Source organism: Helianthus annuus, chromosome 9, assembly GCF_002127325.2.
Source record: "Helianthus annuus cultivar XRQ/B chromosome 9, HanXRQr2.0-SUNRISE, whole genome shotgun sequence".
NCBI lineage: Eukaryota > Viridiplantae > Streptophyta > Magnoliopsida > Asterales > Asteraceae > Helianthus > Helianthus annuus.
In genome coordinates this window covers 101445709-101517797 of record NC_035441.2, presented here as the reverse complement: position 1 = coordinate 101517797, position 72089 = coordinate 101445709, and the positions used below count along the sequence as shown (strand labels likewise).

Genomic DNA, 72089 nt, shown 5'->3' with positions numbered 1-72089 from the left:
AGGGAAAGGAAATAGAAAGTGGAGAAGGTTCGAAATCACCTGAAAAAGAAATAGGAATAGATCTGAAGCAAAAGGGAATAGAGATTGGCGAAAGCTCTAAACAGTCTGAGGAAATCACGTTCCAGGACGAAATAGATCGCCTATTAGAGAACTGTGATGTTTTAGAGCCTATCAATGATAATCTCTTTTCTTACCCGGCTACAGTTCAATTCCCACTAAACCTAGGACCAGCTATGCCAGAACCACTAGTTCATACCAGACCATTAGGCCAGATGGAGGAATGGTGGACCAATGACTGGCAATTTCAAAATATAGTTAACAATCCTTATAGCTTCCTTCCACAATTTGACCCAGAACCACTCCCAAATCCTCCCATGAGTAATGAAAACCTAGCTGAACTCCGTCAGTTCGGTGAAGAACTGATAGGTACAGGTAATAGGATCAGGGAAATGGGAGAGCATCTAACTTGGAAGTACGATGAGAGGGAGCATCGTTACTAGAACCGTCAGTTAAACCACAGAAAGCCGTATTGTATAATAGTAACTTAAAATTCTGTAAAATGGGCAATAAAACTCTGTAAAATACGGTGTGTATGGATGCATATACAATATACTAACAAAGTAAAAGTCGAGAAATCGACAATTTTGGTTATATTCGTGTGTTGTGATAATCTATGTGTATCTATGTGAATTTTGTCATTAATAAGTTAGACACTAATAATTTTACCAATTAGCAGATGGAAAACGCTAACAATGAACCAATTAATGAAGTAAATCAATCTGAGCAAGAACAAGAAGATCAATATATAACTCGACAAGATATCGAGCATTTTATCGCCCAAGGGATAGCTCATGCTATTCCAGAAATTGTAGCTGCTGTTCGAAAACCTGCGGAACCACAATTAATTCCTAGTAAACGTATTCCAGAAGATAACGGCAGTAACAGCATAAATGGAGGCGGTAATCATGACGATCATGATCCGCAGCAGGCCCCACTCCCTAAAAGAATGAAAGCTGCAACGCCTGGTTGCACTTACAAGGAATTTCTTGCTTGCAAACCCGCTGAATTTGCAGGTAACGAAGGGGCAACTGCAACACTGCGTTGGTTAGAGAAAACCGAAGCAGTAATTGCAATAAGCAAATGTGCCACAGAGGATCAAGTGATGTATGCATCAAATCTATTCAAAGAAGGAGCACTCGAATGGTGGAACACGGTCCTCCAGGCAAAAGGAAGAAGGATAGCCTATGCAATGAGCTGGGAAGAATTTAAGAGTCTTGTAGAAAGAAAATTCTGTCCCGAATACGAGAAGGAACAAATGGCAAACAAGTTCCTAAGTCATCGTATGCTAGGAGTAGATTGTCGGGGATATACTTCGACATTCTTTGAATACGCAAGGGTAGTGCCATCACTGGCTTCGCCAGAATCGGTACTTATCTCTCGTTACATCTGGGGGTTAATTAGTGAAATCCGAAACATCGTTAAAGCTGCGAGACCTCGTACTATTGACGATGCTGTAGAATTAGCTAATACCCTAACTGATGAATTGGTACGCACAAGAGAGGAAGATCGCAAGAAGGAATTAGCTCACAAGATTACCCAAGGATTTCGTGTGGGTAATGCCAAGAAGAAAGGAACCGGACAATCCTCATCATCTCCTTTCTGCAAAATTTGCAAAAAGAAGCATTATGGACAATGCAACATGGTTTGCAATTTTTGCAAAATAAAAGGACATCGAGAAGAAGACTGCTGGAAGAAAACAAAAGTTTGTTATCATTGCAGAGAGAGGGGACACTTTCAATCTGAATGTCCTAAGTTAGCTAAACCTGTAGTTAACCAAGCCAAACCAGCTGAAGGAACAACCAAGAGAAATGCGCGAGCATTCCAGCTGACCACTCAAGAGGCCGAACTCATTCCAGATGTGATAGCTGGTACGTTCTTAGTTCACAACGTCTTTGCAAAAGTATTATTTGACTCTGGTGCGAACCAAAGTTTTATAAATACTTTATTTTGCCAAGATCTTAAGTTACCATTAACCACTCTTAGGCAAAACTTCACAGTAGAAACCGCAGAAGGAAATTCTGTGAAAATAAATAAAATCTGGCAAGAAGGAAAAATAGAACTATTAGGCCATAAGTTTTCTGCAAATTTATTACCAATGAATTTAGCAGGATTTGATGTAGTATTAGGAATGAATTGGTTAATAGCCAACCATGCACGAATCCTATGTGACAAAAATGCAGTAGAAATTCAAACATCTACAGGAGAAGTAATTTTAATTACCGGAGATAGACCTCGAAAGCCACTAAAATTCATCTCAGTAATGAAATTGGCTAGTTATTCAAGAAAACAGGAAATGGTGTATATGATTTCAATAATCATTAACACTAAAGATAAAGAACTTCAGGACATCCCCGTAGTCTCAGAATACCCAGACATTTTTCCAGAAGAATTACCTGGATTACCACCTGATAGAGAAGTAGAGTTTAGAATTCATTTAATTCCAGGTACTGCACCAATAGCTAAAGCACCATATAGATTAGCACCTACCGAAATGCTAGAATTGAAAAAGCAATTAGATGAATTACTAGGCAAAGGATTCATACAACCAAGTTCATCCCCTTGGGGTGCACCAGTACTGTTTGTGAAAAAGAAAGATGGATCGATGAGAATGTGTATCGATTATAGAGAATTGAATAAGGTTACAATTAAGAATCGGTACCCACTACCTAGGATTGACGATCTTTTTGACCAATTGCAAGGAGCTAGGTATTTCTCAAAGATAGATTTAAGATCTGGATATCATCAGTTGAAGGTACAAGAAGAAGACATACCTAAAACTGCTTTCAGAACTAGGTATGGTCATTATGAGTTTACAGTCATGCCCTTCGGATTAACGAATGCCCCAGCAGCATTCATGGACATGATGAATCGAATCTGTAAACCATACTTGGATAAATTTGTGATCGTTTTCATCGACGATATACTTATTTACTCCAAAAGCCAAAAAGAACATTGTGAGCATTTACATGTTCTCTTAACTTTGTTAAGAAACGAAAGGCTTTATGCCAAATTCTCGAAATGTGAATTTTGGCTGCAAGAAGTACAATTCTTAGGTCATGTGGTAAATCACGAAGGTATCCATGTAGATCCTGCTAAGATAGAAGCAATTACGAAGTGGAAAGTTCCACAAACAGCTATGGAGATAAGAAGTTTTCTAGGCTTAGCTGGATACTATAGACGATTTATCAAAGATTTTTCTAAGATAGCCGTACCATTAACTAAGTTAACCTGTAAAGCTGCTAAGTTTGAATGGGGACCTGGACAAGAAGAAGCTTTTAAGATTTTAAAGCATAGATTGACGAATGCACCAATTTTAGCTTTACCCGAAGGAACAGAAGATTTTGAAGTATATTGTGATGCTTCAAAATTAGGATACGGATGTGTGTTAATGCAACGCAAGAAGGTAATTGCATATGCTTCTAGGCAATTGAAAAAGCACGAAGAAAATTATACGACTCATGATCTAGAATTAGGAGCCATAATTTTTGCCCTTAAGATATGGAGACATTATCTGTATGGAAGTAAGTTTACTATTTATACAGATCATAAGAGTCTAAAATATATATTTGGACAGAAAGAGTTAAACATGAGGCAAAGAAGATGGATGGAGATGCTAAGCGATTACGACTGTGATATTCAATATCACGAAGGAAAGGCAAATGTAGTTGCAGATGCCTTAAGTCGTAAGTATCATGAAAAACAGAAACGAGTCCATGCTTTGAGATTAAATCTACAAGTAGATTTAATGGCACAAATCAAAGAAGTTCAGAAAACAGCAATCCAAGATGATGCTGAAGGAATGAAAGGTTACCTAAAAGAACTAGAACAAGGAAATAATGGAATTTGGAAATTCCATAAGAAACGAATTTGGGTACCTAAGCAAGGAGAGTTAAGAAATAAGATTTTGGAAGAAGCTCATAAATCTAGGTATACCATACACCCAGGAAACAATAAGATGTACCAAGATTTAAGAAATAATTTCTGGTGGATAGGAATGAAAAAGGATATAGCTGAATACGTATCCAAATGCTTAACTTGTTCACAAGTTAAAGCTGAACACCAGAAACCTTCAGGATTACTACAACAGTTAGAAATGCCTGTATGGAAATGGGAACTCATAACAATGGATTTTGTTACAAAGTTACCCAAAACCAAAAGAGGTAATGATGCGATTTGGGTAATCATAGACCGATTAACCAAGTCAGCTCATTTCTTACCAATGAAAGAAACCTTTAGTATGGAAAGGTTAGCACAACTCTACGTAGACGAAGTAGTATCCCTACATGGAGTTCCACTCTCCATTGTATCGGATAGAGATAGTCGTTTTACATCTCATTTCTGGAAAAGTTTTCAGAAAGCAATGGGAACTCGACTAAATCTAAGTACTGCTTATCATCCACAAACAGACGGACAGAGTGAAAGGACAATACAAACTTTAGAGGATATGCTCCGAGCATGTGTAATTGACTTTGGTGGAAATTGGGATAGCCAATTGCCATTAATTGAATTCTCCTATAACAATAGTTATCATTCAAGCATCGAAGCTGCACCATTCGAAGCATTGTACGGACGTAAGTGCAGAACTCCAGTATGTTGGGCAGAAATCGGAGAAAGTCAATTATCAGGTCCTGAAATTGTACAAGAAACTACTGACAAAATAACTCAGATCAAGGAAAGATTAAAAACGGCTCAAGATCGTCAGAAGAGCTATGCAGACAATCGTCGCAAGCCACTCGAATTCCAAATAGGAGATAAGGTACTTTTAAAAGTTTCTCCTTGGAAAGGAGTAGTACGATTCGGAAAGAAAGGAAAGCTAAGTCCGAGATATGTTGGACCATTCCCAGTAATTCAACGAATCGGACCAGTTGCTTATCGTTTGCAACTACCAGAAGAATTGGCTGGAGTACATGATGTATTTCATGTATCCAATCTCAAGAAATGTTTAGCAGATGAATCCCTGGTAGTACCTCTTCAAGATGTAGAGGTGAACGAAAAGTTAAAATTTATAGAAAAACCACTACAGATCGAAGATAGAAAAGTCAAATTTCTCAAACATAAACGACTGGTGTTGGTCAAAGTCAAATGGAATTCAAAGAGAGGACCAGAATACACTTGGGAACTGGAATCAGAAATGAAGCACAAATATCCTCATCTATTCCAGTAAATCTCGAGGACGAGATTTTTCTTAAAGGTGGGGAGGATGTAACAACTGTCACGAAAATCCATAATTAGGATGATAATTAGGTAATAAGGAAACCCTAATTGAAAAACCCACGTGATTCTGCATAAACCCTAAAATTGTCATTTCAATCAGAATCAGGATCAGGGCCCCTAAAACCCAGGGGGGATAAACCCTATTTGATAATATCTAAACGAATTTTTGCGTGGAAGTTAAGTTTCGGTCGAAACTGACTCAGCAGGCCTATACCCACAACAAGGCTACTCTAGGCTAGATAGTTACCTCAGGCGAGTCGCGACAGGGATCACGGCTTCTTCCGCGACACGCGGGGGAGTCCAATTTCACCTATAAATACCAGGCCTTGGGACTTGAAACCTGACACTAAAACGACGTGAAATTTCTGTTTGTACGTCGAGTTAAGACCATTACGTCACAATTAAACACACACTAAATCACGGGGTGCTGCCACAATCAGGGTAATAACTCGATCGCTATTACGATTCAACGTTCGATCGATTATAACTATCCAACGATAGTCCGGGTGCTGCTCAATTGAGCTTGTACTTTGATTATTCGTCGTGATTTCGACTTGAATATTTGAGTGCTGTTCGAATTCGGACTATGCTCTGTTATTCGTTGTGAATCCGACTGAATTATCGAGTATTGCACTGATTAATCGTTGTGAAGGTTTAATCTCGTGAATTGACGTAACTGCTGTATTAGTTACTAACCTGTCTGTGTGTGCATTGTGTTAAACTAGGTATAATCAAGGCTAATCAGTAGGCTTATATCTATTGCTCGTTAATCTGCAAAGTGAGTCATTCTTCTTTTTAAATTGTTTTCTCACAGTTTGTGAGTAAGTATTACAATACCTCAAATTATTTTCAAGGTTATAATTACAGGGATTAAGTCTTTGTAATCACCAAATTACAGCTGGTATGTGGGGTATTGTGCACATTACTATTTTTATCACTCTATGTGAGTGAACATTACTCTATGTGAGTTATTATTACTCTGTGTGAGTACACCGTCACTATTTGGGCAACGGGACCAAATAGTGGTATGACCACAGTCACAGAAATGAATCGAGTGACAAATACCCATTCTTGATAATTGGTTGATAGAAACATTGTAATCGCTCTTAATACTGTAAATTATAACTAACGGGTCGTTTTAGAAAACAGAATGATTCACTCAGTATTTCCCCGCTGACAAAACCTTTTTCAAACATGTTTCAGGTGATCTGTGTGATCCAGGAAAAGTGCAGTAAAGCACTATCAAGCTCAGAGAAGTGGCTCAGTGTAAATAAACCAATAAAACGTGTTTTGAAAAATAAAGATTTCTGTATGAAATCAACTATTGTACATTATGGGATTTATCCCTTAGACTTTGTATAATATATTAAACGAGCATATTTTACGGATAAAAGATCCTGTTATAAAAAGACTTCCGCTACCGCATAAATTAAATACCACGGGAACTGCCTCGCGGTCCCCCGACTCCGTCCAGGGTGGGTCGAGGGGCCGTGACACTTCTTCTTGTTGGATGGTTGATGACCCTGAATGAGTCGATCAGAAGAGTCGTTTATCTAATTCAAAGGCGGAATCAGTGAATCAGACGCTCAAACTAAATATAATGCTTTCCTTTATTGATCTGACAAAGTTTACAACCTGGAAGCAATTTGGCAGCACTTCGTTACACTTTTAGATCCGTACCAAATGAACTAAACATGTGCACTATATATAGTGATGATGGTTCGCTTATGTGGACACTCAAATGAGTGAACCTGTGTGATTGATGGTGGTTCACTTATATGGACAATGTCCATATAAGCGGACCTACTTGCTAAACCACCATTTTTCGTATCTCGACCCTCGTGCACTAGATATTCTAACCTATCCTATTATATTACATGATACAAGATGAAGTCAATAGACATAGTGCACTAACAGACTCCCCCTCGGATATTGACGAAGTCTTCAGTGACCATTCTCTGTTATGCCACCTCTTCAGTCTTGATCATCTTGCCATCTCGTTCAGATTGTAACAATGTAAGTATCCTTCAATCTTTCTCTTTGATCATCTTCTCTCTTTGACTTTTTCACCAAGATCTCATCATTAGCTCTATTATCAACTTTTCCTTTGTCAGCTGGCTCCCCCTCTCGTCAAGCTTTCGTGCTTTTAGGGATCGACACCTAGCTTTCCAGCTACAAGCTCATCCTCTCTTTCAGCTTGTCATCAGACTCCCCCTCAGACTTTGCTTTTGGGATCGTAGTCTGGATCTTTCCTGCAATCACTCATATAAATGATAAGTAACAACATTTTAAAATCATCAATCAAATCCTCTAATCTACTCCCCCTATCAACCAACTCAACAGATATGGCAGCATTAAAGAATCCAACTCCCTCACAGTTTATCATCCAAGTTCAAGTCAATGACCTTGGAGATATCACAAACTGTTTTTGAACTTTTATAGAAATTTCAAGTTTCAAATTATTGAACTTGTTTTATTTTCAGAAACACAATCAACTTACTTAGATTTTGAAACTCAGCAACTCAGACATCGGTTTATCGAAAATAAAGCAGAAATCAAAATTTTTTTTATTTTCTGAAAATATAAAGCAGTAAGAAATATGTACAAACATATTTACAAATAATATTTTTGTTTGAGTATGCGACAGAGGATCATATCAGTTTTTGACAAGTTACAAGTATCGTTGAGCTTAGTTACACATTAAGAATTAAACAATTCACTTAGATTGTCGATATACTGATCCATCTTAAATTTTCATACAAACTTCAACTGATTCAGGATACGATTTAGATGTCTTATGAACTTACACTTATTCATGTGTCCCACCTTTTGAATATACTCCCGTATCCAGAATCCCAGATATTCAGTCTTACAGGTGAGTATACCACAGATGATATCTGTAAGGGGTTAAATGCAAGGGTCGTGAGAGCTCAGGTCGATACTTCCGTATACGCAGAGAGATGACGGCTTCGACTTTCTGGTGTGTCCCCTTTAGAGGATCTTTTTGTTACACCAGCAGCGACTATCAATTTTATCGTTTCATCAGCTTGCTGAGGGCGATGCTGTGTTTCAAGCATTTGCAGAAAGTATTATTCGGGGACTAGGTCAGTACTTCCATACAGCAGAAGTCCCGGAATAATACCCCAGATATCACTGAGTATAAAGACCTAGTATCTCAGAATATGGGACCTTTCAAACGAGATTTCAGGGGTTACCTATATATTCAAGTAGTGTTCCCCACGAAATAAGCAAGTGTTTGAATTTAGGTTTATATCCCGAAAAAACTAAGTGTATAAAAACCTATCGGCATATCTTCAGTGAGACTGTTTAACGCTATTAATTCTTTACAATTCTTTAGCATACTATAACTGTCTACTGATGTACTATCATTTCCTCTTTTTACGCAAAGCTCAAATTTTTTACTTTTATCATGTTTTTGGCTTTTTCAAATTTTCTAATGTTTTTGTATTTTCTGACAATTTTTCTCCCCCTAAAATGCAAAATCATTAAAAGAAATTTGACAAACTGATACTGATAGCTTTATCTCGCCATCCATTTTCCGCTTAAAGTGCTCTGATTTGCAAACAATCTACTATCAAATACCCCCATGATTTACAACCCATTGATTTTGACAGTTAGAAAACCGTGCTTCAATCTGTGACAGTAATCATGCTTGTTCAGCCGTGAGGGTTTCGGCGTAGTCCATCAACACTTATTCAAACAAACTTAACAACAAACAATACACACTGTACACCAATCAACAAATAAACTCCCTGTTTGACACAAAACCAGGGTTCTTCAACCTCTTCCTGTGCCAGGCTGCTCCAACTAACAATCTCACAATCTTCAGCACCATTGAGCACCTGCACAATCAACAATTTGATCATTTGAACAAAGCAACCCAAGCCTGTTTAGACTCAGGTAATTGAACATGAATTCTTCCATGTAAAACCGGATAATTCCTGTCATTTTTCTCAAAAACATCATCAATTTTAACCTCAACTTTTTCTTCTTTTATCGAATTGATATGTTTCTTAATACTCCACACTTGACCTTTCGGAGTACCTCTTTTGTAAAAATTTGTTCCTTTCTGAACCTTTTGATTTTGAACAACATTTTTAGGTTTCCAAAACTCTTGAGATTTTGTCATATCGACAGATGTTCTCCAACTCTGTGTTGTTTTCAATCTGGGTGTGTGAGAATTCCAGGTCTGTCTAGAATTGAACCTGTTCGGGTTTGATTTCCAATTTTGATTTGAGGCAAACTTGTTTGTAGTATACCTCCAAGTTTGTCTCGAATCAAATCTGGTTGACCTTGGTTTCCCACTCTCAGATTTTTGTTCTTTAACATCAACAGGCTTTGGATTTGGACACTTTCGTGCAACATGTCCAATTTGATCACATTTAAAACACACTTTCTTTGAAACATCCTTGGCCTGATGTTGTTTCTTTTTCATAGCCTCAAACTCTGCATTAGACTGTTGTCCAATTTTGAGTTTTTCCTCTTCTGTGAAGCTTTTTCCTTGAACAAAACTCATTTTTGTCTGAAAATTTGGCATTTCAGTTTTGTTCCGATTTTGTTTCTTCTTATAACCCAAACCAGCCTTCATGTTTTTCTTCTTAGAACCAGGTTTGTTATAAGAACCTTTGTAACCTTTACCAACAAACTTCGACATTTCAGATTTCTCAATTTCAACCATCTTGAAAACTTTGTCAATTTTCTCTGAAATCACATTTTGAATCGGGAAAACAACATCTAAGAATAGTTTGTCCGATCCAATCATGGTATAAACCAATCCTTTTGAATCATCATTCAAATTCTTCTCGGATTTTGTATCTTTCAGATATCCATCATAAAGATTTCCTTCATCTTCATCCTGTGATTCAGACTTACCTTTTGTAGACTCATCTTTCAAAACACTATCAACCACCTTACTTACCACCTCTGAATCATCAGCATCATCAGATTTGGTGTAAGTCACATCGATACTTTCAGGTAATTGGTCAGCTATGTTCAAACCCTTTGCCACCTTTTCCTCATCATAAAAAGTATAATTGTCTCTCAATGGTGGTGGTACCTGATGAAATTCTGAACCAATACCCTTTTTACAATTATTAGTATCTTTGTCATCTGGTGTGATGTTGAAAATGCGTTCGAGAATGTACGAAGAGTTATGATAACTTTGAAGTTTTGTAACAATTTTTTCTTTTTCAGCCAAGACTTGTTTAAGATTAGCAATTTCATCAACACATTTGTTCAATTCAATTTGCTTTTCTTTAACCTTTCTTTCATACATTTCTTTAGTGATTAAAGTTTCTGACAATCTTTGATCAAAACTTTTGACTTGGCTCTTCAAAGTATCATAAGCTTCTTGTACTCTCTGACTCGACCACTTCAAAGAATCATATTGTTTTTGTATCTCTAAAAATTTAGATTCTTTTTCAACACAATCGACACATTTTGCTGAACACATTTTTCTATACACATCATTATCTTTTTCAAGATCTTGACACTTCTGTGTCAGCTTCTCAACTTTTAATTTTAAACTTTCTTCTGTTTCAATTCTTTCTTTACATTTCATTTTTAAAACATCTTCAAGTTTATTCATTTCATTATCTTTTATTTTTATGATGTCATCTTTTTCTGTACAGGCTTTGCACATTCCTATGCAATTCCTGCACTTGTTTTCATTTTTATAAACTAAATCAACATTCGATGAGTCAGAAGATTCATTTACCTCATTTTCTTTCAGAACCAATTCTTCTTTCTCAGCTTTCTGATCTTCCACTGCCTTCTCCTCTTTTCCTTCTTTCTCTTCAGCCTTTCCTTTCTCTTCAGATTTCTGTTCCTTTTCAGCAGCAGTCTTCGCATCAGCCTTTACTTCTTCAATCAACTTTTTCAATTCTTCTTATTTTCTCTTTCTCATCTCTACTACCTTCGGTAGACTTGCTTCAAAAACCTCCTTTAACTTGTTCATCAAATCTGGCAGATAACCTTTATCAGAAAGCCTTCTTGTGTTGAAAGTTCCTTCACTTGGAAACAAATTGGTTACAGCATCAAAATCCACTTTTGACGGATCGACTACTGGATTACCCTATGGATCCATGTAACACTCCAACTCTTCATTCCATCTCTTGGCTCTTTGTGCTTCTTGAAATAGTTCATTCAATTTTCTAATCTCCCATCTCGCACTGTCTCTTCGCCACAAGGCATCATGATCATCATTTGCAACAAATGCATATCCAACTGCATCTTTTTCTGGTAGAACCTCTTTGCTCCAATCATAACCTTCATCATCATATATAACTGCGAGAGCCCTTGATTTTTCTTCCGGCTGTTTCAATCTTGGTGGCTCAGACTTGTTCTGATGATAAATCGCTTTCTTGTAATAATCTTCGTTGAACGGGTTCTCAGAATCATCTGCAGCATACGCATTTCTGCACTCGCGCTTGAAGTGACCTTTTTGTTTGCATTTGAAGCATGTCACTTTGGATTTATCAAATCCCAGTTTGGTAGATGGTCCCCCAATTGACTTTCTCCCCGTGATCTCCATGAACCGCTGTGCTCGACGAACCGCACTGGCCATGCACCATCTTATATCCATTAGTTCCATCTCCTTGGGGTCTAATTGATCATAATCTTCTTTTGTCAAATTGGTATTGCCAATCTTCCCTGCAACGAGGCTTTCATACGACTCAAGTACGGATGCCAAGAAAACCATCTGTTGTTTCGCCGATTCTTCGCTGAAGTTCTGCCCATTCTTCAAATCAACTGCGATATTACACTGGAATAGTTTCTTTGAAGCAGATTGGTCTGAAGCATTTGAAGAAGAACCACTGTGAAAACCACTGTGAAGATTTTCATTGTTCACTGAACTCGAGCTTTCTACAGAGAATGCTGTTTTTGGAGACCCAGCTTGTGGTATATTTCCTCTGTAATACAGTTCCACATTCTGCTGATAAGCTGGACTGTTGACTTTCGATCTTTTTATCTCCAACTCATGACTTTCAAGCCTTTCAATCAGCAAATCAACCTTTAAATCACCAGGCTTGATTGTATTCTTCAGCATAAGAGCAAAATATTGCCAATCTTGATCATTGGGCAATGCATCAAACAATTTATCCACCATCTCTTCTTCAGGATATGAGATTTCATATCTGGCTAACTCCATTTTCAGATGTCCAAATCTCTCAATCATCTTACAAACAGATTCATTTTTCATGCAATTGAACACATCAAACGCTTTACGCAACAATTTCTTTTTGTTTTTAACAATTTCATTACTACCAACACACTTTTTCTCTAATGCTTCCCACAATCTCTTTGAAGTTTTTTCTTGTTCAAGTAACGAGATAATATCCTCTCTCACTGACTGTTTGATCAACGTTATCATTCTATATTCAGTCACAACTTCTTTTATATCTTTTTCAATAAAATCTTTCTCATCTATTAACTATCCTCCTTCTTTCACTGGTGCTTTATATTCACTCACTAATTTTAACCAGCTTTCAAGAGCGAAAGCTTTTACCCAACCTTCAAATCTGTTTTTCCACCAATTATAGTCTTCGACTTTCATCAACTTTGGTGGCTTTTGTTGACTTCCATACATGTTTTCAAACTTCAAATTCTCCGAAATTTCTCTCGAATATTCTTTCAACTCAGATCTTCTTTCTGATGATTCGGAAGTGAACGCATTATAGAATGTGTTGTAGAATTCTTCACCGTTGTTTGACATCTTGAATCACCTGAAATTCAATGACCTGGAAGCAAACAAACAAACTTAATCAGTTTAAACAATATCAAGTAATTTGAAATACACTGACACTCGATTGTCGTGAAATGATCTTGACACTTGGACGAAATCAGATTGAACGTATGAGCGAAACCAGTTTGAGCAAATAAGCGAGACTCCCTTGAACGAATAAGCGGACCACCACTAGACTAATAAGCGAATCTGCAAAAGGTATGGATAAGCGGACCAACAGATTTAACCGAATGAGCGAACCCTGATAATGTCTTAAGAGTGGACCAGACAATGTACTTATAAGCGAATGCCTAAAAGCGAACCACTCGAGCGAATCTACTAATATCTGTTCGAGCGAACCTGTAACAATCCGGATAAGCGAACCGGATGAGCGAATCTAGCACTTGGACAAATAAGCGGACCAGACAAGTACGTTCGAGCGGACCTGTATGTGTCCGTTCGAGCGAATCTATCAGTGAATTACGAGCGGATCTATCAATTTTTGTCCAAAAAAACGAATCTCTTGTTCGAAAAAGCGGATCACTGTTTTTACCCTGTTTTAACCATTTTTAGTCCGAATTTTAACCTGAAACTTTCAAGGGTTTGTTATTATCCACTAACACACATTCTGTGAAAAATTTGTCCAATTTTAACGGTGGAAACTTATCCAAATCGAAAAAGAAGGTGTAGAAGACAGAAAACGGATCCAATTTGAGCTAAACTCTTCCTCCTGAGCTCTGATACCACTTGTTGGATCGTTGATGACCCTGAATGAGTCGATCAGAATAGTCGTTTATCTAATTCAAAGGCGGAATCAGTGAATCAGACGCTCAAACTAAATATAATGCTTTCCTTTATTGATCTGACAAAGTTTACAACCTGGAAGCAATTTGGCAGCACTTCGTTACACTTTTAGATCCGTACCAAATGAACTAAACATGTGCACTATATATAGTGGTGATGGTTCGCTTATGTGGACACTCAAATGAGCGACCCTGTGTGATTGATGGTGGTTCGCTTATATGGACAATGTCCATATAAGCGGACCTACTTGCTAAACCACCATTTTTCATATCTCGACCCTCGTGCACTAGATATTCTAACCTATCCTATTATATTACATGATACAAGACGAAGTCAATAGACGTAGTGCACTAAAACTTCTTCACAGGCGAATGTGGATGAACCAACTCAGGAAGATGACCCACCCATAATTTACGTGGATGAACATTTCACCAACCTTCCGCAGCAGATTGAGTCTCAGACAAATGCAGGATACAAGACAAATCGCAATCACCCTCTTGAAAATGTCATAGGTGCAGTTGAAGAAGGAGTACGTACACGCGGCCAATCGTCAAGCATCAACAAAGGTCTCTATGTAGCCTTTCTCTCGCAATCCGTACCACGCGACATCGAAGAAGCTATTCAAGACTCCAGTTGGGTCCAGGCCATGCAGGAAGAGTTATCTCAATTTCGCAAACTTAAAGTCTGGGAGTTAGTAGATTTACCTGAAGGAAAGTTTCCAATTGGTACTAAATGGGTCTTTCGTAACAAGATGGATGATCGTGGAGTGGTAATCAAGAACAAGGCTAGATTGGTGGTGCAAGGTTTCCGTCAGGAGGAAGGGATTGATTACGAAGAAGTTTTCGCTCCAGTTGCAAGATTGGAAGAAATCAGAATATTCCTGGCGTATGCATCATACAGAAATTTCAAAGTTTTTCAGATGGATGTAAAAAGTGCATTTCTCTATGGGAAGGTAAAGGAAGAAGTCTACGTATGTCAGCCCCCAGGGTTCGAAGATCCACATTTTCCTGGTCGTTACTTCAAGTTGGACAAAGCCCTCTATGGTCTTCACCAGGCAACACGTGCTTGGTACGAGACTTTGTCAACTTATCTATTGGAGTGTGGATACACCAGAGGAACGATTGACATGACCCTCTTCACTAAACGAATCGGAGAAGATGTAATGCTGGTTCAAATCTACGTTGACGATATCATTTCTGGGTCAACTAACAAGGATTTGTGTAAAGAATTCGAGACCGTCACGAAGGCAAATTTTGAAATGAGCATGATGGGAGAGCTGACTTTCTTCTTAGGGCTAGAAGTGAAGCAAAAGGAGGATGGGATTCTCATTCATCAGGGTAAGTACATTCGGGATATTCTCACGAAGTACAACATGAACGACTGTAAAGTTGCCAGCACCCCGTTCACCTCTCAGACAAAGCTTACTCTAGATCCTCAAGGAAAACCAGTGAACAAGTCCTTTTATCGCTCGATGATCGGTTCTCTGATGTACTTAACGGCTAACAGGCCGGACATCATGTGGGTTGTCTGTCTCTGTGCTCGCTTTCAGACAAATCCCAAGGAATCACATGAAACTGCTGTAAAGCGCATCTTCCGCTATCTCAAAGGAACTTCGAAACTAGGTCTTTGGTATCCTAAAGATAGTAATTTTGATCTTATTGCCTATTCTGACAGTGATCATGCAGGTTGTAAAGTAGATCGCAGGTCTGTATCAGGAGGGTGTCAATTCTTGGGAAATCATCTGATCTCATGGCAAAGCAAGAAACAGACAACGGTGTCCACCTCCACAGCTCAAGCAGAGTACACCGCGGCCTACAGCTGTTGTTCACAAATTCTATGGATACAAAATCAGTTGTTGGATTATGGAATCAACATCATGAAGACTCCTATATTCATCGACAATGAGGCATGTCTGGGAATTGTGAAGAATCCCATCCACCAATCAAGAACAAAGCACATTGAAATTCGAATTCACGCAATTCGAGATGCCTACGAGAAGGGGTATATTCAAGTGATGCCAGTGGATACAACACAGCAGCGGGCCGACATTTTCACGAAAGCTTTTGATAAAACCCGATTCAACCAGCTGGTAACCTGGTTGGAAATGGTTAACTTCCTTGAATGGAAATGAATCTTGTGCTCCAAAATCATTTCGTAAATACTCTATCTTTTGTTTACATTAAAAAAAAACCGTTTGTTGAAAGTAAAACAAGTATCGTGAAGCGTCGCCCACCAAAAAGATTTTCTGTTTTTTAAAATTTTATTTTCGGGCAACGAACTTTCGAAAATAAAGATTTTAGGGGGGGGATATTCCAGAAAATCAAAAATTAGATGCTTGTGTCTGACTCCTGTTAGAGGAAATGATAGAAAATTGCTAACACTTTGTCATTTCTTGCAAAACAGAAAACAAAAAGAAATCGGGGTACCAAGCAACGACGTGTCGGTAGATTCAGCAACACCGACGAGTAAACTGCTGTTAGGGAGCAAAACATAACGTCTACACAAGGATTCTGGCTTTTCTCAGGCATTACGCATCACAGTGGGTAACACGTTGCGGCATATGGCTTAATAGTCTTAAATCTTGCGTTGATAGATTGCCAAAGTCTGAGATCTCGTGTCTTTATATTGGTGTTTCATTCGGGGATATCATAGTTGTTCTTCTGCTGCATCCAGATACATGCTGACCTAGACACGATGATATCCTTTCCTAATAAGTGCCTTAAAAAAAAGGCCAAACCCTTTCATAATAAGTGCCAAAATTTGGCCAAAACTTTAGATAGATCAGTTTGGTCTCTCTACTGTACGGAAGTACTGACCTGTTCACCAAATTATCTGTCTCAACCCTCGGTAGTTCTTGGTATCTCTGTTGTACGAAAGTACAGACCTGATCTCCGCTCTATTGTTGAAAAGAATGAAACCAATATACTCACCTGTTATGAGGAATCTTTGCGCATACCTTGATCGCGGGGGTATGTCCTGATGTGGGACTCACGGGCGTAATGTCTCTATTCTCAATAGCTTGTGTGGGGGCCATTGAAGTCTTGTCAATATTACTGAAAACATGATAAAAGCGCTCTCCGAAGGCATGTTGAAAGAAGGATGCATGGATTTAAGCGGACAAACATACTGGCAGTTTTTCTTGTGCCCTGGTTAGTAAATAATAATAATAAATAAGAATTTGGCAAGTGTTGGCGATATGATCTTCTGTAAGTAATTCGACGAGCGTCGAATGTTACAAGAAAATCCGCATCAAATGGAACCCCCCAGAGCTGGAAGTTCGGAGTCAAAATGTCCCAAATCTTTTCAAGTTTGTGAATATTACGTAATTTATAATGCTTTAATCAAAACTGGGCACGTTTTACGAGAAAGATTGAAATTAACGAGCGAAATTAAAATTGTTTTGAAAACATCCTGGTGATGGCGAAATTAAGATACCAGGGAAATTGTAATTTCGCTGGTTATCTAATTTCCTCTATAAATATCCTAATAACCGTCACTTTTCAAATTTTTCAAAATCCACTTCTTTATCTCTCTCACCAATTATCTCTAATTATCAAACTCTCTCTTAAAAACCGTCACAAGATTCATATATGTTCAAAGATTTTTCAGGTAAACAATAAGTTGATCATCCCCTACAATCTTGTCATCTATCAGTCGATATACTCGGTCATTGTATCTTTGTTTGAATGATGAGTTTTGGTTCTTCACCTTAGATTTAGGTTTCACATCCATGAATCAGTGTTTTCTTGGTATGAGTGATAGTGTGAAACAGGTTAAACTAAGACATCGAAATGCTTGTTCTCGTTTAATTTTTTCTGAAATCGATGTTGTTCATTCAGTGAAAACTGTTGGGGGTTTTAGAAGGGTTTTTCAAGAAATTTTTGATGACAGCGAATTTATGATGAATACAGCGAAGTTGGCGAAATTGTCACGGAATCTCAAAAGTCTCGAACGCGAGTTCGAGCAACCGGCGAAATAACTTATTTCGCCGGTAAAATGGCTTAGACAATTGTCTTCGCCACTCAATCGTTTCCGAGACAAAACTCTGACGTTGCTAAGTTCGCTAGCGAAATTAAATTGATCAAACATACTTGTTTTCGGCGAAATCACTCATATTCGGACTGCTTCCTCGACGAAAACATTTGATTTGAGACCACAACCATCGGCGAAATCAGGATGGTGTGCGTTAGTCGTTATCAGCGAAGTCAAACTCGCTCCGATATTGTCGCCGGCGAAATAGTCTGATCCCTGTCATGATTATCGGCGAAGACAATAGATTTAGGTTGTCAGCGAGATTAACTATCATTTTTTTAATTATTGTATATACCCAAATTAACCTTTTATTATAACATTTTTGTAAATATTTTCTCAAATTAAATTATCCTTAGTTAACCTAAAACAAATCCTGTAAATATTTTTCTATTATCTAACTTGCCTCGTTTCTCGTGTCAAAAATAGGATGGTGAAGATAATTGAGTGGGATAAAACGACGAAGCACAATCAAAGCATCAATCTCGAGCAAGTTCCACAAGATTTCCACGACGCAGCAAGATGGGTAAGATCAAGCAGAATTGGATACGCGGTTGAAACCGAGGTCAAGGTTTACAGAATCCACATTCAAGACTTTTGGCAGACTGCAAAGCCCGAAATGATTGAAAATGTCAGAGGAATATCCGCAACCGTTCGCAACAAGAGGATAGAAGTTACAGAAGAGAGGATTCGCAAGGTGTTAAAGCTGAAAGACAACGCTCAAGATCCGATCAGCTTGAGCAAAGACGATATTTTGGATGGTTTTCGCGGAATGGGTTATGCAGGAGATTTTAAACAAAAGAAGGGGATAAAGAGGAATGGGCTTACTAGAGATTGGAGATTCATTGTTCACATCATTGCAATGAGCCTGGCACATCGTAAGGGTGGTTATGATGGACTGAATTTGGAATGGTCGGCCGCAATGTTAAACTTGTGTTTGAATCATAAGTTCAATTTTTCTGGTTTAGTCTTCAATTATATGATCGAGAATGTGAGAGGGCCAACTTGGGCGATGTATCCAAGATTTATCCAAATGTTGATCAACGACCAATACGAAAATCCACCAAATGATGGAGATCTCTATACTTTCCACGTTCCAACAAGTCGTCAATACACAGAGATCAAGACAAATGAATGGGTAATGTTGCATGACTCGATGTATTCAGCAGAAAGGCTGCCATTAGTAAAGGAAGCTTACAGAAAATACAGAGAGGCTCTTCATGAAAAACAATAAAGAGCTGCACAGGCTCAAGCAGAGGCTGCTAAAAAGGAAGAACGTTTGAAGGGAAAAAGAAAGGGAAAACAAGCAGCTGAAGATGAGCCCCCGAAAAAGAAAAAGGCATCTAAAAACCCAGAAAGACTCATGGGTGCAAGCTTCAGAGCGGTTGAATCTGAAGAACATCGCCGACATATACAAGATATGAAAGAAATTCACGCAATGCAGGAAAAAGAAAAGAGAGAGAAAAGGCTCAAGAGACAAGAGATGTCAGCATCTGAAAGACCAGAAGTTGTTACAGAAGAAGTACAGTCTCTGAATGACTTCGTTGATACTCTGATAATAGATCCTGGTGAAATTTCAGCAAGCAAGAAAACACCTCCGAAGAAGAAGCAGACAGATGAAGGATCTTCCAGAGTGCCTCTTGTGAAGCCTACCAGGATCTCAAAGCCGTCGGTCCCTCCACAAAGGGTTAGACCCTTTCAAGAACTTTATGATAAACTCATTAAAGAAACTGGTCCATCTACAGCCAAAGAAATCTGTCTTCTCAAGAACCAAGTAAACGACACAAACATCTTGAGAGAGAAGATTAAAGATCAGCGTAAGAAGACCAAAGAAATGAACGCTTACATGGCCAAGCAGTCAAAATTCATAAGATTCCAACAGATGGGAATTGAGAAGCTGTACAGAATGATGAGGAATATGTGTGAGCAGAGGAAAATAGAGCCTATGTTCTCCTTTGAAGAAATCTTTGACTTTGATGCTTTCATAGAAGAAGAAACTACCAGAAAAGAGAAAGAAGCTGAGGCCAAGAAAAGACGTCTGGAATCAACCGAGAAAGTGACTGAAGGAGATGAAAATGATGAAGAAGAAGTTGATAGAGATGAAATGCCTGCCAGATTCATTGAATGGGGACTAGAAGAGGAAGTGTTATATGAGCAGGAAGATGGAAAAACTTTCTCCCCCCAGCATCCAGAGTGGGTCAAGAAAGAAAGAGAAAAACTCCCTGACTTTTATCAGGTGATAACGGTCGAAAAGACTGAGGCCACCGACAGAATCATCAGCTGGATGTACGACAATCTGAGAGGAATGTTTGTGGTTAAAAGATGAGGCGGCGTGATTCAGTACTTCTAGACTGGATTTGATCTCTTTACTCTTCCTAGGTGGGATTTGCGTGAGCTTGGCCGTTTGGATATTCTAAATCCACAAGAAAGAAGCATTGGTGGGGATTTTGAGCGCCTGATTGCTAAAGAATGTAATAAGGGTTTCCCGAATCACAGGCCACAGCGTCCAAGACGGAGAGTGTCCAAAACAACCAGGGATCCGGTTACTGGAAAGGGAAAGGTGACGTGGGTAATTAACCCTGCTAAAATTGTCACGAAAATCAAGCTTCGTGAAGAAGTTCCAGTATCCCTCAACAATTTCAAGAAATGGTTTTACGATAGCAAAACTGGTGAAGCTGTAATCAGATCCAACGAAAATGTGGATATCCGAATCTTGGACCCGATGGACGTGTTTATGTTTGGACTCTCCGATCTAACGATACTAAATGCAAGTCGCATAAACGTTGGAGCTGGAAATGCTAATCTTGAGGAGGCCATGTTATTTCGGAGAGCGGTAGATCGAGCCTGGAAGATAAAGAGAGAAATGCTGGATCTCGTAGACAAGATTGAGAAAAGAAAAGAAACTGAGGAAAAGAAGAAGGAAGCGAGGAAAAAGAAGAAACATGAAAGAAAGAAAGAAAGAAAGAAAGAAAAGACCTCCGCTTCAACGACAGAGCCCACCACAACCTCCCAGCCAACATCATCACCTCCGGTCTCATTCACATATGAGGCCACTATGGAGGATCCACCAACAAGTGAAGCTGTTACTACTCAAGAAACTACAGTTGCACCAGTCGAGACACAAGCACCACCAGAAACGGCAGGGCATGAAGACAATCCCAAAGAGCCTGAAAAGCCAGCTACAGAGAATCTAGTGGAAACAACTGAAGAATGAGAAGACAAGTATGCAACGATCTAGGGGGGATATTGTTGGACCTTTTGAGATCGTTCATACTTGTACTGGATTAGTTTTATAGTTGGTTGTAGCTAATTTAATAGTATAGGGGCTTATTTTGTAATTTCATGAAACTAGAAATCCTGACTTGGTGTAGTTAAGATTCCAGCATAATTATAATTATGCTGGCAAGTCAGGCACTATATATAGCCCAAGCATTGTAACATTAGCCAAGCTTTTGGCTCTTTGGTGAATGAAGTGTTGTTTACATTAAATCTCTAGATTGTGTGCTCAAATCAGTATTCCAAGGTGCTTTATTGATTCATATTCTTGTTTGGATTCAATACAACACTTGTTGTATTCATCAATCCATTAGCTTCATCTTCATTCTTGATTATTCGTAACTTTTTCATAGTTCAAACACTTAATCAATAGGTGTTTTGGACTAAAACAACCAACCACTGTGATCTGGATTGATATTGGGATCTACACTTTGTGACAAAAAATTTACCTTGGTTTGATGATGGTTGTTGTTCTTGAAGGTCTTGATGTCATATGACATTCAATAACCATTGCGCCGATGATGATGGTATTGGCTCATCTGAGGTCTTTTTGGCTGTGCAGTCAACTTATGTTGGTTGGATGATGGTGTGGCAACATTTTTGGCTATGATGGTTTTAGGCCCCGCCACCGCAACGTGGCGGGGCTTAAATCCAGTTTAATCTCGTTTACAAAAAAAATGTTTATTATAAATTCTGTATTTTACATTGTTTGACTTATGTAGTACAGCGGATATCTAACCTATTACTAATAGTAGACAAAGATTGAAAACTTACAAGTTGACAACAAATGTGGTTTACAAGGAATTTTTTTCCGATGTGCTTATTTGTTTGTGAATTAATTGTAATTTAAATTTTTATGGATTTAATGCACATTTCTTTCATTTCAAAATTTTATTTACCGACTTATAAATTGAATATGCAACATTGTTTAACCTATGTAGTATACACGAATACTTAAACTTGTAATTTATATATTGCATGCAAGATCACTGATACGAGAAGGTTTCAATTTTTATTTGTGAAGCATTTGGATAAGAATAAGTGAAAGTATTAGAGTAGTTTAAAAAAGACAAATGAAAAAGATAACGAGATGATGATAATTAAAACGTCACATGATGAAAAAGATAAATCTCAAACGTTCAAGCTTGAGATAATTTTATTAAATTTACTGAAATGGGCATTTTATATGATTATGCAAATCGCAAACAAAACACATTTTGGAACTCTAGCAACGGCGGTAGCGAGTGTTGGTTTGTACTTTAAAGAATCGGTTTTCACGAGCAGTTGTAAGTCATTTTATCAAAAGTAAAAACCAAAGATTAAGTCAAATTACTAATATTAGAAAAAGACGGCAAACCTAAAGATAAAACAACAAATGTGGTGTATAAAGAAATCTTTAACAACTGGTACTTTCTTACTCATTTTTTAAAGTTCATGGTAATTTAATATTTACATAAATAATGAAACGTTTTTTTTCATTATAAATTTCATGACAACACTGTTAAATATTATATAATTTACTCTGAGTAATCCGTGTAACACACGGGTACTTAAACTAGTTTTATATATATATATAGGGTAATGCTAGACAAAAACCCTAAAATTCTTAGAAAACTCTGGAAACCCAAATGGGAACCCATTTTTACCCAACCTCCCGACATTTTTTTTTTTGAAAAAAATTACACATGTAATATACATGTTTTAGAGTGTTTTGGGCCAAAAAAAACAAAAAAGCGCCGAAGGGATTTTTTTTAAAAAAAATAAACAAATTTCAGTGCCTAACATGTGTTAGGCAAAAAAGACATAAATTTGCTGAAACTTTTTTTTTTTAAATTATCCCTTCGGCGCTTTTTAGATTTTTTTGGCCCAAAAGTCTTAAAAACATGTATATTACATGTGTTATTGTTTTCAAAAAAAAATGTCGGGAGCTTGGGTTTTCTAGGGTTTTTTATATATATAGGGTTTTCTATATAGCCCAACCCTATATATATATATATATATAGGGTAAGGTTCATTTGAGAACTACCCTTATTGCGAGAACCGCGAGAACCAATGTGAACACAAAATAAAATCTAAAAAAAATTAAAAAAGCACTCAAAAAATTTTTATTTTTTTTAATAGTTTTTTTAACAAAAATCGCTATATTTAGTTACCAAAAAAAACTTTTTTTTTCAATTAGCAGTTATCCATGCACATGTGCATATGTATCATTACTTCAACAAATTTTGTAATACGTTATCAGTAATAGACAGTTGCACTTTAATTTACAATATCATCTGTAATACACTACTTTTTACATTACCAATATTCAAAATGCACATGTGCATCATTAGGTATAACCATGATATAACATTTTTTGGTACAAAAAGTTTGTGATTTTGAATGGAGAAGTAGGCCCATATACATGTTTTTTTGTTAGTTATATCTAGTTGTTGATGGTCTGGCTATAGTTGTTACTTTATGATGTAATATGATGATTGGATGGTATAAATGGTGTTAGTATACATGTAATAAAGTGAAAATATTGGTAATAGTATTGTATTATGGATGGTAGGAGGTAATGATATTGTATTATGCATGGTAGGAGGTAATGGTAGTGTATTATGGATGGTATGATATATGAAAGGGAAAGTGTATTCAAAGTAATATACCAAAACACATTATTTCATGTTGATACATATAGATGCACATGTCCATTTCTAATATTGGTAATGTAGAAAGTAGTGTATTACATATGGTAGTGTAAATGAAAGTGCAATTGTCTAATATTTGTAATGAGTTGCGAAATTTGTCAAAGAAATGATACATATGCACATGTGCATGTTTGTGTATTATGGATGGAATGATAGATGAAAGAGAAAGTGTATTCAAAGTAGTGTACCAAAACACCTTATTTCATGCTGATACATATAGATGCACATGTGCATTTCTAATATTGTTAACGTAAAAAGTAGTGTATTACACGTGGTAGTGTAAATGAAAGTGCAATTGACTAATATTTGTAATGAATTACGGAATTTGTCAAAGAAATGATGCATATGCACATGTGCATGGATAACTGTTACTCGAAATTTTTTTTTTTTTTTTGAAATTTTTTTTATTAATAAAATATAGCGATTTTCCAAAAAAATAGTAAAAAAATAAAATAAAAAATGGGTGTTTTTTAGATTTTTTTAGGAATTACTGTTTGTGTTCACACTGGTTCTTGCGGTTCTCGCAATAAAGGGTGGTTCCTAACGGATCCTTCTCATATATATATATATATAAGGGACCGCTAAAATGAAAACCACCTCCAGTTGTAAGAACTGAGAGAACCACTTTCTAGCCTTTAGATCAAGAAGATGGATGGATGAGATTTAAAGTAACTAAAATTTTAATTCAAAAGGGTAGTATAGTAAAATTACACTATTTTGTCCTTTTGTCTTTATTAATTTTTTATTACTTTTTTGTTTTATTATATTAGTTTTATTTTTTAAAAAGAATTTTTTTATGAAAAGCATTTTTAAATTCGAATTTTTTGAACAAGATAAAAACTTTTACTCGCCGGTTTTTGCACACCGGGTTTTTTAACGCGCCGTTTTTTTAACGCACCGTTGTTTTAAGGCGCCGTTTTTTCTCAATCGGTCTTTTTTTAACGCGCCGTTTTTTACACGTTTTTTAACACGCCGATTTTTTCACATTTTTTAACGCGCCGTTTTTTACACGCCGTTTTTTCGAAGTTTTTTAACGCGCCGTTTTTTCCACATTTTTTAACGCGCCGATTTTTTACACGCTTTTTACACGCCGTTTTAACGCGCCGTTTTTTACGCGCCGTTTTTCAACCGTCCTTTTTTACGCGCCGTTTTTCAAGCGTCCTTTTTTACGCGCCGTTTTTTAACGCTGTTTTTTACGCGCCGTTTTTTTAACACCGTTTTTTTAACGCGCCGTTTTTTTATCGCCGATTTTTTAACGCCGATTTTTTAACGCCGTTTTTTACGCGCTGAATTTTTAACGCCGTTTTTTTTACGCGCCGTTCTTTTTAACGCCGGTTTTTTAACGCCGGTTTTTTACGTTAACATTTTTTACGTTTTTACTTTTAACGCGCCGGTTTTTTAAGTTTTACGTAATACTTTTTACGTTTTACTAAAAAAAATTTATGATTTACGTTTTACCTAAAACTTTTTAGGCTTTACGTTTTACGTAAAAAAATTTAAGTTTTACGTTTTACGTTTTATCTAAAAGTTTTTTACACAAAACGAACGCACCCAGCAAATCGCTACTTGGTAGGTGTCTCAGATAGATACTCAGGTGTAAGGGGATCGCATACCATTATTCAATAATTGTTCACACCAACACTTTTAACAATTGTTCACACCAATACAGTTTTAACATCAGACTTGACAGGGGATCGCATACCATTATTCAACAATTGTTCACACCAATACAGTTTTAACACTAGTGGGGTCTGTCGAGGGTTCGTCGGAGCCAAAATCGTCGTCGGCCGTCGTGTGTCGAGGGTTCATCAGGATGCGCTTATGGGAATTACATTTTTTTGAAAACGACATCTCCAACCACAATCAACAGCTGATCAAATTAGGTAACCTAACAAAGATGAAAGTACAAAATATTAATAAAAGGCAACAATGCAAGTTGTTCATGTTAGCTAGCTCACATACAAGAACCATGCCTAGTTAAGAAATGATTTCAATTTTGTGTTGGGTTAATCATTTATTTTACGGGTCAGCGGGTTACAAGCTAATCAGTAGTAACGGGTATAGAATTGGTATAAAGCCAAAGAAGAAACAACCAGAGACTTCAAACCCACAAACCGAACCAAATTACCAAATCAACAGTGAGTTCACAATTTATGCATACAACATTATAATATAAAATGCATAGTTTATCTAGCACCTTTGAGACAACATCAGTACAAGTAGTTTTGCATGACTGAAATTTCTTAGGGTTTGGTAAACTTTTGGGTTAATTAGGGCAAATATGAAGGCAAAAGAAAGGGGAAAAGATGAATGCTAACCTGAATCGATTAATGAGAAAAAGAACACAACCCGCTCACCATCGTCATCTTCTCCGCCGGGTCACCGGAAAACCACCTCGATCGCCGCCGTCCACCTACCTTCGCCGTCTCTCTCTATTCTCATTCTCTCTGTCTCTCTGTGTGTCCTCGTCGAGCCTCAGCCGCCACCATTACCTCCATCGTCATAGCGCCGCCGCCGCCGCTGAACAACCCCGACGCCGCCGTTAACCCTCATCAACATCTCCATCTCCATCTCTCCGACCTCTCTCTCTCTCATCTGGTTCTTCTCTCTAAGAAAACAGGTTAAGTGGGTGTGTTTAGAAAAGATTAAGATGGAGGGGGGATGGTTTGTGATGTGGTGCGGGTTTGCGGAGAACAACGGCTACCGGCAGCCGGCCGGCATCTCCGGTTGCCGGCGATGAAGATCATGAGGGAGAGAAGAAAAAAAGAGGGGATCTATGGCTGTGTATGTATGTATGTGAGAGTTAGGGTTTTTAGAAAAATGGAGGGGGAGGGCTTGTTTGAAGAAAAGCTCTGGTTTTTTAAAATAAGGAGAGAGACTGCAAATGAGAAATGAAAAGGAGACAAAGAGAGAGAGGGTCTAATAGATTTAATTGAAGAGAGAGGATGTGATATTTGACATTTGGGTTAAATGACAAAAACACCCTTTAGGTTGGCATAATCTTATTGGTTGAAAGTGGTTCTCATGGTTCTTACAACTGGGGTGGTTTTCATTTTAGCGGCTCCCTGTATATATATATATACATATATATATATATATATATATATATATATATATATATATATATATATATATATATATATATATATATATATATATATATAGGGGAAGGTTCAAATGAAAACCACTAGTTATTGTGAAAACTAGAAAACTAACTAAAACCCACTAAAAAGGAGGGATGGAAGACTTTTAATGAAGGAGGGGTAAAATTGGAACAAAAAATATATAACTTTTCAAACATTTCCCATTTCTCCATACGTTATCATTTTAAAACAAAAATGGCACCATAAGATCATAAATTTTCTTATCTTTCATTCAAGTATATTCGAGCATATTTTTTATGACATAAAAAAAGATTTATGGTGTCGTCTTGTTTTCAATACTATTATTATAGTAGTGCACATGTGCAATATAACATGTACTACAATGTGCATTACATGCTTAAAATTAGTTTTTTGATTCTAGTTTAGCTTTTAGGGTTAGTTTTTTTGGAGGTTTAGGATTAGGATTAGGTTTTTGGGTGTGGGGGGGAGGGGGGTTTAGGTTTTTGGGGGGTGGGGGTGGGGGGGGGGTTAGGTTTTTTTCGGGTTTATGTTTAGGGTTTAGTTTTAGGTTTTCGGGAGGGTGGAGGGTGGGGGGGGTTTAGTTTTTTTTTTTTTTTTTTTTTTTTTTTTTTTTGGGGGGGGGGGGGTTAGGCTTTTGGTGGGAGGGTGAATTTAGGTTTTGGGGGGGGGGGGGTGGGGGGTTTAGGTTTTTGGGGGGTGTCGGTGGGGGGTGGGTTAAGTGGTTTAGGCTTTCCGTATTAGTGCACATGTGCAGTACAACCAAAATTTTTTTTTTTTTTTTTTTTGAAATTTTTTTTCCATATATAAAAAGTAGCGATTTTTCTAAAAAAAATCGTAAAAAAATTTTTTTGTATGTTTTTTAGGTTTTTTTAGGCTTTTTTAGTTAGTTTTCGAGTTTTCACAATAAAAGTGGTTTTCATTTGAACCATCCCCTATATATATATATATATATATATATATATATATATATATATATATATATGATTCAGATCAAGGGAAAATTTCTACGAGTTGTGAGAACTTAGAGAACTCGGCTTTCTCGTGCGAGTTTTGCCCGCATTTTTTTACACCCCTAGATTAAAATGTTACAAAGACGATCGTAAAATAAATTAAAAAAAATCCAGAAGTATTGTTTTCAGCCCCGTACAGTTGATGTAAAAAGCTGATGCTATCACAACATATATGATTGCTATAAATTTAAAAAAAACTAGGTTTTTGACGATCGTAAAATAAATTAAAAAAATTTTCCGAAATGGTGTTTTCGGCCCCTTAAAGTTGCTGTAAAAAGTTGATGCCATCACAATATTTACGGTTGCTATAAATTAAAAAAAAAACTATAGTTTTTTTTTTTGAAAAAGTTGATTTTTCAAGGATTTTTGGTAAAAAAAATTTGGAAAACCTTTCATAAGGTCGAATTCTCTAAATTCTCACAACTCGTAAATATTGAAGGTTAGAAACTTAAAATTACTAGTTATTTACCCGCCGCGCGTTGCGGCGGCGTAAAGCCTTTTTTAGGGAACTCAAAAGAAACGGTTAAGCACATACCACATAGCGCCAAATACGTAAACCCACACGCATGAACCAAAGTCGAAACGCTTTGTATTTGATGTTCAGCCTAGTCAGTACTGACGAATTAAAATATTTGTTTTATAAAGTATTCTGCCTAGTTAGTGCCAAAAATAAAAAAAAAAATAACAAAAATGTTGTACAAAGTCTTCTTATCTACCTTTCTATACCGAAGATGGTAACCTGTCTATGCATCTATATCATACATCATGATCTTTAAGTCTACCAAAGCAAGAATGGCAAATGAGATTACAACAGCAAGAACACATTCACAAATAAATATAACTTGTTGAGATATGCAATTAACATTTTTCTTTGACCCAAATATCATGAACATTAGTCTTGACCACTAACCCGAGGCTCCCAATCATCATTAAAAGCATCCTAATAGAATAATAGTCTTCAAAAATCCTAGACGAAAGAGATCTGTTAATAAAAATGAGAAATGAAATCGTGATTGAGAGCAACAAAAAAGTATGTATGCTCGCAACCTTTTACTCGGCTAAGGTATCACCTGATACCGAACTCGACCCTTGACTTTTTTAGCACTTCCACACCAGAAGCCCCATCCGATATGTTTTGGGTTTCCAAAGCTCAACAATTTTTATCTATCAATCCATACACGAGTAGCCGTCCCAATGATTCCCATCCCTATAACCGATATTCATGCCATTAACTATATAAACTCCAATCAGAACCATAACTATTCAAACATTCAAAGTGATGTTCTTACCTCTTATGTCTATCTGTAAGTCATCCACTGCAAATCACCAGCTCCAATAGTCATTTTATGCCCCTCAAAGTCTTCATGTGCCACAGCTCCCTCCCTGTAGTTGACCACAATTATCAGTAATCCATTTTTTTCAAACCTTTATAACCCACTAATTCCATATCATCAACAGCCTCATCACCTAGATTATCATCAACTACCTACTATTATCATTTTAAAATGAAAATTCTGAAATGGAGATATAACCTTCTAAAGTCAAACACTATATAAAATCCAATTTACCACTAACAAAAATGAGAAAATATTTCGAGACCGAAACACTTTCAAAATCACCACATTAACCTTTCATCGCCATCTAAATCTACTACAACCACAATGTCATCCCGTGGCTGCTAAGATATCCTCAATCAATGGGAAAACCGTGAAACCTACTTTTGAGGAAAATAATTAAAACAAAGTTGCTGTTGTTGAACATGGTCTATGAAATGGGGATTGTGGTGGAACATATTTGACTTACCTAACCCATCGATGGTGGCCTGAGAGTCACCGATCTAAACAGATCTGAGACATGCAAGTGTTGAACGGTTCATCGGAGCTTCACCGGAACCGATTCAAGATTACCGAATTATGCTGAAAAAGTATCAAATATTCTTCTCTTGCCAGAACCAGAGCTTGCAACGTCAACCACAGTCACCACCGGCGTTGTGTTTGCGACGGAACCCTAAACTACGCCACCGTTTCTCTTCTCTGCCCTAGTGGAAAGTCTCTAGCTCCTTCATAAACGCCGCTTGCTCCTCCTTCATCCCTGGCTCGTCTTCAACAACCAAATTAGGTCCACGATACGGATTACACATCATATTTTATTTGAATAGTAATGAGCTTTAATTAGAAAGTTAATTACACATCATATCCCTAAAACTTGAAAGGCTTTTAAAAAGCAAATAAAAAAGCGATCAATCTCACAATTAATATATATATAAAAAAGATATCAATGAAATTCAAAGAAATCCCCAAATATGTGTACCTGGTGTAAGGCGGTGGAAAAGGACACCATCGATTGTGCAACCGTCAATTGGGTGGCCAGAGGTACCGATCCCTTCAGGATCTAACAACTTGCTAACGTTTTAAGCCAGAGAGCTGATGAATAGTACCTTTATTTATATAATAATATATAGTTTTTTATTATTTAATATATTATAATTGTTTATCATAGTTTTCTTTACATACGTATACATGTTTTTTAGTTCCAATATGATTCAATTGCGGCCCAAAATTCTTTTAAAAACCGAATGACCCGACCTAAATACTTTTCTTACGAAATCATAAATAAAAAATGCAAAAAATTAATTAATCAGAAAACTCACCTTCGAGACTGGCTTTTACCACTTTCCGCTCGGAGCTTCACTGGAACTGATTCAATATTACCGAATTATGCTGAAAAAGTATCAAATATTCTTCTCTTGACAGAACCGGAGCTTGCAACGTCAATCACAGTCGCCACCGACATTGTGTTTGCGGCGGAACCCTAAACGACGTCGTCGTTTCTCCTCCCTGCCTCTTTCTCCCTCTCTCTACGTAATCCCTTTCTCTCTCTCTTGCGCTTGGCACAAGACTGGTACAACTTCCATCGAAACTAATAGCCTTCAAGTTTTCAAGGCACTATATAAGCTGCAAAGCAAAACATACAACTATCATCATTGAGAAAAAAAATCAAATATGCCATTAAAAGAAACGAAATTAAACCAACCTCCACATTGATAACCAATAGGACGATCAGCTATATTGCATTGTTTCAGAATGGTCATAACAATCTCTAGCTTCACCCCAGAACTCTTGGCAGTTCTTGACAAGATAACGACACAAAGGCATTTACGGTTCTGGCCCAACTTCCTCACCGCATCACATATTCTTTATCAAACCTTCCATGTTCTCTATGTACTTTTCTTCTTGCCAAAATGCAAGAATCACTTGCAGGCTCACAGGGCTTTATACTATTGTAGCTAGCATCAAAGTTGCTTACACCATTACACGTAGCTTACACTATATCAAATGGTGGAAACACTATCGAGAACTTGCACCACAAACACTATCGAAAGGGAAGTTAAATAATGGGGCTAGAACAGTCATTATATTTTGCTCACTGCACAGCTCAACAATCCCATCACCAGATTTTTTAAATCATGGAGCAATAAAATTTTAAGCAGATCCGAGCAAATTATCACTTTGTAACTACAAATTAACAGCAAAAAGTATGAAGATCATGTATTTAAAATTAACCACAGTACCTGTACAAAAAATCAACCAAATCAAACACTGAACTAAGTGTTGTAAAGAAGGTTGCATATCCTAGGTAAGTTTTTGTATATTCAACAAAATCTAGTTTAATACCCATTCGGTGACCGCGGGTTTTTTAGTGTTCGGTATAAGTTGAAGAAAAGACCCAATCGATCACTTCTAACCCATTACATGTTCAACCAAGCCTTCAAAGTTTACACCTCTCACTTGTTAGATATCATATCAAATACCATCCAATCCGAAGAAATCGCCACCTCTGAACTTGGTTTTAAAAAGCGCTCCCTAGGCGCAGGGCCTGGGGCTTTTTTGCTCAGCGCCTTGTGTAATTACAGGAAGCGACCAAAAGGCGCATTTTTTTGATGGTTTTTGGGGGCTTTTTGGCCTGAGGCGTGCGCCTCATGTATATGAGGCGTTTTAGTGCATAAAAATATTGTACCTTGGGTTTTTTGACTTGTACATGTAAGTAAAATGGTATAAAAGCGTTATTTATAGCTATATTTTGGTTAAAGGAAGCAAAAAACCTATGGGATATGTACGGGATATATAAAAAAAATTATATAAACACCTTGCGCCTCGGGTACGAAAAGCCCACCGCTTTTGCACTTTGCGCCTCAATTTTAAACCTCGTCGCTTTTGTGTGCCTCTCGCTTTTTAAAACCAAGCCTCTGAATGATCTATTTATGCCATAATATTCGGTATAAGTTGAAGAGAAGACATACCTTTTCTATGTATTCAATGGTCATATTGTCATTTATCTTTTTTCCTTGTTGGTCAGTCACATCACATGAAACACTATACAGGAAAGATAATCATCAATCACTTTATGATGCTATGTTGAAGTTTGATTGTAAAATGTGTGCTTGCATACCATCCATGAACCATCCTCCAGAGGAAATGTAGGCTTTAGTAATAATAAGATCAAGGTCTGCAAGAATTTGAACCACTTCCAGCAATATTCCTGGCTTGTTTACATTGTCTACCTGTATAAAAATCCACCTACTCAGCATACAAATTATTATAGCTTATGATAAAGCAAAAAAAACATTTTGTGTTTCTGGGAAACGAACCTTAGAGCCTTTTGGTAGCATAAAGATGTAAACCTTTTGAAGAATTAAAAACAATACGTAAACCTAAAGTTACTTAGCAAACTGTGATACCACCAGGAGCAAGTCAAAAAGGTAAACATGTGTTGAACATAATTAGTTTACACTCCAGGGATGTAGTTCTTTTAGAGAGAACCAATTCAACATCAAGAAATCAATCAGCGACAGTCGCATTCGACTCTCACAAAGATTTCAAGAGTAAAATAAATTACCAAGTAAAAAATATAAGCCTAACTAAAAAAACGAAACACACACAACAATTAAATAGCAAAACATGACCAAAAATATCAACAATAGGAGAATTCAATATTCTTCTTGTTATAAAGTAATGTGCGGAGATAAACGAAATCCTAGGGTCAAATGTAATATATTATTTTTTGGAAATATGCTAAATCACGTTAAGCTTCCGTTATAATATAAATTTTCTAATGAACAAATCTTAAATATATCCAGCCCATTTGGTCGTATGGGTTGATGAACAGGACATTTAAAACACCCTTTTTCAGCTATGATTAACTTTAAAAACCACTTCAAGTTTAAACAATTTGAGCATATAAACTTTCTCAACTTAAACTTTGAGTTTAAATAGCTTACCATTTTGAAAATAGTCTCTAGTTTTACGACAAGGAACTTTACTTGCTCCTATAAAGTAATCAAACCCTAGTTTCTATAGAATAGATTAGTTTACAAATAGTAATAATAGTGATTCTGGTGAAAAAATAAACCAAGACCATACCATCAAGGCCTAATTATTAAAAATCAAAGCATGTTAGGTGAAAAATGAAGCTGAAAATAACTTCTTACCAAGAAGGAAGATGTGAAACACCGGTGTTGATGAAAACCTCCCACTGTTGAGCCCAAAGTTCTTGATTTCAGCCTCCAAGCTCAACTAACATGAACACAACACCAACATCGCACTCAATTTTCTTAGATACCAAACAACAGAAGCATTTGTAGGTTAAATTCACTTACCTCACAGAACTTTAACTGGGATATTAGGTTGAGATGATGATTTACTATAGAAAATCACACACGCCATGGTCTGAATCGGTAAAAATCTTTGCTTGATACCTGATTCAGGAGTGATTTTTTTGTCAGAACTGCTAGCCTAGAAGAACATTGTAAATCTTAACCACATTTGACCGGTCTGCAAGTCTTAAACCCAATCGGAACTGAAAACTTACCATCGTCGAAATTGAACCCTAGCCACCGTGGAAAACATCGCTACCGCCGTAGTTCCCATCGTCGCTGCCGCCGCCAACAACCATCTCCATCTCTCTTGATTCTCCGGCTCCTCTTTTTCTATCACGATTTCTTTGTAGAAATGGGTTGAAAACATGGTTGTAGGTGGTTTGTATAGCTTAGGTGGTATGAAGACTGCTACGTGTGACTCAAATAAGAGCCTTCTGCTGACTCAGGTTTATAAATACTGTTCATTTCGTTTTTCTATTATCATTAGATCTGTTATAAATGTAGTTTGTATTTTTAAATTGGTTTTTGGGTGGATTTAAAATCGTATTTTGAATAATGGCATCCTAACGGGTCATGTTAACCAAGGAGATAGGTACCCAATCGACTAATTACCAAAATTTATCCCATAAACCTAAACCCAATAATGCACATAGGTACCCAATCGACTAATTACACCAAAATTTATCCCATTTGACCTTTACGATTTATATTTTATATTTTTAAATATGAAATAATGTATATGCATTATGTTTCTAAACCATCTTTATTATCTAAAAATACAAACCAATTCATTTTAAAAGAAAAGTTCGCAAACAACCAAACTGCCGGTTAGCTTAGTTTATCGTTTTTTAAAACCATAGTTAGCGGTCCGGCTCTCACACTGTAAAAAGAGTAACACATGAGGTCCACAAGGAACTTGTGTACCCAATTTTGGGTTTTCTCTATACGTTTGACTTGAAAGGACGAAAACGGGAAAATGCTGCATCAACATGTAAAGTGTATAACAACCACCTTAAACAGTATCAAACAACATAAGCAGCTTTACAGATGGGTATTTATCACCCTCTTGACTGTACAATGGAACAGGCCGTATGCCTTTATTAATCTCTCTTACTGGTAAGCATGTTTGGCCTCCAAAATCATCCTTTTCTGATATATCATTTTCATGAACTTCTATTCGAAGCAGAGCCAGTTCCGGAACCGTTAACTCGAACTCGAATTCTTCGTCCCAAGCTGGACTCCAACTGTCCTCCACTGTTTTTGATTTCTTCATTATTGTATCATCAGGTACACCACCTATTCCAATCTGTATCAATTCCAAAACTTTTAATACTCTTATATAATATAGGTTCTTCCTGCTCCGGTTTGATAAAATAAGTAAATTGTCATTTTAGTCCATGAGGTTTGGCCGGTTTCATCCAAAGGTTTGTTTTTTCCGCATCTGAATCCAAAAGGTTTGAAATCTTGCCATTTTCATCCGGCTCGTTAACTCCATCCATTTTTACTCCGTTAAATCCAGGGTATTTCTGTCTTTTTTAGTTAACATAAAGGGTAAGTTGGTTTTTTTCACTTATGTACAACATTTAAGATACCATTACCAACTAAACAACAAAACTAATATATATAAAAAAAACGAAAAAATGTTCCTGACTTATCGTAGAAAATGGATGGAGTTAACGAACCAGATGAAAATGACAAGATTTCAAACCTTTTGGATTCAGATATAGAAAAACAAACTTTTGGACGGAAGTTGCAAAACTAACCGAACCTCATGGATGAAAACGACATTTTACTCTTGAAAAAAAAAAAATGAAAACAGGTTAAAAAGCTTGTGCTAAGTTCCACCACACCGTCAAACCATCAAAACCGAACTATATAAATCTTAAACTAGTCGAACCGACAGTTTATTAACACACCTACTTAATACAAAACAAGTTTATGAATCAATGAATGGCTTACCCTCACATAGAAATCTGGTGGAGAGTATGCATCAAAATGTGTGTGTTTGAAATCATAATACCATCCTTCACCCATAAAAATAGTTATCTGAGTAAACATAGAGAAAGTGAATTAGTTCAACATAATTACAAACAAACTCATAAAGATTTAAGTTGAGTCACGTGCCTTCAATTTCATTTTGACCGGCAGTTTGACTAAGGGGTCAAAGACCTCATGACCTCCGGTCAACAAAAAATCAGGTTTTTTAACATATCCACAGCCCCCATTTCCCCTGAACATTCCTTGCATCAACCACAGTGATCTTCCATACCCCTGTTGCATTAAAAAAAATTCAAATGAAGCATAAACAAACAAGGAACTAAAGATTTTGCAAATTTCGGGTTTGATGTGTATGCACCTGCATATTGAATGCCACCATCTGAGCTCCATGCATCCACCCGACTAACGGGTTGTAATTAGACGAGTCAAACCGTATTCCTTTAGGATACACCCTCAAGATATTTCTCTGAGTAAATCTACAGCATCCCAACTGTTAGCATATAATGATGACATAATTATATTCTTGTTGTGTCGAAAATTGCGACCGCTAGCCAATACCTTACAATCTGTGGGCCATGAGTTTTTGCTGCCTTCTCAAGCTCGTGTTCACTTAAGCTAAGACGTCGTACTTTATCAGCGTCCACTTTCAACCAATCATCCAAACCACCCTTTCCCTTTCCAGCATGGATGGCAATCAAACTCCTGTATTCAGGTGCCACGTCACCACTGTGTAGATCGTCATTGTCATCATCATCTGAATCAGTGTCATCCGAATCATCCTGCAAGGACAGAGTCAGTACAGGTTGAAACGGGTCAAAATGGGTAATGTTCATGTACCTTATCATCAAAAGCGTTTGGAATTTCACCGCCCCAAGCTTCTGTGGATGAATCCTTCTCGTGTGATTCATTTCCCTTGTCCTTAGTTTTCTCCGCTTTAAGGTATTCTTTCGGTGGTTTAGTAGATATGATGAACCGTTTTTTAAGAGATTCAGGTGACGGAAATTCCTCTAAACACTCTTTGTCAGGAGTAAACAGCTTGTCTCCAAATATTTGATGGACCATCTATGAATTTGGTCACACAAAAATTAACAACGGAGATAACACCAGATTACAATCTAAATTACAACATTACCTCTGCCACTTTAGCTTGAAGTTCGGTGGTAAGGTGGTCTTCTAACGTAATCACGACAGGGTAATCAGATGCAACGAAAGCGTGAGTTTTGATGGACATAAAACACTTGGATAGTTCAACAGGTGAGGTTAATGTCCTATATGCACAACATAATGATTAGACCATGTAGATATAATGCACTGATACAGAGTGTAATGTACGTAAAGCAAGCTTTTTTACATTCCATGAAGGACAAGCACGTCGTCATTTGTTGAATTGGGCCATATGTCTAACTCGATGACTCTTACGCCTTTTTCCAGTGCTTGAATGATGGGAACATCACTACAGTCGCTACTAAGTTGATTCCCGGTTAGATATGAGTTGTGACCGGTGAATATAAAATAATGAGACAACGGAGCAGTCATATCTTGGTGAATCTGGAGAACAACAGAAGATCATTTCAAGAGTAAATTACTTGTTGAGTCCTTGTGTTTTAGTGGTTTTAACCATTTGAGTCCAAAATCAAAATATTTGAACGCCCTAAGTCCCTAGACGCTTTACTTATAACCATTTGAGTCCTTTTGAGTCCAAATTTTAACCTTTTGAGTCCAATTTTTTTAACAAAATCGGACTCAAAACGTTATAAAATAAATGGCTAGGGACTCAGGGCGTTCAACTTTTTGATTTTGGACTCAAGTTGTTAAAACCACTAAAACACAGGGACTCAAAAAATAATTTACTCTCAACTCTTATTTCAATAGTATTACAGATAATGTACATTGTACAAGCAAATGCATTCGGTGGTTATCGTGTTGATAATTAAAACTAATCATTTCCACAACAAAAACTAACTTCAAACGAAACAATTATTAACAGAAACACACAAACAGAAACCAGATAATGTGTTACAGGACTATACTCAATCATCAATTAAGAGAAATAAAAGCTCAATCATACTAATCCAAACAACAATTAGCAAAATCAATAAGGAGAATTAAAGTACTATACTCTTAATTAACTATAGAGGCAAAATCAAATACAAATAGATGATCTTAACATAGGAAGCAAAGTGCTCATATGCAGTTATATATCAGCACTTTACTTGTTACTGTTAACGGCATAGTAATCCGAACCACAACAACTGAAACCTAAAGGAAGAATTAGTTACCGAATGAGGAGACAAAACAGGAACAGAAGAGGCGAGAAGATATCTAAAAAACGCATCAACATTGAAACCCTTGCGATGGAACATAAGAGAGGAATTATTCATAATAATCGCTTCAGCTCCTTCAACCGTAGCTTTCTCTTCTTTCTGAACCTCAACGAGAAAGCGCTGGAGGCGATCAGCGGACATATGATCGTTAACGGCGTACTTATCGAAGATAGATTTGATTCCGGCAGGCGGTTGAGCGGCCGGAACGCGGAAGCGTCGTCTGAAACAGAAGCATACAGTGTAGGTTTGCTTAGACATTGGTGATGATGATGATGAATTATTACAGGAAAATGAGGATCTGGAGATTTGATCGGAGGTTTTGCGTGTGATGATGGTGAGGTATGTGTTGTCATGGATTGGATTGGATTGAATTGAATCGGGGTGGGTCGACGGTTGAGATCGTTACCATGTGGGGCCCATGGACATTTTGTGCACCATGCAACTGCCAACGTATTTCAGATTTCAATGTCGCTATCATGTATTTAAAGTTGGCATGGATGTGTGGAGTCGACTAGTCGGTAGACGTGGGTTTTTTTTTTTTTTTTTTTTTTTTTTTTTTGAGATATTGCAATACTATACTTATTGTAAGTTTGAAACGTGGCTTTTAATGATTTATATAGTCTGTCTAGTTTGGGTCATTTTTCTTAGTTTAGTTTAAATGTTTTATTTTTCGCCTGTGAGTTCAAAAAGGTTTCAGCGTTATCATTTTAGTTCACTGGATTAGCTTCCTCCGTTATTTCTGTTAACGAGAAGCGCAATTCGATCATTTTATATAGCTGAATTGTCATTCTAGTTAACAGGAATTACATATAAAACGGTCGAATTACTCTTCTCGTTAACAAAAAAATAGATGAAGTTAACCTAGTGGACTAAAATGGTAACGGTGAAACATTTTTTGACACACGGACGAAAAATAAAACCTTTGGACTAAACTGACAAAATAGTCCAAACCACAGGGACTAAAATGGCATTTAACTCTAAAATTAATTTTAATTTTTTTTATTGTTTTGTACCTTTTTTATGTTTTACTTTAAGTGTTTTCGTTTTTTAACGGCTAATTTCTTTTTATTCATGTCGTTTGTGTGACTTAAACCCAAGACCTCCCATTTTCAAGATGTTTAAAAACTTTATCTTTGCTAATGGACCACCAATGCATTGGTAAAGTGTTTTCGTTATAGTTATACATGAATAATTTTAGAAATTTTTTATGATTGTGTTATACTTAGGGGTAGTCTAAATGTACCCACTCTTATTACTTTTTATACCTAATTTCTATAAAATCACATTAAGGGCATGTTTGGCTAAGCTTTTTGAAAAGTGCTTATTGACTTATTGGCTTTTTAAAAAGTCAGTATGGAGTGACTTTTTGAAAAAGTCACTTTTCCTACTCACATACACCCTCATTGCCAAACACCATTTTAGAACTTATAACTTTTTAAAAAGCCAATAAGTCAATAAGTTGTTACAAAAAGCTTAGCCAAACATGCCCTAAAACTTGTTATATTTACCCCCTATACAAATCATCATTTTAAAAAGTATTCTTTTTGTTACAAAACAAATTCAAAAGTGTAAAAAAAAAAGATTACAGACATTTTTTTTTTTAATATTTATTTGTTAATTTTTTTTAAATCATATTTTTTTAAAAAAAGTTTTCATATATTGTTTCTAAAGACACCTTCTCAAACAGTATTTTGATTATGTTTCTTATAAAAATAATAAAAAAAAGTTTTGAACTTTCTTTTTGAAAAAAGTCTACATTGTGTTTTTTCCTCATCTAGTTTGTATTTTAAAGGTCTTACTTTTATAATTTTTAATACATTAGATGTGTTTATAAAATAATTAACAATTTTTATTTATCAAAAAAGTACAAAGTGTTTCTTTTAAAATAGCGTTTACAGCCCTAGCACATATTAATCATTCAAACCATTTATGTAAGTGAACAAATAAATAATAGGTACTAAAATTATTTTATCAAACTATACACTAACAACCTATATAAATTCAATTCAAATTTAATTAGTGTAAAGAGTATGTTATAAACAAGTAAAACCAGTTTAAGACGTCGATCGAAGTGAACACTTTTCTAAAGCAAAACAAATGGAGGATTGATTCACAAATATTTTTCTCTTCTTCATTTAAAAAATATATTAAACTGGTCGATTTCAAAAATGTATGTGGTTTTTTTTTTTATTATTGTTTATACAGACTTAATGAGATACTGATCCAAGTGTCGCCCCCCGATCAAATATAACATTTATATATCCAAGTTACCCATAACAATGCGTTAGTGGTAGTAAGGGTTGTGATCGAAGGTGATGATGGTGGATGATTGTGTAGGTCCCCATACGGATCGTCGGACGAACGTGATTTCTTGTTTCAGATGTTGTAGCGAGTGCAGAATCCAAGCTACGACACCAACCGAGCGAGAGAATGTAATACACAATAAGATTCACCGTTTAAGGATTTCGTGTATTCAATTCGACATAGTTTCTGTACAATACTCGACAAATACAACGCACACCGGAACTGAAGGACAATATTCAAAATTGCATAACTCCTTGCAAATGCCCCAAAACTAGTGATATAACCCGCCCCCAAACATTCAAATTCAAGTTTTAGCGCTTTTGCATCAGTGGAGGGCGTCGGTGACGGCCTGCGGTTATTCAAATTGGTCTCGACGCACTAAACAACTGTATACGAGCATTTTCTTTCGATGAGGCTTTCTGAAGGGCGTCGCCGACGGCCAACTAGGGCGTCGACGACTAGCTCTCTAAAACCTGTTTTTCTAATTTCATCGTTCCATGTTCCCGTTTGATCCTATTCGCTCCCCGGTGCTCCGTAAAGCTCCCGAATAGCTCCTTAAACTCCGTTAGACTTTTCAAATATTAAAAATAATAAATATAAGGCTTTTAAAATACAAACTAGACGAGGAAAAAAATATAATGTAGACTTTTTTTCAAAAATAAAATTCAATTTTTTTTATTATCTAATACTAATAAAAAGATCATGTTAATGCCACATGTCATTCTCTTCTTAAAATCATATCTTAATGCTATGTGGCATTCTCTCCTTTAATATTATTATTAATTAATATTCTTCTTATTATTATTATATCATATTAATATACAATTTATTAATTTATACACAACAACAAATAAATACATATTGTTATTACATCATATTAATATATCCAAATTATTAATCTATACATAAGTATAGATAAATACGTAATACATAAAAATATTTATCTTATACTATTGTAGTATTTTATTTACTTATTTTTACTTTCATATGTAACATTAAATTTTATTTTTTAATCATTGCTAATCAAACCAAATTAGGTTATATGCTTGTAGACCTAGATTGTCTAATCTAACCAAATAATTTGTTTGAGAAAAACTACATAGAGGTATATCTTAATTTAGCAATATTATTATTTTATTAATATTATATTAGATTAATATCCAATTATTATTAATATATAACACATGTGGTGTCCGATATAAAAAAAACTTTATTGCCAATATAACTCTTTATTCAACGAATTTATACCGCCATGCCAATAAACCTATAAAAACGAATATGGTATATAGTTTAAAATTTAAATTATATTTTATATAATTTAGATTATATTTTAATTTATTATTTTAATTTAATATCAACAATGATTAAGTTAAACAGAAGAGATTTATATAGCTTTTTAAGTTCACATTTGAGCGATGATATAATTTAGTGGGGTGGGTTTTATTTGGATTAAAAAACAATAAATTATATAAGTAAAAAGACAAAAATACCACTCATTAAACTGACTTTTTTAATGTTAATGAGTTGGATGAAAATGACAACAAAAAAATGCAAAACTCGGGAACAAATGAGAAAAATTGTTATTGCTATTGTTATTATTATCTATTCGTAATTATTATATTATTATAATTATGAATTATTATTATTTAAGTCACTAGGTTATAAGTCTATGCGTTACACGAGTTTACGTAACATATTGTCTTTATTCAATCCGTGTAATACGCGGGTCTATAAACTAGTTGTTGTTATATGAAAAACATTATTAGTAATTTGTAAAGATGTTCAATAAAAGAAAACATAATCAAAATACTATTTGAGAAAGTGTAAACAATATCTGGAAACTTTTTTAAGAAAATAATGGTTTTTAAATAAACATAAAGAAACAAACAATTTAAAAAAAAACGTCTATAATATATTTTTACACTTTTGAATTGGTCTTGTAACAAAAAAGAATAGTTTTTAAAAAATATGACTTGTTTAAGGGGTAAATATGACAAGTTTAAATGTGATTTTATAAAAAAAGGGTATAAAAAGTAACAAAATAGGGTATATTTAGTAGCCCCACTTATAAGTAAATATTTTTTAAATAATTATTATGATTGATATATGAGTAATAAAAATGTATACACAACTCATCTTATATTATCTTATCTCATCATGAATAAATGATTGATTTGTTCATAAAATTGCTAAACCAATTTGATACCTCATTTAGAAAGATAACAACTTTAGTATTTTCTCTATATTTTTTAATTTAATCAACTAATAATCTCATTATTTGGTTGATTTCCATTCTTGAAACATTTTATAATCATTAGGCTATTTGGTATGGGGTTAATGGTTGGGACATGATTTGCCACCTAGGAATATGAATAAAAGGCTACACCACCCCTTGATTGATCCACCATGGTTTGCATGGATTAAACCGGCAACCATGGTCCTCCTTTCCATTTTTCAACAAATCATTTCGTTTTTCTTTAGACAAAGATAAATTAAAATAAATAAGGGGCTAGTGGTTTTGGGTCATGACCACACCTTTAGGGTAGTGGTTTTGGATGATGGATTAGATGTGGGTTACATGGCACTAATATGGAGGGTCATGACCACACCCTATAGTTATTGTAAGTTTGAAACGTGGCTTTTAATGATTTATAAAAGGGTAAATTGCCAAAATCGTCTCTAACGTTTCTTAATATTTGTTAGATCCATCCAAAAAAGAATTTTTTTCCTCATAGGAACCACTGAGGTTTCAAAAATGTTGTCAAATTCATCCAAAATGACTAAAAATGACTAACACTCTAGCAAAACTAAGGGGCCATTTGATTTTGTGGAATGTTTTGGAATTGGAATTTGTATAGGAATTAGAATTTGAAAGAATTGTATTTGGAATTTAAACATTCCAATTGGAATTGGAAATTGTTGGAATTGAAATCTCAATTCCATTTTTTATGTGATTGGTTGTCAAATGAATTGGAATCCATCACCCGGCACCCACACCCCCAGTTTGGGTCGAAACGGTATGGGTCGAAACAGTTTGGGTGGAAACGGTACGGGTCAAAACGGTTCGCGTCTAAAATGTTCGGGTCGAAACGGTTTGCGTCGAAACGGTTGGAGTCGAACTGATTGCGTCGAAACGGTTCGGATAGAAACGGTACGGGTCGAACGGCTCATGGCTAAACACTTCGGGTCAAAACGGTTCGCATAAAAACGGTACGGGTTTGCAAATATATAATCTTAGTTAAATGGTTGTGAGTAATGATGTAGTCAATTTTTTGTTATAAAATCACAAGGTGTAGACAAGAAATGGTGTAATTTTTACAAGATGTTGAAACGTGAGCTATTGCAATTTTGATGAGACTAAGCATTGTTAAAAGTATCTCATGGTATTTGTGTTGAGATATAAAACCAAACTGCCATTTTATATAAAGAAGAAAAAAATATTAAATTAATAAGACAGACTCCATCAATCTTAAAGCCTATCATAATTTATGTATAAGCTTATAATTTGAGAAAATAATGATAATATGATATGATCCCACATATTCAAAATTACAAAAATAAAATCAAGTTTTACTCACTCAATCCGTGTAATACACAGATTTTATAAAGGGGATGGAGTCATGGATAGTTTACCACGATATCCAGATTTAACTAGGGCCTCTTTGAATTTGATATTTGTTATTGATATGTCTATTCAACTTGCGTTACAATTTTATTAGTTTTATCATTTTTGTTGTTCAATCAGTATAATACATGGGTTACTAAGCTAGTATAGAGAACAAATAGGTTAAAACAACTTAACTTAGGCACAAAATGAATCCAAAGTCGGCCTTCTAGCTCTAACCAGTATAGGCCCAAAAGGCATTTACAAACCCCACACATGTTGCCTCTGCGACAACACTATCAAGGCAACTGGCAAAGGTAAAGGTCATTGAAAAAAATATCCTTATGAAAAAAGAATACAAGTGGGTCTTACTTGACTTTCTTTTTTCTTCTTTTCCTTTTTGGATAAAGGGCATTGCCCCCAAACTATATAAGAACCCTATAAAAAATTACACCATCCCTAACATGGGTGTGGTCAGTTATATTCTAAGACGAATGGAAAGTATCATCTCTTGGACTCTTTTACTTGGCAATACGGATGGGTAGTGGGTCAAAAAACGTTCAGGTCCAATGGGTCGTTTGGGACAAAAAATGGTCATTTTGGTTTTGTTCAGAACGGGATTTTACAAAAATATAGGATATGTGTCGAACCAGGCCGTAATAGTAAAAATATCAATTTGGTCAGGCCATTCGACTCTTAATAGTTTCGCCTATAAACATCCTAATATTTAAAATACTCTATTGGTGAGGAAAGAAAATGATGATAAACCGTGCAGTCGAAACCCCTTTCACTTCATGAATGATTGAATTCTGTGAAATCAAATGACACCTCAGGGTAACAGGTAAAAGAATAATGAATGTGAACATAAGTTGGGTCAACCCACAAATACATTTTTTCACTTTTTATTTCAAATTTTGCTGGTATGCATATATATGTTTATAAATGATATCTTGTTACAAAACTAACCTTACGTTTTTTAACAAGCGATTTGGTCGTGTTATGCACTTGAATGCACTTATCATTTCAACCCTTTGACTCAAATCAACAAGACAACAAGCAATCACAAAATGCAAGAAAGACGAATGAGGCAATGAACTCACCAATATTCACAATTTACATAAGATGGCATCAAGTGAAGCAGTTGAAACTAGATTCATAAAGGATGAAAACATCTATACATTTCAAGATTTCTCGCCTTTGAGGCTTTCATTGTTGTAGGTGCTGCAAATGCACTCAACTTCACGGCCATTAAACCGCTCATCAAGAAGCAGAAAGGATATACATAACCGCTTTCCTGATTTTCATCATCCAACCTGAGGAAAGAAACAACAGTTCGTTTGATTGTGTTTTATGGTACAAGTTTCATAGGTGAATTATTTGCTAATGGGATTGTTGGTGGCGGTCTTAATCGCAGTTAGCCCCATTTCTTGCATTGTCTATGAATTACGACAGTGACATAAGAATAAATCTTTTCAAACACGTGGTTTACTTTATTACCCAATTGTCAGATAAGATCATAAGAATAAAAAGGAGTACGAATTCAAGTGACTCACTAACCTGCCTTCTTCTTTGCCTTAAAATCATTATCCATGAACGGCCCACCACGTAGCATGGAAGAAGTAAGCCCACAAGTTGAAGAACCGAAACCTGAAACTGCAATTCATGTAGAGAAGTCAATGATTGCAAACTATAAGTCAACCGACAATACAATACAAACTTACGTTAAAGAATTTTGACGATTCTGGCAGCATCCCGAGGTCTCTTGTGACCAGCAAAGCTTGGCGTATCAGCAATATTAACATCAACTGACATTTAATTTAAGCAAACAATAATAAGTTTATATAATTATATGACCTTTTATAAAATTTTGACATAGGACTTGTTTTTCACTTACAATGAGAGCCATAAACCGGAGGTACGCAATGCTGTTATTACTTCCTACACCGTAATCTTCATAATCCGGTTCAAGAAACTGATTCTCAGAAGCAAAAGCCAAGAAGTGAGCATCCCGGAGATCGATTTGTGGGCCCCACGCATGCCTAAAAAATACAATGAGAATAATACTGAACAAAAACAGTAAACCTTGTGCAGAAAGTTTAAAAAAAAAAAAAACAAAGAATAATTTTTTCGCCAAATCTTTGTAGCAACTTTACCTGATATCAATAGTCATGACATCTGGATTGGTTCTAGCTGGTGGAAGAGCGTAATCCGGTGAATAAATCTATGAAACAAGTCAAATACAATAGCATTTCAACAAAAGAAAAATTCACCAAATTATTATTAAATTCTGGACCAAAAAAGGGCCAAACCTGATTGCAAATCTCACAGGTTATATCCCCTTTCTTATTGCACCATTTCTGAATACATTTCCTATGAGCAAACTGCAACCCACAAATACAAAATTACAATCAAATGTGACAATCCAAATCGTAGAAAAAAAAAATACTAATTTTGACTAAATTAGCATCTGCATTTAATAAATAATAACCCATTCAAATTTAGATAAGAATAAAGAAGCACATAAGCAATGACCTCATAAATGAGCTGTACAACCAAACTCAATAACTCATTTACTTTAACTCTTTAAACAAACAAGATCAAAATATCTGAACCAAACCTGGACCCACTAATGGAATTGGAATCCACACATATTCAACCTTTTTCAACAAAACAATCACACTTTCAGGATGAGCTCGGTACCGAAAATCCGCAAAAGTAGGTATTGGTATGGTACCGGTACCGAATATACCCAGGACGGAACGGTACGGTTCGATACCGGTATTCGAGTGTAAAAACCGGTACCGAAAATGTCAAAAGTCGGTACCGAAAATGTACCCGGTTTGATAAATTCGATAACGGTACCGGGTACCATTTGCTCATCCCTAAACTCTTTCAGCCCAAAATCAAGGATCAGAAATGAAATAATAAAAGTATGCACTTGTAAACACCAAAAAGAAAACCTAAATAAACTATAAACGATTAAAAAAAAAAAAACAGACCTTGAGAGTACCATTACAGGCACAGGGAGACTCCAATTCATGTTCATCATCTTCTTCTTGACATATTCTACACTCTCGAGTAACCGTTTTGGAACAACCTTCTTCTTCTCCTGCTATTTTGGTCTGTGAATCAGCTTCGTTTTTGGAGTTGGTTTGGAGCATTTGGACCACTTGAGAGATCATGCCGGTGGAATTGGTGGGATTGAAGCAGGAAGATGCTGTCATTTGTTCAAGAGAAATGTTTGGAAAACACGCAGTTCGTGTGTTGCAGAAGTGTGGAGGAGAGGGGAAGTGTGGAGTATGAAAAGGGGGAGGATTGAAGAGAGAGAAAGAAGTGGGGAGAGAGAGAATTGGGAGTGTTTTGAAAAGGTGGAGGTGTGCATTGGGTGAAATTACTAAAATAGACATGCTTTTGTTGTCTAGTCATGATGCAATTTAATGTTTATTTTTACATTTAAAAAGAATATTAGATTGTCTTCGTCTAGTACTTATTCATTTTGTTTTTTCTTTTAGCTCTCAAGTTTAATTCTTAACATTATTTTGAAAGACATATTGGTGGTGTCAATAAAGTTTATACCTAGGTTTTTTATGAGGCTGCTAGTTCAAAACCAAGCCGAACCGGATTTACTGCAGTGGGGCTTCGGACGGGCAGGTTTTCCCCAAAATTGGTGGTTTGGTGGCTCGAGTATACATCCAACTCTAACCGTTATGGAGGAGAGGATGCATTTGCTTAATTGAAGGTATCTCAGAATGCTTATCCAGTGATTTAGTTGGCCATTAAAAAAATATTAGATTATGCTAAATGTTTACATCTATTTCCATTATTTTAGTTGGGGTACTTTAAAGTTGTTAAATTATTAGTATTCTTTTTTTTTTAATTTTTATATTAAAAGATAAAAAGAAATTCGTTGATTTGAGTTTTTCAAATGGAGAGATGTTAAAAAATTAAGAAGGGTAAGAGCATTCACATCCAAGGCATCATATTATTAGTGTGGTGTTTTTAAAATATAAAAAATATAAAAAGTGGTTGTGAGTGGAGGAGAGAGAAAATGTTACTCTTCAACTTAAAATATTCATCACACATAAGCATTTTTCACTTGGCACCTATTGTTTTCCAATAAGGCCTGACCTGGATTTGATTTTTGTTAATGAACATGGATCCTAATCCTGATTTCTTTTGAGCATGCTCATGAGGGAATCACGAACCAAGTAGGTGGTCATTGATTGATGGCACAAGAAGAATACGGACGAGGGTATTTTTGTGGGACAATGTACGTTTTATGGTGATTTGAGTTATCACGAGGATGCATTTTATGACGATGAGGATACGTAAGTGTACTCTCACGATGATGTATGACAATTAGCTTATTCATTTATAACGGGCTTTTATGATAAAAGTATCTTTAGTCCAGATGTTACAAATTTCTAAAAATGATAAAAACATATTTTATGAAACATTGAAAACGAAGAAATGTGTATGCCTTTAAATGTAAGGATGTAATCCACACAATCCTCTTAAAGGAACATGATATAACAAAAAAAAAACGAATTTTGGTGTAAAGATGTAAAAAGGCTTATAGGTTCATACTATTTAAAACACTAAGACACATACTCGTTAATTTTTTATTTTATTTTTTATAAAAGTTAGGACATAGTGTTCTTGTTTGTGATATTTTTCATGCTAAAATATCTAACTTTTTGAATTTAAAAAACATAATTATTTTATGAAACAACCATAAAAGAAGATATATTTATGTGATGTGAGGCAAGGACTAATGGCCACATTAAGTAGGTTTGGTTTAAATTCAATTTCTATAGACAAAAACATACAATAATTGGCCACATTTAATCATTCAATTACTGTCAAAAATCAAAATGCAGAAGCTTTAATACCATGTCACAAACGATGATATAATTATTTGTAAGTTCACTTATAAAATATTTTCAAGTATCATGTGATATATAATATCACTAGGATTGAAATCAATTGGTCTCAAAAACAAGTTGATAATGATGTAGGGCTTGAGCTCTGGATAACTTAACAATTGTTATTCTTTCATAATGTTGTCTTAAGCTCGGCTTAAAGATGATTCATGATCAAATTAAGGTGATTAAGAAAACTCAAATACTTAAGTAAACAATTATTTCAATACTAGAACAACTTTTAAATTTAGGCGAATTGGAAATAAATAATCCCACCTGACTCAATTTGGCCGATAATAATCTCAACTCAGTTATTGGCCGATAATAATCAGAACTGGTCATTTTTATTGTTTTGTAAAATAGTCCGCCGTTAAAATAGCTTAACGGATTTAAGTTTTTTTCGAATTACAAACCGATGTTTTAGGGCTTTTGACCAGAACGAGGATACGAGTCGATTGATGTAAAACTTAGCTCGAAATTGTGCTCGAAATGGCTTGATTTTTGTTAATTGAAAGTTTAAACACCCGAATTGAAGCACCGTTTTTGTGGGTTCGGGCAGTATTTCGAGGTAAGTTTTACATCAATCGACTCGTATCCTCCTTCTGATCAAAAGCCCTAAAACATCGGTTTGTAATTCGGAAAAAAAACTTAACTCCGTTAAGCTATTTTAACGGCGGACTATTTTACAAAAAAAAAAAAAAATTGACCAGTTCGGATTATTATCGGTCAATAACTGACTTGATATTATTATCGGCCAAATTGAGTTAGGTGGGATTATTTATTTTTAATTTGCCTTAAATTTGTATAACGAGTATATTCGGTGGCAAATGAATATAAATTAAAAGTAAAAAAAAAAAGTTATAACAACTGTAAAAAAATCCTTTAAATAAGTCGAATAATAACATCTTTATAAGTTAAACCAAACTCGTTATATATATTTTAAGCTCATTTTAAAATGAAAGGTTGGACTTGGAAGTTGGAACAAATCATAAATTGCTCCATAAAAGTTTACGTATTTTTAGTGGCAAATATTGAGATTTTCAACCGGGAACGTAAATCATCGGATCTAAAAGTCTCTATAAAACCAGGGGTTGAAAACATATATAACCAAAAATTTCTATACAAAAAATACGTATACTCTAACTCAACTACTGAACAAAAAGTTTAAAGGATCGACCATCTCCTTCCACCTCTTAAAAGCTTTTCCCATGCTTATTTTCAACCCTATTAATCAATATTTCCTTTGGTCCCCTAATGAGTTTCATTTCCATGAAAAACAAAAAAGGAAGGGGCAATTTGGTAATTGCACGAGTCGTAGGTGGGTACTAGTGGATAATTGTTGCTTTTTTCTTCTTTTCTATCTTAAGTTTCAAGGAATGGGGAATAGTAATGAGTTGTTTTTAGCATTATCATTATTCATTATTCATTGAATTAAAAAATCCATTAAAGAAATCTATTGGGTTTCTGTTTGTCATCACTTTGTAGATACAACGATCAACGGAGGAAATATAAAGATCATACCTAATATATTAAAAGTTGCGTTTTTGTACTTCCAAATTCCAATGACACATTTAAAAATATTTTAATCCTAGGCTAAAACTTAGGTTCTAATTGCATTGATAATAACTATTATAAAATGTATAATTCGGATTTAATGAATATTTGGTCAACCAAAAGATATGTAAATATTAATTTGAGAACAATTATTCATCCGTTTAGTTTGTTTAGGTATAACCAATGATCTCTTTGTAAGTGATTAATTGGGAGATGGGAAGCTTAGCTTCTCTCCTGACTCAGTTAACAACATCCTAATCATACGTCGTTAAAAAAAGTTTGTTTAGGAATAAAGATAAATTACAAATTTCATTTCTTATTTTTAATAATTACACTAAATATCCTTTACATTTATTGTTAGTCACATATTTCAACCTTTTAACATAGAGGCTGGAAGTGGAAAGAATAAACTATCATCATGTGCATTGCGCTTAAATGGACTTAACGACATTGGTGGACCCAAGATTTTTTTCTTGGGGGTGCGTAAATTTTTTAAACATTTTAGACTCCTAGCTATATAAAAAAAAATCGGTTTATAGCGGGTCGGTCGGGTCATTTAAACAAGTAAACACAAACAAACAAAGTTCCATAGCGGGTCAAATCAGATCGAGTCGGGTCCATTTCAATTTTCAAACAATTAAACCTTAGTTCCTAAATTCTTATCACATTAACAATCAGATCGGGTCGGGTCCATTTGAATTTCAAGCCCTAGTAATTGTTATTTACCAACCAACAATCATATAATCAACAAAACCACCCATCTAAAGACTATAACAACTCAAAAATACATAAAAACATATAAAATTTTAAACCTTTTTAACAAATATGTAAATTTGTTTCTATTGAAAAAACCCAGTAAAACATCAAAACAAATCGAATTACCTATTTAAGTTCAATTTTTGAATTTCATATTTTTAAACCCTATACTAGAATCATATAATCAATAAGAAATTAAGAAACAACAAACCCATACTATAAAGACTAGAACAACCTCAAATTACCTCAAAACACATAAAAGTTTAAACTTTTTTAAAATCCTATTATCTCATGACTCTTGAACAAAATTGCATAACATCAAAAAAAAAAAAATCAAAACTTGTACCTGTCAGGGGCGGCCTGAATTAACTAGTTTGCAGCCGGAATTTTGTAGTCGCCGGCCGGAATTATGCTGGTGAGGCAGAGGGAGGGCGGGAGTCGCTGGCAAGTGGCAGCGATTTGGGTTCTTTTTTTAATTATGTGGACTGATTTTGTTTAACAAAACTAGTAGTTGGGTTGGGCTTGATTGGGTTTTAAGTTATTGGGGTTTATGGATTGAATTTAAGTTTTATTAAAAAGGTTAGTGGGGTAACTTGTTTACATAATTTGATCGGGTTACAATCCGTGTTAACAATTTTTTTTTATATAAATTTCTAACATTTTTTTCTAAGGGGTGCGGACGAAAATATCCAAGGGGTGCGGTCGGAAATTTTCAAGGGGTGCGGACAAAAATTTCCAAGGAGTGCGGTCAGGATTTTTCGCGAAAAATACCACTAATTTTTTTTTCAAGGGGTGCGGCCGCCCACCCACCCCATAAGGTGAGTCCACCACTGCTTAACGAATGAATCTAATGAAATGAAATGTGTCACATACATTAAACGCAAATGATGCTTACTGTAATTATTGAAGATAAAACATGAAAGTAGCAATACTTAATAAATCTAACGGACGGAAAATGTATTTAACCATAGAGAAATGATTTGTTAGTTACCATTGTGTAATGTGTCAAATGTTTGAAGATAACATTTACTTGATGTTATGCTTAATCGCGTAAGTTCTTCAAAGCTATTGTAAATTGTTAGAGAGTAGCTCAGTGATTAATTAAAATGTATCCTACAATTCAAGAGTCAGGACTATTCCGTTATCAGTTATGAGTATATGATGAAACCATTAACCCATGATCATGAACCAGCCAGATAGTCTAACCCTCGACCTGAGATCGCAATAAGTGGTCTCATCGGACGATTTTGTGAGTTGCGACAACTAAATATCTAAAACTAGAGACACTCATACGTGCAAATAAAGTTATTTGGGGTGATATAATAGTATAATTATATGAAAAATTTAAGCGTTAGTCTTTAAATTGATAAGTAATCTAGACATGATTCAGGGGTAGAGATATGTTATGATTTCTACAGGTTAGTTTCGTGGTCCAATTATGGGAATATGTAATACTCAAATGGAGTTTTATCCTTCTATATGGATGAGCTTGATACTATTACTGAAAATCGTTATATATGAGTATTGATACCGGTATCAAAAATGTTTCATACGGCACGGTACGATATTGAACCGAAAGTAACGATACTGCAAACGTCAAAAAGTGGGTACCGAATCGATAAAAAATGATTTGGTACGAAAAATTCAATATTGGTACCTGATACGAAATGTTTATCTCTATTCATTATATTCTATGCAACCTATGAAAATACACACAAATTTTAATTATATATACTTCTAATTTACAACATAAATAGGTAATATTGGTTTGTACCTTTGGTTTCAGGCCTGTTTCATGCATTTAACTGTTGTATGTTTTGTTGTTTTGTTTATAAACCCTAAACTATCGTAACAGAGTAAAAAGAGACCCCCAAATGAACACCGTAACGGCACGACGACCCCTAAATGACCGCTGTAACGCCTGTCACGACGTTCGATTTCTCTCCTGAAGGCCCCAACGACTTCGGTTTTGCATGCAACGACATCACTTTCTTCGATCGTCTAACCTAGATAATATTATTACTATTATATTATCTAACTTACTATTATTATTCATGCCTAACCTAGATAATATTGTTAACTAACATATTATTACCGTGTCTAACATTATTAACCCATGCTAACTCTATAACCATGCTACTAACTACTAACTCTTCTAATCATACTACTTATTTTTTTTTAATTTTTTCATTTACTTATTTAGTTTTACAATTATATCATTGTTACCAATTCATTAATTATAATTACATACTAAAAATTTATAAAAGTACTAACTCCTTTAATTTTTGTTATTTACTTATTTAGACTTACAATCTAATTATCATTATCAATCCATTATTTATTATTATGTACTAAAGATATATAAATATTAAACCTAGCCATGACACCAACCAATTTATGGTGGAAAATTGTGTGCAAAGGTAAATATTTATCTTAGACTAAATTCCTCACATAGACTTCTAGTGGGTGAAGTAGTACCCACGAAATACACATAAATTAATAGTGTTCAAAGTGAGTGTTTAGTTAAGATAATATTTTTATGTATTTTCATATATTATTATTATTATTATTATTTATTTCTTATTCAAATCCCATTTACATTCCAACTTCTAAATCCTTGTACTTACACACCTTGTTCATCCTTGTTAGGATAAATTGGTGCTTCAACTTCTTAAGACGATCATCTCACGTTTGTGGAAACCACTTGCAAAACCGTGAGTATACTCGATCCCTTTATCATTTTTAAACACTTTGGGTGCAACATGTACATATATACAAAAACACGCAGTCATAATTAAACATGTTTATCAATCAAACTCTATCCACCAATAAACATGAAACTTGTTATACTTGTTAAACTCATATGCTATGTTTACATTGTGTCTATATGCTCATTAACTTTGCAAGCCTACCTTAACAATTATAGTGCTATAAGATTAACGCCTCGCCTGTATTCTTGTGGTATTGTTAAGTAAACACCGTTACACCCTCTTCGTCTCGACGATGTTGGGTAATCACCATTTTAAACTCTGGTTTGAAATATAGTTTACACTAGTGCAGCATGTTAGTAACTTGTATATATTTCTCATGTTGGATATGAGCACAGTTAAAACATTTTTCATTATTATGCTATGTATAAAACTTGTATACTCGCCAACATATTTATTGATCATATTTTAATACATGTTGCAGGTTGATAGATGATGATGTGAAGAAACAAAGTTATGGTGGACTTAGATACACACCTAAAGAAATAAACTATTCTATGTTTCATGTTATGTTTGCTACTCTTTTGATTGTATTTGTTTTGGAACAATGTATTCATTTAGAATTTATGCAATTGAAATTAAATTATTGTCACATTTAGTGTTATGATGCAATGAGCAATCTCGTTTTCGTCTCGCTCCGATGTTTCCGCCATCAGTTGGGGTGTGACATCCAAAGTACGGTTGTAATGGTGCATAGTGTGGGTACTGCAATGGCTGTAGATTCCCCAAATAGGGTATATGTGGCCCATAACTTTGAGACTAGAATTAAGGCATATATCAAAACGGTGGAGTATAATAGTTTTGGGGTATATACGCTCGATTACATGGGGTGATAGGGGCGCTTTGCACTACACTGGGCATCACAATCAACCTATATGGAGGAGTGGAAAGGGCATCGGTCAATGCAGCTGAATAGAGCAGAGGTAATGGAAGAGTGTTAGCTGACTGATAATATTTTGACATGGTCATGTATGGTATGACAGTGGTTTGCACCGCGGAAGTTATCACAAGCGGCGTGGTACTGTAAATGACATCTTGAGGTGTGAAAGGAGTAGCTGCAATGAATGACATAAAAGGACCATCCACAATGGTCGACATGTTAGTAGCTTGAGTTTGTTGATTATGCCTAGAGGAGTATAAGAACGGGCTTCCAGAGTTTTCCCCCCGGTCATTGGGAATGATGATAATCGTTGGCTAGGACTAAACCCTGGACGTGAATCTTCTGCTTCACACTTGAGGTGCAAGGACCTTGTTACGACCAGTTGTGGAAGTACAACCGTAGTGGTTGCCGTAGACAGCCCTCCCGAAGCTACCATTTGTAACACCGTATCGGCTATCGTATGAGTATTCTGATTTGTCACACTACCGTTTGCATATGCAACCGAGATGATGTCACCATCAAGGAGTCCAAATCAGGTGATTTCAAGATGAAAATCAGTGGGTTTGATGGAGAAGATGATGAGAAAGTGTGTAGTGTTGATGAAAGTACAAGATTTAGGGTGAAATACTTACGGAATAGCCTTGGATCAAGAGAAAAGTGCTTGAGAACGAGTTGGAAGCGAGTTGGTCGAATGGAGCTGTCACATCAGTGAGAATTGATGTGACAAGCGGGTATTTATAGTGTGAGAGGGAGTTAAGGCGGTGGAGCGAGGTGTCGGATATCCAGTCGATCGGATGGTTATCTGGACGGATGTCCATTCGACCGAGTGGTCATTCGATCGACCGAGGTGTGCGAGTTAGTTTTCCAACTTTCGTTTCGTGTGATAAGCGTTGCGTTTAAGCGAGTTACGAGTGAGCGTTGCGATGAGATAACCACATAACATTAAACAAGTAAACACACACATAATAACTAAGATGCATAAAAGTAAGTCTGCGTTTCGAGTTGCGATGCAATAGCGATTAGTATAAACATGTGATGCGATATGCGTTAAAATGGGTTTACATAGTATGCGTTGTAAATAGCGTTGAATGCGATAACTGCGTTTTGAATAAGCGTTGTAAAACATAGTTTAAAATGTCGTTTAACAACCAATATATATATATTACCGCAACGGGTTAACTATTATCGAATCTCTTGGAGTTATTAAGCAATAAATGACCGATCTAAGTAATGACCCGAAAAGTCGGGTTGTTACAGCCTCCCCTACTTTAGGGAATTTCGTCCTGAAATTAAGGCGCAGGCGTAACGAAGAGGTGTGGATATTTAGCTTTCATATCTCTCTCGAGTTCCCAAGTGAACTCGGCGCCGCGTTTGCCTTCCCAACGAACCTTCACTATAGGAATGCGTGAGCGTCGGAGTTTCTTGGTCTCTCGGTCCATGATTTCTACTGGCTTTTCCATGAAGTGTAGAGTTTCGTTAACTTGCAAATCCTCAAGGGGAACATGCAGGTTTTCTTCGTCTAGACACTTTTTGAGGTTCGAAACGTGGAAAGTCGGATGTACGTTGCTGAGTTCCTTTGGTAATTTGAGTCGTTAGGCCACTTTGCCAATTCTTTCTAGAATCTTAAAGGGTCCAACGTGACAACTAAGACTAGGGCATCATCTTGACGGTTAGCAGGCGGTGCGTTGGTCACACGTGCTGCAACTTGACGGTTCTAGTTCTGGTTGGGTTGGACGGGAACAACATTGAAAGGTGCGGCGGTAGTAGCGTAGTTCTTGTTGTTGTTACCCTTGTGTTTGCGTACTTGACGAGAAGACTTTAAAACTTGGGATGCTGCAAGTTCGAGAGCGGGAGTAGCGGTTTCTTGATTCAGACTCTTGGTTGAGGTTTTAAAATAACCAGCCAAAACTCGCTTATCATTGATCTCAGCGGCGAGTTGGTAAGTCTCCTCAATGGTAGTAGGCTTAGCTGCCTGAACAAAGTCAGTTACACAATCGGGTAAAGCTCGAATATACTTCTTGATCGTGATATCCGGAGTTGTCACTTGACCAGGACAGATGATGCTAAGCTGCATGAAGTTTTAAACGACAAATAAGAATCAAGTTCCTAAAACTAAAGACTAGGGCAAAGCATTCCTACTTTTCCTAATTCCCTATAGTTATGGCTCTGATACCAATCTGTCACACCCCAACCGATGGCGGAAACATCGGGGCGTGGCACTGAGCGAAACAGATTGTCCAAGAGAATCCATAACAACTATTAGTGACAATATATTTAACATTAATGTCCCATACCATTAACATATAAAGCATAAACAGTCATTATAGATAATAGTCTCAAAAACAAGTAAACCGTTCTGACAACTCAGATTTATTAATGAAGTTTCTAGACCTCCTACTCGTTTCACCAAGCAAAGCATCCTATCAACCTGTCACATACGTTAAAATAAAGTCAATACATATAATGTAAAGGTGAGTACACAAGTTTGAGTAGCATATAGTATAGCGAAAGCGTTTACGCATAACCAACATGTAACACGTAGAAATGTGAATCAAGTAAGCTATCGACAATGACGTATGCAACCGACATGACTGCGAGTGTAAAATGCGCAACACATTATCACCACTGTGACCATGTGAAGTAATACCCTTAACAACCCATGTCCACGACAGGTGTTGAGTCCATACTATAGTACTATCGTTGCTAAGGTGTCAGGCAACAATCACTGTGTAACATAACGTACAAGCATTCATCGAATCACGTATAACATGCGAGAGCGGTTAGCGTTAAAAGTGTTTGCATTGTGTGTCGATATGTTTTGATATAGAGAACGTATGTAACACCCAAAAGTGCGTTTAAAAGAAAATGGGTTCGAGTATACTCACAATATGTGCTTAATGAATAAACACAGCCTTGAATTGGATTGAAGGGAGCGCGTTGGAGTTAGCTTGAGCATAGAACAGTAGCATAAGCGTTGAACAGTGCATAAAAAGCGTATCGGATGAGACAAATGTCGAATGGTGAGTCGAACGAGTGAGCACCCATTCGATCAGATGGTCATCCGGACGGATGGTCATCCGAGCGGATGACCATTCGAACGGATGGCCATTCGAACGAGATGTGAGTGTTGTAAATTGTTTCAATAACTTTTGAAGTTTTCGTTGTAGTGTTTAATCAAGTCATCCGGTCGGATGGTCATCCGGACGGATGGCCATTCGATCGGATGGCTATTCGATTGAGAAGTTGAAGTTTGAAGTTTGGTCAAATTGTTTAAGTGTTGAAAGTTATAAAAGGGCAGGCCACATAGTCGAATGGTCATTCAATCGAATGGTGATTCGATCGGATGGTTATTCAATTGGGCAACCTGTTGTTTTGAAAACTTTGAAAATTTTTCTAAGTTAAAAGTTCGAGTTTAATGTAGACGGTGTGACGTCGTGTCAAACAACGGAAACCATACCAAGTCCAGCTCAGTCGATCGGATGGGAATCACCCCATTCGATCGGGCTAACTTCCCTTGTTGGAGTTTCATGCTCAACTCGTGAATCGGTCGTCTCTCCGGTGGAAATCCGTTTTTAGACCGGTTCTCAACTAAAGAATGAGTAGAGAGCCTGGATGAGTCTAGATTCCATCAGTTTTGAGTGAAAAGTGAATAAAAGTTGAAGAAAGTTTGAAATCAGTTGAGAATGTTTAGATCTTGTTGAGATTCGTGTTAAAATGTGTAGAAATCCTTTAGATCTGGATCAATCTTGACGGGATGGATAATGCTGAGCTGCTTGAAGCGAGCGGTGAGACCAGCGTTGTCACCTCCTTCTTGCTTGATATGACAGAATTCATTCTCCAGCTTTTGTACCTCATGAGGAGGACAGAACTCCTTCATCATAAGCTCCCTGAGCTCTTCCCATGAAAGTCCATAAGCTGCGTCATTATCGCGCCTGTTGCGCTCCGCAGTCCACCAGTCCAAAGCCCTGGACTGAAAAACTCCAGTTGTGTTAACAGTACGCAGATTTTCTGGGCATCCGCTTTGCCTGAAGGTGACCTAGATTGAGTCAAACCACTGGAACATGGCACTAGACCCATCTTCACCAGTGAAGTTAGCAGGACCGCAGGCATTGAATTGCTTAAGGCTAAAAAGCGCTTTAGGGGAGTCGCTCTTTGAGTCCACAGAGGACTTGCTGCTGACATCATTAATCTTGCTGACGATTTATGGTATGACTTTAGCCATTTCCTTGGCTACCAACGATGCGATGCGTTTGTCAGCATGGTTGCGGCGAGCAGCGCGTGAAGTCTGAGAACCAAATGACGACATTGTCTGCAGCAGACATCGTCACATGGTTTTAGACGAGATTCGATTATATCGGGTTTAGTTTTGAAAAAGCGTATTGTTCTATAATTATTCTCCCTTATGTAAAGCTCAGGAACACGTAGGCAAGTATACACATAGGCACATAGTCCACATAAGCACGTAGGCATATAAGCATGTAGGAACACATAATCCACGTAGACACATCACAAGTTTCACCTATATTTTGCACGTATTCACCAACATATTTTGCACGTATACACCTATCTTTCAAGTGCGCGATACGCGTTCGAGAGTAGCGAGTGATAGCGAGTAGTGATAGCGAGCAGTTTAAGCGTCGAGTGTAGCGTAGCGAGAGTGCTTAGTTTGTCTGTGATTAGTTAGCGTTCGAGATTCGAGAAGCTGTGTGAGTTGTGCGCGTTTAATAAAGCGATGAGTGGAAAAGCGAACAAAGTCTCCAAAATCGAAACATATAAACGTTTAATCACATGAAACACATAAAATCGATAGCGCGTAAAATCAGCGATTGCGGGCTTAGAATCGAAATAGATTGTCTTGGGTGTTAGACATCGACTAGCCAAAGTGATTCGACTAACCATAATGATCTCGGGCAGACGCTTTAGCCTAATAGACTGTGCTCTCGCCAAAATAAGGCGAACGACACGCATCCTTTCGGTCACTTACATAGATTGAGTCGTTGGAACCCATCGAGACTTTGGTGAGAGTTTTGTAAAAACTAAAGTAGAGAGGGGAACTAGTCGTTAAGATGCAGGTTTCACCCCTAACTTAACAACTTTATTCCTGATAGTGTGGCATAGCCACGAGATAGGGAGGTATAATTTCGTCGAGATGTGGATGTCACTCCTGACTCAATGAAAGATTCTCATGCTGAGAGTAAAAAATTTCGCGCAGAGTGAGCGATTTTATCGAGAGTTCTTGGTTTTCACACCTAATCTCGACCAAATCACTCGATTGTGTTATGCGAGTGTTTTCGAAAATGTGTGTATTGTGTCAGCTTTAGGAAAAGCAATAGTGCGTTTTCAGTCGTAGGAAAGGCTTTTCTTTGTATGAGTTGTAGTACGCGATGTTCGCACGAAGGTGTAATTTTAGCGAGTTCGAGCGAGAGTAACAGAAGTAGGCTCATGCAAAACCCCTACTAGGTTCGCACAAGGCGGTCTATTGGTGCTTAGACTATAGACTAGGTCAATCCCAAGACATCAGACCCGGACTAGGTCATGTCTTTCCTAGTTCCCTATAGTTATAGCTTTGATACCAATCTGTCACACTACCGTTTGCATATGCAACCGAGATGATGTCACCTTCAAGGAGTCCAAATCAGGTGATTTCAAGATGAAAATCAGTGGGTTTGATGGAGAAGATGATGAGAAAGTGTGTAGTGATGATGAAAGTACAAGATTTAGGGTGAAATACTTACGGAATAGCCTTGGATCGAGAGAAAGTGCTTGAGAACGAGCTGGGAGTGAGTTGGTCGAATGGAGTTGTCACATCAGTGAACAGTGATGTGACAAGCGGGTATTTATAGTGTGAGAGGGAGTTAAGGCGGTGGAGTGAGGTATCAGATGGCCAGACGATCGGATGGCCATCCGACCGGATGGTTATCTGGACGGATGTCCATTCGACCGAGTGGTCATTCGATCGACCGAGGTGTGCGAGTTAGTTTTCCAACTTTCGTTTCGTGTGATAAGCGTTGTGTTGCGTTTAAGCGAGTTGCGAGTGAGCGTTGTGATGAGATAACCACATAACATTAAACAAGTAAACACACACATAATAACTAAGATGCATAAAAGTAAGTCTGCATTTCGAGTTGCGATGAGATTGCGATGCGATAGCGATTAGTATAAACATGCGATGTGATATGCGTTTAAATAGTATGCGTTGTAAATTGCGTTGAATGCGATAACTACATTTGAATAAGCGTTGTAAAACATAGTTTAAAATGTCGTTTAACAACCAATATATATAGATTACCGCAACGGGTTAACTATTATCGAATCTCTTGGAGTAATTAAGCAATAAATGACAGATCTAAGTAATGGCCTGAAAAGTTGGGTTCTTACATGATTGATTGTCATGGTTGTAGGTTTCTCTGAGTCAGTTTCCATCCCACGGATGGGGCCAATGAAGAAACGTGTACCTGAAAGGTGGATCTCATTGGGTCAAATTCCATGTCGGCAACCAGATTGTGACCTATAAAACATAACACCGTTATGACTCGTCAAAGGAATGGTGTTATCCATGTGACCACCCTCTGGCGTGAGAATCAGTGTCTGGTATTCAGAACTATGTAATAGAGAAAATATGTGAGAGAGTAGATGATCATACCTTAGATTTAGCCTCCTGTATTTATAGTGTTTGGTGGTTTAAGGTTTCCCTTTTTTTAGGAGTTGTAGTTACATAGGGATCATACCCGAAAAATAGGAGATCATGCAAATCTCCCCAACTTTTTGGAGATTCAGTTGACAATGATCATCCGTACAAATGGGTTATTCCGGAATAATATATAATTATTGTAGTAGGTTTGACATGTCTACGTTGATCTAGGTCAATACCTCGTCATGATCTAATTACCATTTTACCCATTTGTCCTATTATGGCTTACACAATAAGGTCCCATCTTATCAAGACATTGTTTTTATCAACAAAATATAGTTCATCGCAATTTTACTCATTTTGACCCAGTTCATGGTTTACACCACAGGGTCTAGTTTCTTAAATTTTTTGTTTAATCATCAATATGTGATTACTTGCCGTTTTACTCGCTTGACCCGTTATGATTTACACCATAGGGTCCTATTTTAAAAATTCATTGTTTAATAACAATATGTGGTTACTTGCCAATTTACTCGTTTGACCCGTTATGGTTTACACCATAGGGTCCTTAAAAATATTCATTGTTTAATAACCAATATGTAGTTACTCACCAATTTACCCGTTTGACTCGTTATGGTTTACACCATAGGGTCTAGTTTCTAAAAGTCTTTGTTTTATTACCAAGATTTGGTTCGTCATAGTTTTACTCATTTTTGACCCGTTATGGTTTATGCTATAAGGTCACATCTTAACAATTCGCATTAATCACCAAAATACTTTCCATCATGTAAGTTGTAATTCTATTCTAAGAGTTGTAAGCTTTACTTACTTTGCATTCCTTCATGTTTCCTTGTGCAGTTTGACCCGTTTGACCCATTCTTTTCCAAGCTCCTATCTAGCTTGTCAAGAGTCAAACTATCACATAATATCCACAAGATGATTATATTAGTTATCAATTACCATGACCATCAGCCTTATGGATTTTATACCTCTTTTTATCATTCCATTTTTTTAGGTAAGTTTGACTTTATAAAAGTCAAACTGCCAATTGACATATATGGATACACTAACAAGTTAAATAAAACCCATTTGCCATCATGAAGGGGTAAGGTCCCAAAAACCTCGCTTTAAGTACTTGGGACCATACCACAACCTTGTCTTTTAAACCTCTTTAGACTTGCGCGGCCGCGCACTGGTCCAACAAAGAGGACACAAAAGAAAGACAACAAGCAACACCTGCGCGTCAAAAGGAAATTGACAAATCCTTGCGCCTCTCTCCATAACAAACAGGGATAAAACCCAGACTTGGATATAATTTACTTCACTGCTACCACACGATAAGGAGTCACACTGGATTACGGCTGAAATCTTCTAGAAGACTCAATCGTGCACCACCAACGGTTATAACCATCTAGGCCACATGTTATCATCCCGGGCTCCCTTGAAGTGACGATGATGGCATGGAATTGAAGAGAAATATCCACTTGCCCACTTTCCACGTGACAATACCCCAGCCGTTGATCTAAATAGCGATTCGTGTGCTTTCACATCGGATTAAGAGAATTAACGGAGGGAAAGATAACCGCTTACGGAGTTAGCACATTCCGTCAATATTTCAATAACAGGTTTTCCCGCCCAAAATCCCGGCTATAAATAGAAGAGTAATTCAGGTACAAAGTTCAAGCTACATTTACTTCACTTATACTTCTTCTTCTTCATAAACCGATACTTATTCTCACGCCGGAGGGTGGTCACGGAGAGAACCCCCATTCTCCCCGTGGCGAGTCTGACGGTTTCTGTTTTGCAGTTATCGAGAAGAAGAGAAGATCTATTCCTTTGAACCAAACGAGAAGAAACCAACCCTTTCATGTAGAACCTAACCCCCTGGTTTATCTGATTCCGGTCATTTAACCAGTGTATCTTCATTGGCGCCCACCGATTTCTCAGTTTCATTTGTTTTTCTCATTTCGATTCATATTTTCTTCACTCTCTATTTCATATGGCAGAGAATTCATCATTTCACCCATCAAGTCCTCGATCTGAATTCAAGGGTTTTGCAACCCGAGATATCCAGGTCGACAGAATCATGGGGAGTAAAGAAAGCAACAACAGTCATTCGGAAGAAAATGACTCCATGACACAAACAGGAGTTCATAACCGTTCAAATCCACTCCTAGAAAGAACTCCAGAATACTGGTTCAACAGATTCCAGATCGCTATGAACCAAATTTTCACACAAAACAACAGATCTAAGTTTCCAAATGTCAGATCTGATAATTTGAAGAAAGGTAAAGGTAAATTTGACACTGCAGTATTGGACCCACAGATACTTAGTCAGTGGGACATCCAATCTAGCAGTCATGCTGAGATGATTCAAAAATCAGAAGATACCAACCGTCAGGAAGCCGAACCAAAGTAGATAAACATGGTACAAGGAGGTCCCTCACGAAGGCCAAACAAACGAAGCCATAATCAGCATTGGAGAGAGCAACAAGTCGTATTTCCCGTTGTTCCCAGAGGACCTCAGGAAGAACGACCAGTAATTATCACCGGTATCTTCGGTCACTACAGAACGGATTATATATTCATAGATCCAGGAAGCTTGATGGATATAATCTATGAACAATGTTTCAAACAGCTTGATCCAGAAGATAAAGCACGTTTAAAGCCAGTTGATTTTCCCCTCACTGGTTTCTGCAACGAAGCTGTGTTCCCATTGGGACAAATTGCATTTCCTGTGACTCTCTCAGATGGCGAGCGTTCGCGCACAGTCACAGTAAATTTCATGGTCATGCCAGCAACATCACGCCACGATGTATTGCTGGGAAGAAGATCACAAAGAGAATTCAGCATGATTACTTCCATTCCACACGCTGCTTGTGGCTTTTCAACGGAAACTGGAGTAGCAATTCTGTATTCAAGCAAGGAAGTCATGTACGTGGACGATGAGCCACCAACAATGGTTGCCAAACCATCAGCACCAAATGAGCCGGAAAAATGGGTTCTCAACAAAGAGTATCCAGAGCAGACCATCTTACTAGGGCACGCCATTTCACCGGCAATACAGATACAGTTGAAGGAATTACTTTCAAACAATAAAGACATCTTCGCTTGGTGCCCAGCAGACATGACTGGAGTTCCACGAGATATAGCGCAGCACTGTTTGAACGTCTGCCCCTCAGTGGAACCCGTCGCGCAAGGAAGACGCAGTCTCAGCACTGAAAAGGCAGAAGCAATGAATGAGAAAGTAACAAAATTACTCAACGCCGGGATCTTGCGCGAAGTAAAATACCAGACCTGGGTCACTAACCCAGTAATGGTTCAAAAACACAATGGCGGATGGCGCATGTGTGTCGACTTCAAAGAGCTCAACAAGGCTTGCCCAAAGGATTGTTATGCGCTACCGGAAATAGACAAAAAAGTTGACTCTCTAGCATCTTTTCGCTGGAAGTGTTTTCTCGACTGTTATAAAGGCTACCATCAGGTCCAAATGAAAGAGGAAGATGAAGACAAGACAACCTTCCGTACAGATAAAGGCATCTTTTGCTATACAAAAATGCCCTTTGGTCTCCGTAATGCAGGAGCTACTTACCAGCGCTTAATGGATACAGTCTTCGGGGAAGACATTGGTAAAACAGTCAAAGTATATATGGATGACCTTGTCATCATGAGCCAAGAAGAGGAAACCATGCTCGCAAACATTCAGCGAACATTCGATTCTTTGCGCAGTGTCAATCTGAAATTTAACCCAACAAAGTGCTCCTTTGGAATGGAAGAAGGAAAATTTTTGGGTTTCATAGTAACAAGAAACAGTTTTAAAGTCAACCCGGAGAAAGTGCAAGCCATCCAGCTGATGCCATCACCTGCAACAGTAAAAGAAATGCAAAGACTCGCAGGACGATTAGCAGCCTTGAACAGATTCTTGGCAAATCACGCCGCAAAGTCTTATCCGTTCATTAGCACACTGCACAATTGTGCCAAGAAAAGCCACTTCCAGTGGACACCAGAAGCGAAAACAGCTTTCAAGCAAATGAAGGAATGTTTAATTCAGTTGCCAACACTAACAGCACCGCGAGAAAAAGAACCGCTAATCTTGTACTTGTCCGCAGCTGAGGTGGCGGTTGGCGCAGTGTTAGTGGTAGAACGGGAGAACATTCAGACCCTAATTTATTATATTAGCAAGATGCTAACTGGCCCAGAGATGCACTACTCGATGATAGAAAAACTGGTCCTCGCGCTAGTACATGCATCACGAGGCCTATGCCGGTATTTCTCTGGTCATGTTATTACAGTTCACACTAATTATCACTTGGGCCAAATTTTATCCAAACCCGATGTCGCGGGGAGATTGGCTAAGTGGGCCATCGAGCTGGGAGGATACAATATCCTCTATCGACCACGGCCAGCCATCAAAGGGCAAGTTTTAGCAGACTTTGCCACAGAAGTTCCCATAGACAAAGTACAGGAATGTGAGGCGATCCAAAACCCTATTCCAGTTTTCGACGATAGGGTTTGGACGTTGCACACAGATGGGGCTTCTAATGATGATGGAGCAGGTGCAGGCCTGCGATTGGTTAGCCCGGACGATCACGAGCTTACATACACTATACGCTTGGATTTCAAGAGCACAAACAACGAGGCAGAATATGAAGCGTTCCTGGCAGGGCTCCGTTTGGCGATTAAGATGGGAGCAAAAAATCTTGAAGCTCACGTCGATTCAAAGTTAGTGGCCGAGCAAGTTAATGGGCACTATGATGCAAAGGGTGAAGCCATGGCGTTATACCTAGAACAAGCGCGAATGCTTATCAGCCAATTCCAAACGTTCAAGATAATTCACATAACCAGAAGTGAAAACAAGCATGCGGATGCACTGAGCAAATTGGCCACCACCAGTTTCAGACATCTAGCAAAGGAGGTGCGCATCGAGGTATTGTCCAATCCTTCCGTTCCTCTTAAACAAGTAAACATCATTGAAGTTGGCAACCCATCCTGGATGTCCCCGATCATCATGTACCTACAACATGGCAAACTTCCAGAAGGAAAAGCAGAAGCTAGGAAGATCCAGAACAAAGCAATAAATTATGAGATGGCAGATGGAATTCTGTACCGCAAGTCATTTATGGACCACTCCTACGCTGTGTCGAGAAAACAGATGCGCAGTACTTAGTCAGGGAAATCCATGAAGGATTATGCAGGATACACGCCGGACTGCGCATGGTCGTAGCAAAGATAATGAGCGCAGGCTACTATTAGCCGGGGATGCATGTGGACGCGGTGGAACTATTACGAAAATGCGCAGCTTGTCAGCATCACGCGCCAAAAACCCTTCGTCCAAAAAATCAGCTCGTACCAGCCACATCCGCCTGGCCCTTCCAACAATGGGGCATTGACCTTGTTGGTCCATTCCCTGATGCACCTGGCGCTGTAAAATTCATTATCGTAGCAGTGGATTATTTCACAAAGTGGGTTGAGGCCAAAGCGTTAGCTTCAACCACGCCAATGGTAATCTGCAAATTTATATGGGAACATATTATTTGCAGATTCGGCTTACCATTGCGCATCATCTCCGACAACGACACTAACTTCGCCTCGGAAGATCTCCAGAAGTGGTTCAAGGAAATGAAGATTGAACACAACTTTGCCTCTGTGGCGCACCCACAGGCAAATGGGCAGGTTGAAAGTATCAACAAACAAATAGTTGATGGCATAAAGGCAAGACTGGGGACAGCGCGCAGAGGATGGTCGATGAACTCCCTAGCATCTTATGGGCTCATCGTACCATGCCAAAAACCAGTACGGGAGAATCCCCATTTAGTCTGGTATACGGATCAGAAGCGGTAATCCCAGCCGAAATTGGCCTTCCATCACCGCGCATGCTTGCCATGGAGAAGCAAAATAATGAAAAAGAACAAAGAATGGATTTAGACCTTCTCGAAGAAAGGCGCGAGAAAGCCACCATCACAGAAGCAAAATATAAATCCAAACTTGAAAAGTACTACAACGCGCGCATACGCGTGTGTACTTTCGTCCTAGGAGACTTCGTCTTACGCGACAACGAAGCTTCCAATGCGGAGAAGCCGGGCAAGCTGGCACCGAAATGGGAAGGACCGTACGTTATCAATGAGGTCCTGGGCAAAGGGGCGTACACCCTAAAAAGAATAGATGGAACAACTGTTCCTCGCACCTGGAACGCGCAGAAACTGTGCAGGTGTTATATATAGCCAAGCTATTCAACAAACCAGATTTATACAGGCAATGTATTTTTCTATTTTACTTTGTATTATTGGCTATGCGCCCTATTAATGCGACATTTATCCTTACACATGTTATTGTTTGTTACAAATTGCATATAATTCCTTTGGTATGCGCGAAAACAACATGGTAAACATTGTACACCTCATAAACGGTCTAAGTAAAGCCCACATCCGCGCGCATCCTAGACCTACGTTCACACATGAGCACAATACCAATACCATTCTCATTCGCTCTACCTAAACAAAGTAATTATGCACATGCAACATATTGTAATCCAAACACAACCTGTAAACTACCAAAGCAAATATGCACAACATTTCATCAAAATGTTACTAGTGCAGCAAAAGCACTTTAACAACCATTTACAAAAACACAGCAGTGTTTCTTCAAAAATATTAGTTACAAAACAAGCAAACTAAGAAAGCATATCTAGCACCCCAAACAGAGTATGAAGAACTTCACCATAATCAGACAAAGGGTGGGGATCAACAATCCAAGGGTTCGCATTCTCCCCATCATCGTCAGCAGCAACAACATTCTCAGCTTCGGCCGGAAAAGCAGCACGGCGACGCCACTGGTAGACAATTGCACAACTCCCCCTCCGATCAGCCGGAAATGATTGAGTCACAAGATGTGCTGACAACCTAGTAACACCACCATTATTGTCATCTGCAAGACAAGAACGGATCCGATCCCCCAAAGAATCACAGAAGTTTGTATCATTAACATCTTCGTCCCTAACAGCAGAAACAGTCAGCGAACCGGAAAGACAAAGCAAAGCATCAGCTGCATTCAGAACCTTAAGAATTTCGGAAACTCTTCGACGCCGGAATTTCCGCCTAGTCCTCATTTTTTCCCCAAATTGGAAAAAGAACTTCACACCCAATATGAATATATAGGCCAGAAAAGACTGGTGTCAGCATTGAAAGGAGGATTGTTATGATTAAGTATCAAATCAACTGACTTCACAACGGCGCTGCCACTGCAAACGTCACATCACATTTAAAACTCTCTGATAGAGTCCACATGCATTCCCAGAGCTACAGTTCAGTTAGAAGACGAAGAGGCAACACAAATTATATTTCTAAAGATGACGTAAGCAAACGTCAGCTCATCATCACAAAAAGCTCTTCGCCCAAGGAAACAACAGTTAAAGATAAAGAAAAGATTTAATAATCTTCCCCCAAAAGATTTCCATCTTTTCCAAATAGCGATTTTTTCATGAAATCAATAAGCAAGAGTATCTTCTCCTAGAAGATTCTCCATTTTCACGCCAAAAACCTCTACAGCGAAAAGAAACTTTCTCTCAGAGTCCAGTGCTCCACTTAGTTGCATAAGAGCAACACTAGACTTGGGGGGACTTAAGGGGTAAGGTCCCAAAAACCTCGCTTTAAGTACTTGGGACCATACCACAACCTTGTCTTTTAAACCTCTTTAGACCTTGCGCGGCCGCGCACTGGTCCAACAAAGAGGACACAGAAGAAAGACAACAAGCAACACCTGCGGGCCAAAAGGAAATTGACAAATCCTTGCACCTCTCTCCATAACAAACAGGGATAAAAATCCCAGTAAGCACTCCCGCTTGAATGATACCCAGACTTGGATATTATTTACTTCACTGCTACCACACGATAAGGAGTCACACTGGATTACGGCTGAAATCTTCTAGAAGACTCAATCGTGCACCACCAACGGTTATAACCGTCTAGGCCACATGTTATCATCCCGGGCTCCCTTGAAGTGACGATGATGGCATGGAATTGAAGAGAAATCTCCACTTGCCCACTTTCCACATGGCAATACCCCAGCCGTTGATCTAAATAGCGATCCATGTGCTTTCACGTCGGATTAAGAGAATTAACGGAGGGAAAGATAACCGCTTACGGAGTTAGCACATTCCGTCAATATTTCAATAACAGGTTTTCCCGCCCAAAATCCCGGCTATAAATAGAAGAGTAATTCATGTACAAAGTTCAAGCTACATTCACTTCACTTATACTTCTTCTTCTTCATAAACCGATACTTATTCTCACGCCGGAGGGTGGTCACGGAGAGAACCCCCATTCTCCCCGTGGAGAGTCTGGCGGTTTCTGTTTTGCAGTTATCGAGAAGAAGAGAAGATCTATTCCTTTGAACCAAACGATTAGAAACCAACCTTTTTATGTAGAACCTAACCCCTTGGTTTATCTGATTCCGGTCATTTAACCAGTGTTTCTTCACATCACCACTTGGTGGGGGTGGTAAAGGCTTTGTGCCTCTTGGGGAGAGACCATGGTTCAATTCCTGGCATGGGGTAAATTGGTGTAATTTAGAAGTAGGGATTATGTAACCTTTGCCGATAAAAAAAATCCATTTTGGCATTTTATCAAACACTTGGTGGGCATCATTTTTAGGCCATCATATTTGCAAAATTATCCAACCAAAATCACCATGTATCTTTCAACTCAACAAGCTCATATACTTATTAGCATCAAGTTAACATAAACTTTCAACTATCATAAGCAATTTCATTATGATTTCATGTTTAATGACTAGCATCTATAATTCAACCATAAAAGCCTAAGAATCTATAATCACGTCAAAACCCATTTCACCTCTTATGAGGGTTTTAACCTAGAACTATCATGCATATGATTTCTACATATATATTTCCATTCATATCATGATTCTAAACCAAATTTACACATCAATTTCATCATATCATCAAAACCCACTTCGTGGCATGTATGAACAGTTGACCTAATCTCTAAAGTGTTCAAGTATCTTACACATACAATCAAGTATGATGATTTTAAACATAAATACTTTACCAATTTCATCATACTACCAACAATATCCTAATCCAACTCAAGGTTACCACATTCAAGTTCCTTTTCATAGGAAGTTAATCAAACCAAATTTCACTACATACCTCATCATTTGTAGGCTTAGATTATTAAAAATCCTTGATCATGCAAAGGTTTGGCTTCAATTTTAACCTCCAATTTGTTTAATGTTTTGTTTGAGAGTTTGAGAGGATAACCCCCCCTCTCTAAACACGACACACACATATGTGTGTGTTTTTATTTTTTCCATCTTATACATTTCCAACTTTCCAAAAAGTGCCCCTTTTAGTCCTTGTACTTTTATTAGTTACTAAGTAGGTTACAACCTACTTATTTATACAAATATTAAGCCTTATTAACTAGGATAAATATTAATAGTTAAATTATATCGCTTCCAAATATCACAATATAACACGATAATTGTATTTTAATATTTTGGCTGTGTTAAAGGTAATCATCATTAACTTTTCCAGATGGGATCAACTTCTGTTTTTGATCCAACTCTCTCTTAAATGTGAGGAGTTTTCCATGAAGTTATGTGAAAGTCATTTCTTTGAATCCAATAGAGTTTCTCAAGACTATTTCCATTGTATTCCACTTATCAGGGAATGATCTCCAAAATCTGTGACTCAGAGAAACATTTTTAAAAGTTTGATTAGCAAGTCTTAGCTCACTGAATAAGCAATTGAATCGCTCAAACTGTTAAGTCAGAGATTCTCCCTTGATATGAGTGAATGTTTCATATTGTTGGTTCATAATTTCCCTATTGTTCTCATGTACTTAGCCTGTACCTCCAAATTGTTCATTCAAAGCATCCCACAATTCTTTGGCATTCTCACAGTGGAGCAATCCAGCATAGATTTAATTGAGTAAGGCCATGGCCAATATCCCGAATGCCTTGGCATCGAGTTCCAGTTTCTGGAAATCCTGCTCAGAATAGTCTGTGGAATTATGAGGAACACTTGTATTTGGTTTTTCAGTACCTGGCACAGAAAGAACATAAGGACCATAAACCACTGACCTCTAGTAGCCTGTGTTCTGCTGGGATAAGTGGTGACACATCCTTTGTTGACATATCTTGAATTCATGGCAAACAAGCATTGGAGGCTTGTTTGTCGATCCGGTATCGTGAGGGTCATGAGTGATTGACATCTCTTTGAATTCTATTGAGTTTTTCTCAAAAAAAAAAAAAAAAAAAAAAAAACAAAGTATCAGAGCAATTAAATGTTCCAACTGGTGTAATTTTTCTCAAGTCCTATGATTCAATAAGTTATTAATATGAGCTCAGTTTGTCTTCTGAACCAATGATTAAGTAAATTCAGTGTAATGGGCTCTGATACAAATTTTTGGATTTGAGAGTGTGTATTTGTGAGTGTTTTTGATAAAATAGTTAAGAAATTAATCAAAACAGTAATAATAAACACATCAATTCAATACACAACTAGATTTAGGAAATGATTGTCAAAAGATTTCAATTATATTGAATATAATTTAAGAACAATCACAATAAAATTCACTCCCCCTTACCAGGTGCACACATTCTCTCTTTTAGTTCTTATACTTTTCTCTCTCTAAGTCAGATGATATTCAGCTCTAAGAGTTAACTATTACATCACTTTACTGTTCTATTTATAAGAGGAGAGAAGTATTGGTGATG

At 37.0% G+C, this 72089-nt stretch overlaps 2 protein-coding genes and 1 long non-coding RNA gene across 19 annotated transcripts; all 3 read right to left on the bottom strand.

Moving 5' to 3' along the window:
* Positions 1-28612: 28612 nt before the first annotated feature.
* On the bottom strand, positions 28613-34065 carry LOC110870474. 17 transcript variants are annotated; one of them, XR_004865960.1, is made up of 11 exons: positions 33824-34063; positions 33612-33710; positions 33444-33528; positions 32405-32516; positions 30989-32328; positions 30606-30909; positions 30266-30392; positions 29759-30046; positions 29245-29338; positions 29003-29162; positions 28613-28922 (listed from the first exon to the last, which is right to left on the bottom strand). It is a non-coding gene; the product is annotated as an uncharacterized LOC110870474 (long non-coding RNA). The 17 variants fall into 17 exon arrangements; XR_004865961.1 differs by having other exon boundaries at positions 29759-30055; positions 30266-30378; XR_004865962.1 differs by having other exon boundaries at positions 30266-30378.
* Positions 34066-34565: 500 nt separating this feature from the next.
* LOC110870464 (phosphoinositide phospholipase C 2) lies at positions 34566-38390 on the bottom strand. The gene is made up of 9 exons (XM_022119648.2): positions 37889-38390; positions 36961-37157; positions 36742-36877; positions 36447-36671; positions 36168-36388; positions 35968-36085; positions 35736-35882; positions 35571-35657; positions 34566-34917 (listed from the first exon to the last, which is right to left on the bottom strand). Exons 1-9 carry the CDS (start codon positions 38189-38191, stop codon positions 34624-34626), a joined length of 1728 nt encoding a protein of 575 aa, XP_021975340.1. The 5' UTR covers positions 38192-38390; the 3' UTR covers positions 34566-34623.
* A 6519-nt stretch (positions 38391-44909) lies between these two features.
* On the bottom strand, positions 44910-47199 carry LOC110870458. The gene is made up of 7 exons (XM_022119640.2): positions 46841-47199; positions 46151-46222; positions 45995-46062; positions 45736-45880; positions 45563-45646; positions 45399-45494; positions 44910-45154 (listed from the first exon to the last, which is right to left on the bottom strand). The coding sequence occupies exons 1-7, from the start codon at positions 47063-47065 to the stop codon at positions 45146-45148; spliced, it is 699 nt and encodes a 232-aa protein (XP_021975332.1). The 5' UTR covers positions 47066-47199; the 3' UTR covers positions 44910-45145.
* Positions 47200-72089: the final 24890 nt, after the last annotated feature.

What these genes read in the sequence shown, in the direction of transcription:
- LOC110870464 (XM_022119648.2), bottom strand. Translation starts at nt 38,191, where the DNA reads ATGTCTAAGCAAACCTACACTGTATGCTTCTGTTTCAGACGACGCTTC. An exon ending in GTGCTTGTCCTTCATGGAAT is followed by an intron (nt 36,878 to 36,960) that starts GTAAAAAAGCTT and finishes TTGTGCATATAG; the next exon opens with GACATTAACCTCACCTGTTG. An exon ending in CATGGCCCACAGATTGTAAG is followed by an intron (nt 36,086 to 36,167) that starts GTATTGGCTAGC and finishes GGGATGCTGTAG; the next exon opens with ATTTACTCAGAGAAATATCT.
- LOC110870458 (XM_022119640.2), bottom strand. Translation starts at nt 47,065, where the DNA reads ATGACAGCATCTTCCTGCTTCAATCCCACCAATTCCACCGGCATGATC. An exon ending in GTCATGACTATTGATATCAG is followed by an intron (nt 45,881 to 45,994) that starts GTAAAGTTGCTA and finishes TGTATTTTTTAG; the next exon opens with GCATGCGTGGGGCCCACAAA. An exon ending in TCCGGTTTATGGCTCTCATT is followed by an intron (nt 45,647 to 45,735) that starts GTAAGTGAAAAA and finishes ATTAAATGTCAG; the next exon opens with TTGATGTTAATATTGCTGAT.